The sequence below is a fragment of the Apium graveolens genome, chromosome 8 (genome assembly GCF_009905375.1).
Source record: "Apium graveolens cultivar Ventura chromosome 8, ASM990537v1, whole genome shotgun sequence".
Lineage (NCBI taxonomy): Eukaryota > Viridiplantae > Streptophyta > Magnoliopsida > Apiales > Apiaceae > Apium > Apium graveolens.
In genome coordinates, this window is record NC_133654.1 from 140696105 (window position 1) to 140768193 (window position 72089).

The 72089-nt window shown below is 37.5% G+C and overlaps 1 protein-coding gene across 1 annotated transcript; it reads right to left on the reverse strand.

The window, feature by feature from the left end:
• Nucleotides 1-13413: 13413 nt before the first annotated feature.
• On the reverse strand, nt 13414-43960 carry LOC141680033 (uncharacterized). The gene is made up of 4 exons (XM_074486366.1): nt 43228-43960; nt 42641-43107; nt 14629-14814; nt 13414-14508 (listed from the first exon to the last, which is right to left on the reverse strand). Exons 1-4 carry the CDS (start codon nt 43958-43960, stop codon nt 13414-13416), a joined length of 2481 nt encoding a protein of 826 aa, XP_074342467.1.
• Between the last annotated feature and the right edge of the window lie 28129 nt (nt 43961-72089).

Below are 72089 nucleotides of genomic sequence, written 5' to 3' on the forward strand. Positions count from 1 at the left end.
AACCTTGATTTCTGCAGTAAATCGAAGCTCAGAATCTGGTAGAACACTTCAAATCCTTCATTTTGGTTACTCAATCTTTGAAAACAGAGATCGGTAACGCCTTCGTTTTGTTGTTTGATTCTTAGAACAGTTTATGAAATTAGGGTTTTTCTCCAAAAATTATACAATTATCTGTCTGCAAATGATTTTGATACGAAATAAAATGCGGTAAAAGGCTATTTATATTTACGGAAAATTAGTATCCCGTTGGATCATTCCGGATAATTATCCAAATCAGTATAATTTGAACTGCGGTCTTGGTCTCAACGCCTGGTTACACGTATTACGAAGTGATAATTGTGATAGTTTAATAAAAAGCTCCTGTTTATCGAAAATACGAGTTTTATTGATTTACCGAAACGAATATTGTATCGAAAATGTTGCGCCGGGACCCGCGCAGGATAAACCGTACGCTGGATCGAAAAAGTCAAAACATGGAAAATGCTCGGAATACTACAATTAGATTATGAAGGAGTTCTCAGAAGAGTTTCGGTTTCCAAAAACGTAACAACGGATGATGTTGGTTGGTTCCCGTTTTTATAAAATAGATTTTAAATACCCGGAAAAAGATTTTATAAATTTCATATGATTCTTATACATTCATAAATCATCATAAAAATAATTAGGAAGATATGACAATTATCTATATTTTATTTTGGACATATAAAAATAAAATACTCAACTAATAATATTTTTAAATATCCAAACACCGATAACACTTAACAATTAATTCACAGAATAGATTTTGAACACACATAATAATTATTTAATAGCAAAAATAATTACACGATATATCCTGGATATTACATCCTTCCCCCTTAAAAGGATTCTCTCCTCAGAATCTCCTAAGAAAACAAATGAGGGTACTTTTCTCTCGTATCACTTTCTAACTCCCAGGTTGACTCTTCAACCTTTGGGTTTCTCCATAATACTCTTACTAACTTTACCACTTTATTTCTCAATATTTTCTCTCTTTCCTCCAGAATCTCTATCGGACTCTCTACATATGACAAATCTGCCTGAAGCTCTATTGGCTCATATTCTATTACATGCCTGGAGTCTAGATTGTACTTCTTAAGCATTGATACGTGAAAAACATTATGAATGTGCTCCATGTGCGGTGGTAACGCCAACTCGTAAGCTACTCTGCCAACGTGCTTTAGGATCTCAAAAGGTCCAACATATCTTGGACTTAGCTTTCCTTTCTTCCCAAACCTCGTTAGTCCTTTCCAGGGTGATACTTTCAGTAATACCAAGCTTCCTTCTTCAAATTCCATGTCTTTCCTTAACTGGTCTGCATATTTCCTTTGATGATCTTATGCGACTATTAATCTCTTCTGGATAATTTCAACAACTTCCTTTATTTGCTGCACCAATTCAGGTCCAAGTATCTTGCGTTCTCCTACTTCATCCCAATATACTGGAGATCTACATTTGCGTCCATAAAGGGCTTCATAGGGTGGCATCCCAATCCTGGCGTGATAACTGTTGTTATAAGCAAACTCTACCAGAGGTAAATGCTCGTCCCAACTTCCTTTGAAATCAATTGCACAAACACGTAACATGTCCTCGATTGTCTGAATCGTCCTTTCACTTTGGCCATCCGTCTGGGGGTGATAGGCCATACTCATATTCAGTCTTGTTCCCAAACATTCTTGAAAACTTTTCCAAAATCTTGAATTAAATCTTGGATCTCGATCAGATACGATAGACACAGGAACTCCATGACGAACTATGATTTCCTTCAGGTACATATGGACCAACTTGTCGAGCGAAAATCTTTCATTTATAGGCAGAAAATGAGCTGATTTGGTAAGTCTATCCACTATAACCCAAATGGCATCATGATTAGCCCTTGCGTTTGGTAATCCAACTATAAAATCCATGGCAATATGTTCCCACTTCCACTCTGGAATCTCCAATGGCTGTAGCAATCCGCTCGGTCTCTAATGCTCTGCTTTAACTCTCTGACAGGTATAACATTTGCTAACCCATTTTGTTATTTCCCTCTTCATATCTGGCCACCAATAATTCTCCTTTAAATCCCTGTACATTTTGGTACTCCCTGGATGGATGGAATATCTTGAACTATGCGCTCCCTGTAAAATTTCATTCTTCAGCTCCGTTACTGGTGGAATCCAAATTCTGGAAGAAAACCTCAGAATACCTTGATCATCCTTTTGCGTGCATAATTCTTCACCTACCAAACGATTTATATCCTGATCCATTACATCTTTCTGACCTTTCTTTATTTTCTCCAATAACTCCGGTTGGAAAGTCATACTGTACACTTTCGCTTCCTCAGGCTTGCAAATTCTAATCTCCAATTCCAATTTCTGAAATTCCTTATATATTTCTTCAGGTACTGATAACTCATTTAACCTTTCCTTCCGACTCAATGCGTCTGCTACCACGTTCACTTTACCGGGATGATAATTAATCGAGCAATCATAATCTTTGATCGACTCTAACCATCTCCTTTGCCTCATATTAAGTTCCTTCTTGGTGAATATATACTTCAAACTTTTGTGATCCGTATAAATCTCACACTTCTCTCCATAAAGGTAATGTCTTCAAATCTTCAAAGCAAACACTATGGCTGCTAGCTCCAAATCATGAGTATGATACTTCTGTTCGTGTGGTTTCAATTGCCTTGACACATACGCAATCACCTTGTCATGCTGCATTAGAACACATCCTAATCCTTTATGAGAAGCATCGCTATAAATTACGAAATTCCCTTGATCGTCTGGAAGTGACAAAACAGGTGCCGTGATTAATCTTCGCTTTAACTCCTGAAAACTTTCCTCGCACTTGTCGTTCCATATAAACTTTTCATTCTTTCGTGTAAGCTTTGTCAATGGTGTCGTAATCCTTAAGAAATTCTGGACGAATCGACGATAATATCCCGCCAATCCCAAGAAATTTCTTACCTCGGTGGGTGTTCTCGGTTTCTCCCAATTCGTAATTGCTTCGATCTTTGCCGGGTCCACTTTGATCCCTTCGTTACTGACTCCTGTAGCCAAAATTCACACTTCGAGAATTTAGCATATGACTTCTTTTTCCTTAAAATCTCCAAAGCTGCCCTCAAATGTTTCGCATGATCCTCTTCCGTCTTCGAATAAATTAAAATATCGTCTATAAACACAATAACGAACTTATCCAAATACTCCTTGAAAATTCTGTTCATCAGGTCCATAAACGCTCCCGGGGCATTGGTCAATCCAAAAGACATTACTAAACGTTCATAATGTCCATACCTCGTTCTGAAAGCTATCTTTGTTATATCTTCTGGCTTGATCTTTAGTTGATGATATCCCGATCTTAAATCAATTTTGGAGAAGTACTTGGCTCCTTTCAATTGGTCAAACAAATCGTCAATTCTAGGTAACGGATACTTGTTCTTGATCGTAAGTTTGTTGAGCTCCCTGTAGTTGATACACAGTCTCATGTTTCCATTTTTCTTCTTGACAAATAATACCGGTGCTCCCCACGGGGACACACTGGGTCTGATTACTCCTTTTTCTAACAGCTCTTGCAATTACTTTGCTAACTTTTTCATCTCAACGAGCGTCATTCTATACGGGGCCTTGGATACTGGTTCTGTTCCAGGTGCTAAGTCGATCGCAAATTCAATTTCCCTATCTAGAGGAAGTCCTGGTAATTCGTCGGGAAACACGTCTGGAAATTCATTCACTACTGGAATATCTTCAAGTTTTGCTGGCTCCTGACTTCTGTCGATCACATATGTTACAAAATGCTCACATCCTTGCCAATAACTTCTTAGCTTGAATCATTGTTAAGAACTTCCTTACTTGCTTCTGTCCCTTGAACGTTACTATTCTTTCGTCTGGCGTCTTTATCATTACCTTCTTATTTCGATAATCTATCTGGGCATCATGCTTAGATAACCAATCCATCCATAATATAACGTCAAATTCTCCTAACTTAAATGGTATCAAGTCTACACAAAACTTACTACCTGAAATCTCAATCTCACAATTCCCACAAACTCGGTTAAAAGATACACGCTCTTGATTTGCTAATTCCACAGTCATTATTTCATTTAAATACTCAACTGGACAATTTAACTTACTAACAAAATCTTGTGAAACAAAGATCGAGTTGCTCCCGAATCTATTAACACTTTGGCACATAAAGAATTCACATTAAGCGTACCATCCACGACATCCGTATCCTGGATAACATCCTTTACAGTCATGTCAAAAACTCTAGCCCTTGTAGTCTCATTCACTGTTGGGGTAGATCCCATAATCCTCAATGCGTTACTAACTGGGGTTGGTGTCTTGCAATCCTTGGCCATATGTCCTGGCTTACCACATTTGAAGCACGTAAATCCAATGGCTGGAACCTTCACTGCTGGATTCCGGATAGGCTGATCCTTATTTGCTGGCTCCCTTGTTGGTTGATTTTGGCACTCCCTCGAATAGTGCCCTTTCTGGTTGCATTTGAAACATACCACATTTAACTTATTACAGACTCCTCCATGCTTCTTTCCACATACTTGACAATCTGGAAAAGTTAGTTTCAACTGATTCGGCTGATTCGTATTAACTGGACGGTTGCTCTGGCCCCCGTCTCCTGCATTTCGTCTCCTGAAATTAAAATTTCTCCCTGGCTGAAACTTGCCCTTCTTAAAATTTGGAAACTTCCCTGGTTGTGACTAACCCTCACTTCCCTCAACTTTCCTTTTCTTGCTTTCTTTCTCCGTCTGTGACATCTCACTCTCTGTCTCCGCAATCATAGCCTTCTGTACAACTCCTGCATAGGTCTCCAATTCAAAAATAACTACCTTCCCTCTGATCCATGGCTTCAAGCCTTGCGGGAATCTCTTAGCTTTCTTTCTGTCAGTATCCACGTACGACGGCACATACCTTGACAATTCCCCAAACTTACTTTCATAATCTGCCACCGACATTTTCCCTTGCTTTAATTCTAAAAACTTCAGCTCCATCTGATCCTGGACAAACTGAGGAAAATACTTTTCTAAAAATAATTCTTTAAACCTCTCCCAAGTAATAACATCTATACCTTCCAATGTCCTCACCATCTCCCACCAATAGGTGGCCTCATTCTTCAGATAGTAACTTGCAAACTCAACCTTCTGTTCCTCCTTCACTTTCACTAAGGCAAACGCCTACTCTATTTCCTTTAACCAAATATTTGCTTCAATCGGCTCTAAGGAACCCTTGAATTCTGGTGGGTTTACTGCCTGAAACGTTTTGAAGGTTACTTGGGGATTGGTCTGCCTTTGTTGTTGTTGTGCCAGGTGAACTGTTTGTTGGGCCAAGATTTGAAGAATCTGGGCTATTGCTGGGTCTATGGGTCCTGGGTTTGCATTTTAGTTTGTATCATTTTGGTTGTTATTGTTGTTGTTTTTCGTTTCTTCATTCTGGGTGTTGGTTCGGGTATTTCTTCTAGGAGACATTTTCTGTAAAGAATCAAACAACTTATTTAGCTTTTGAATCAAATCTTTTGCATAAAAGAAAAGTTTTGTAAAACAGAAATATATCTTTTTGAAAACAGTTTAACTAAGTAAATTGCATGCTTCTTTACAGAATATAAACAGTTATAGAAAACAGGGTACATGGTATCACAGGGTATAACTGGTGCAATAAATAAGGTAAAGTAAAACAGGTGCAATAAAGTAAATGATAGTGCTGGAAAGGAAAAGGTATTGATATATATATATATAGATCAAAAGTTTAGGGTAGTACAAGCGTAAAGACGCTTCGAAAGTAAAAGCAAAAGGGTACAACAACCTACTCACTAGTCAGCATAGCTAGTCTATAAATATAACTCAAAAGTCTACTGATACACACTACACACTACTGTACATACTATACAACCATCACAATACTGCTCAGCATCTCCATCTCTGGATCTCTGACTCAACTCCAAGGAAACTCTGGTCCTACCAGCCTCTCAAAGTCCTCCATCACCTTAGTAGCCCAGCCTATCAATGCATCAGGGCCTCTGTCAGGTAGTGTATCTCCATGTAGCCTTGCCTCAAGAACCCTCCGTGTCACATGAATCTCCTCTCGAAGCTCCCTCACACCACGATCAATATCTGTAGTCCTGATGATATGCTGTAACTCTCTGATCTAGGCCAACAAGGAATCACGCTCCAATAGAAGAGCCTCATACCGGTAATAAGGAACTGGGGGTAATGTAGACTGGAATGGGGCACTCGCAACTGAATGCCCAGTGGAATCTGAATCAGCTGGTGGGGGTCCTCTGATAGGTGGCCTCATGCCTGGGGTGGAATAGCCTGCAGTGGTACGGGCTGCAACACAGGTGGAGGTAGAATAGCCAATGCTGGTGGAATAACAGGACGTGGATCCGATGCGGGTACTCCAACTGAAGGCTCTGAGTGATCAGCTGATACAGGAATAAAAGAGTCGGCCATCGCTGCTATCTAAAATCATATCGCAATATAAGAATCTCGAACCACGACGCGAATTATACTAATACCGGTTATACCGTAACACTCAACCTCTCGACGTTCTATCATTCTATTCCTTACTTCTAATCCTAACCCTCTACCCATTCCCGTTAACCTAGGCTTGTGTAAGTGACTTATAACCTGTAGCTCTGATACCAAACCTGTGGCGCCCTCTAAACCCAGGTCAGAAGTTTGGGATCCACACACACACCTTATTTATAACATGCTTATAACAATAATAAAGATGGTAATAATATGCAGTAACCCTACTTACCAACTACCATGGATCGTAACAGGTCAAAGTATGCACACAAGCCAAACACATCTACTTATATTACAAACCGTTCAAATCCCAACCATTCAAACTCAAACTGAGTATTAAACATTATTACAAACTTTTACAAACTTAAATTATTCCAAAAGAAGCCTGCTAGCTTAACTCGATCAACCTGAACCCCTAGCTCTCGCGCTGAACTGGGGATCCTCGCTACCAACTTGTTCCTTTTAAACTGGAAAGAATATAAACAACATCGCACAAATGAGCTAACTAGCTCAGCAAGTCACAATAACAAAACTGAGAATAATGATCATCAGGTAAATATGGTTATGATATCAAGTGAACAATGGATTATGATTTAGAATTGGATATTATATTTTCATTTTAATAACCAAGGTTAGGCTGCTGATCAGTCACACACTAACCCCGAGCAAAGCACACAGCATTGCTCTAACTACTGGATCCAAGGCACACATTGGCCTAACTTGACCATTATATGGTCTGACCACGAATCTGGTCCACAATTTTATAAAAACAATCCAATTCTAGCATAATAACAGAATAAACAATAATAAACAAAAATCAGAATCATTAACAACATTGGATGTTTCATAATGCAATGGTTTCAGAGTTCATGAGCATCAATATGGCATTTTCAAAGCTTGGCTGTTGGGTAATAAAAGAATTGGATAACAAAGGAATCAGTGTTTCAAGGTTTCAAGGATTTTGCCTTTCAAACCATAGGATACAATGGTTTGAGTGTGTGGGTAATTCGACTCAGTGCTCGGTATTTGGTTTGTATGTATTTGTGGAGTAGTATCGTATACTTGAGGTTCGTATTTGGGAATGCAATAATCAATGGCTTAGAAAGAATAAGGTTTACGGCTCAAGAGCAATAACTGGAATCAGGGTTTGGGTTTCAGTGCTTCAAAGCACTTGCACTATCAACAGGACTACCAAGAACTACAATACCTCGAGAAAGTTCAGAACACTTGCATGGTATTAGCTTACTACACTGCACTCGCTTCCAGTCTCAACCGTCTTACTCCTCTACTACCTGTTTCCCTTTCCTACGTCTTGCCACTTCTGCTCACATATAATAAGCATCTATCATTATTCAACCCATATGATTCTATTCAACACATACTTCTATCTACCCTTCGTTCACCCAAATCCGATTAACAAATTGAAAGTTATGTAATAAACATGTAAACATCGAATACACAGACCGACAGTCAACCAACAAGTCACATATAACACATAATACGTCACATAATCAATGATATATCATTTATAAAGAAGTTTCAGGTCATAAATAGGCTTTCTGGTATTTAAAATGATTTTTAAAACATTTTTTCAGAATTAAAACGGGTCGTTGGATCAATTTCGGGGTAATAAACAGGGTTCGATTGGAAAATTCTGGCTTCAAAACAATTTTATAATAATTATCGAGCCTTGAAAATAATTTAGAATACTATTTTAAAGCTCGAAACTATTTTTCGAAATTTATAAATCATTTTTAAATAATTAAATCTAATTAAATAATTAATTAAAATCAATTAATAATTAATTAAATCAATTAATCAATTAATTTTTGAATTAATTGACCAATTAATCAATTAAAAATTAACTGAAATTAATTAACTAATTAATTCAGATTTATTTTTGAATTAAAAATAATTTTCGGGATTAAAATAATAATTTTTGGAATTTTCATAAATTAAAAATGAATTTTTATAATAAAAATAAATAGGAAATATGATTTTTGAATAAATTGTAAACAGGAATCCTAAATTTGCAAGTTTTGGAAACCTGGGGGACCAAACTGTATCGTTTTCAAAACTACAGGTACTAAACTGTAATTTTCCAGGGGGTCGCCGGAAAATAATCGGGTGTGGCCGGAGAACACGTACCCGGCATCCTCACCCCACCAACACCTCCAGATATGAACTACACATCACCAGGAACACAATCCTGCAATCAAATCACACTGATAATCCCAGACTTGGCCGGAAATTGGCCAAGAACATCGCCGGTTTCCGGCGAACATCGGAAAACTTCAAAACACAACTCCCTTCGATTCACTAATCCTCTGTTAACGAGCTATATACCAATCGATTACAAATTTTATAAGGAACACAACCCACTATAAATCAACAGCTAATAACCCCTGAATCAAAAACCCCCAAATTTCAATTAAGAACATTCATACGGGTTATAAACCCTAATTTTAAAATTTGAAAATCAAACTCAAATTTGAACATGTTATTGAACTCCAAATCAGACGTATAATATATCAAAATCATCAGGAAAACAAGCTCTACAACACGCAATCATCAAATCACACAAACAATCATTCGAACAAAAATTCATATTTTTAATAAAATTAAAATCGAAAATAAATAAAAATATAGAAAATAAACCTTGATTTCTGCAGTAAAACGAAGCTCAGAATCTGGTAGAACACTTCAAATCCTTCGTTTTGGTTACTCAAGTTTTGAAAACAGAGATCGGTAACGCCTTCGTTTTGCTGTTTGATTCTTAGAACAGTTTATGAAATTAGGGTTTTTCTCCGAAAATTATATAATTATCTATCTGCAAATGATTTTGATACGAAATAAAATGCGGTAAAAGGCTATTTATATTTACGGAAAATTTGTATCCCGTTGGATCATTCCGGATATAAAACGGTACGTTTATTTATAAAAACTGATCCAAACGGTACCGGTTTTCGGGATAATTATCCAAATCAGTACAATTTGTACTGCGGTCTTGGTCTCAGCGCCTGGTTACACGTATTACGAAGTGATAATTATGATAGTTTAATAAAAAGCTCCCGTTTATCGAAAATACGAGTTTTATTGATTTACCGAAACGAATATTGTATCGAAAATGTTGCGCCGGGACCCGCACATGACAAACCGTACGCCGGATCGAAAAAGTCAAAACATGGAAAATGCTCAGAATATTACAATTAGGTTAGGAAGGAGTTCTCGGAAGAGTTTCGGGTTCCAAAAATGTAACAACGGATGACGTCGGTTGGTTCCCGTTTTTATAAAATAGATTTTAAATACCCGGAAAAAGATTTTATAAATTTCTTATGATTCTTATACATTCATAAATCATCATAAAAATAATTAGGAAGATATGACAATTATCTATATTTTATTTTGGACATATAAAAATTAAAATACTCAATTAATAATATTTTTAAATATCCAAACACCGATAATACTTAACAATTAATTCACAGAATAGATACTGAACACACATTATAATTATTTAGCAAAAATAATTACACGATATATCCCGGATATTACATCCTTCCCCCTTAAAAGGATTCTGTCCTCGATATCTCCTAAGAAAACAAATGAGGGTACTTTTCTCTCATATCACTTTCTAACTACCAGGTTGACTCTTCAACCTTTGGGTTTCTCCATAATACTATTACTAACTTTATCACTTTATTTCTCAATACTTTCTCTCTTTCCTCCAGAATCTCTATCGGACTCTCTACATATGACAAATCTGCCTGAAGCTCTATTGGCTCATATTCTGTTACATGCCTGGAGTCTAGATTGTACTTCTTAAGCATTGATACGTGAAAAATATTATGAATGTGCTCCATGTGCGATGGTAACGCCAACTCCTAAGCTACTCTGCCAACGCGCTTTAGGATCTCAAAAGGTCCGACATATCTTGGACTTAGCTTTCCTTTCTTCCCAAACCTCGTTAGTCCTTTCCAGGGTGATACTTTCAGTAATACCAAGCTTCCTTCTTCAAATTCCATGTCTTTCCTTGACTGGTCTGCATATTTCCTTTGACGATCTTGTGCGGCTATTAATCTCTTCTGGATAATTTCAACAACTTCCTTTGTTTGCTGCACCAATTCAGGTCCAAGTATCTTGCGTTCTCCTACTTCGTCCCAATATACTTCTGGAAATCTACATTTGCGTCCATAAAGGGCTTCATAGGGTGGCATCCTAATGCTGGCGTGATAACTATTGTTATAAGCAAACTCTACCAGAGGTAAATGTTCGTCCCAACTTCCTTTGAAATCAATTGCACAAACACGTAACATGTCCTCGATTGTCTGGATCGTCCTTTCACTTTGGCCATCCGTCTGGGGGTGATAGGTCGTACTCATATTCAGTCTTGTTCCCAAACATTCTTGAAAACTTTTCCAAAATCTTGAATTAAATCTTGGATCTCGATCAGATATGATAGACACAGGAACTCCATGACAAACTACGATTTCCTTCAGGTACATATGGACCAACTTGTCGAGCGAAAATCTTTCATTTATAGGCAGAAAATGAGCTGACTTGGTAATTCTATCCACTATAACCCAAATGGCATCATGATTAGCCCTTGTCTTTGGTAATCCAACTATAAAATCCATGGCAATATGTTCCCACTTCCCCTCTGGAATCTCCAATGGCTGTAGAAATCCGCTTGGTCTCTGATGCTCTGCTTTAACTCTCTGACAGGTATAACATTTGCTAACCCATTTCGCAATTTCCCTCTTCATATCTGGCCACCAATAATTCTCCTTTAAATCCCTGTACATTTTGGTACTCCCTGGATGGATGGAATATCTTGAACTATGCGCTCCCTGTAAAATTTCATTCTTCAGCTCCGTTACTGGTGGAATCCAAATTCTGGAATAAAACCTCAGAATACCTTGATCATCCTTTTGCGTGCATAATTCTTCACCTACCAAATGATTTATATCCTGATCCATTACATCTTCCTGACCTTTCTTTATTTTCTCCAATAACTCCGGTTGGAAAGTCATACTGTACACTTTCGCTTCCTCAGGCTTGCAAATTCTAATCTCCAATTCCAATTTCTGAAATTCCTTATATATTTCTTCAGGTACTGATAACTCATTAAACCTTTCCTTCCGACTCAATGCGTCTGCTACCACGTTCACTTTACCGGGATGATAATTAATCGAGCAATCATAATCTTTGATCAACTCTAACCATCTCCTTTGCCTCATATTAAGTTCCTTCTGGGTGAATATATACTTCAAACTTTTGTGATCCGTATAAATCTCACACTTTTTTTTTGGCTAAATTGAATATATAAAAAAAGACTAACGAAAATACAGGGATGACCCTGGCTCCAGGAAAAGCCATAGAGGGGGCTATCTATAAGCAATCTACAAGCAAGATTGCAGATAGACAGAACAAAACAGGGAGATCAATGAGCATGCCTTCCAAGAGCTTCGCAGGCCCAAGGTTTCCTTTGTTGTGAAGTCTTTCATTTCTTTCTTGCCATAAATGGTAAGAAAAAATCTGAAGGGATAAGAGAGCTAGTTGACGAAGAGGAGCAGGGACAAGGGATGTCCATTGATGCATAATATCGGCCCAGGAGAAGCAATGGCTAATAGAAATACCGAGCATGGACGCCAAGTGACCTAGGATATAATGACTGTAAGGGCATTGCACAAATAAGTGATTAGCAGTTTCTAGGCCTCCCGGGCATATAAGACATTCTCGAGACATATCAATATCGAAAGAAGCTAATCTATCAAAAGTATATAGTTTTCCCAAAGTCAGAATCCATTCCAAGTGAGCATACCTGTTGATGGCTAATCTGTGCCAAACAGACGAGTGCCAGGGGATAATAGGGAAATGAGTTCTGAAAGAGTCCCAAATGTGCCAGGTTTTGAGTTTATGGAGGGGTCTATCAAGCCATAAAATACAACTTCTTTGTGAGGCTCAACTTGGGGGTAGGAAAAGTTCTGCAACCAGAAATTGAAAAGCGATCGCCTGTGGTGAAGGCGAGAACTGGGACTCGGTAAAATCCAGGAGCCCAAGGTGAGAATAGATTAAACCATAGCTGTAGATGTAGAACTTGCTTGGGATATGATAGGATCAATAGATGTTTCAGCAAGGCATATGTTGTTCCACCAAGGATCAAACCAAAGAGAAGTGCATCTTCCATTACCAATCGTATAGTGGATATAATGTCTAGCGAGAGGACGGAGCTATAAAACTTTTCTCCAAATCCAGGAGTAGTCTGTAGGCTTTTTCATTATCCAGAAATGTTGATGTTTGAGAGCTGTCGAGTGAATCCATGAGGCCCACAGAGAGGGGGCCTTAATGATAATATGACAAAGATGACGGAGGATTTGAGCTTTGTTCCACTCCTCTGTGTTGCGAATGCCAAGACCCCCTTCCTCTTTAGGCATCGTGATTTGAACCCACGAGACTTTAGCCCCTCCCTTAGTAGAAGCGTCTCCTCTCCAAAGAAATCTGGTCATTATTGTTTGCAATCGACTATGAACAACTCCAGGGAGAAGAAAGTGATTTGTCCAGAATCCAATAATCGCAATAAGAAATACTTTAATTAATTGGGCTCTTCCAGCTAGAGACAGAACTAGAGTGGTCCAAGAGTTCATCCTCGCGGTGACTCTCTCAATAAGAGGCATGCAATCATTGTATGAGAGTTTAGAGGAGATAAGAGGAACCCCTAAAAAACGCACCGGAAGCTCACCATGCGAGAAAGCAAAGTTGGAGTCAAACCAGGTGATGAAATTACTCGTGCATCCACCAAAAAAGACCGCACTTTTGCTTATACTTGCATGAAGACCACTCCAAGAAGAAAACAATTCAGGGCATCATATATTATGCATCACAGAGGCCTCATCACCACGGGAAAAAAGAAGAACATCATCCGCATAGAAGAGGTAAGTAAGATTCAACTCTCTACATTTCCAATGAAATTTAAAATCATCAGGGATCTTCATGAGTAAACTCGACAAAACATTCATAGCCACAGTGAAGAGGTATGGGGACATAGGATCACCTTGTCTAAGCCCCTTCTTTCCTTTGAAGTATCCTGATAAGATGCCATTAATCTTGATCGAGTACATTGAAGTAGAGATGCAAGCATAAATCCAACCCAGAAATTTAGAGGGGAAGCCCAATTTATGTAAGGCTGTCATTAGAAAATTCCAGTCCAGAGAGTCAAAAGCCTTATGTAAGTCAATTTTCAGGGCACACTTTGGCACCCCAGTTTCTCGGGAGTAACCTCGAAACAGCTCCTGAGCCATGAGAATGTTATCCGATATATGACGGCCTTTAACAAAAGCAGACTGAGAGATATTGATGATAGAAGGAAGAACATGCTTTAAACGAGAAGCAAGGATATTTGCTATACACTTATAGGCAATGTTGCAGAGAGAGATAGGCCTGAAGTCCTTCATGTTGGTTGGATTGGCCACTTTAGGAATCAAGGAAATCCCAGTGTTATTGATACCCGTGTGTATGACAGAGGTGTGGAAAAAGTGCTGAACAGCCTCACAAAAAACAGGACCTACAATATCCCAGGTTGGGAGGTAAAATTCTACAGGAAACCCATCAGGACCCGGGGCCTTATTTTGTTTCATACCTTTCAAGGTCTTAAGAATAAGATCAGAGGAAACTGGTGCTTCTACAAATGTAGAATGCTCAGCAGAGATGGTGGGAAAATCCAAGTCTTCAAGCATACACGGCTGAGTAGGAGATGCAAGTCCAATAGTGTCAGAAAAGTAGTTCACAGCAACTCCTGCTACCAGGTTGTGTCCAAAAACCATGGCCCCTTCTTTATTCTCAATAGCAAGAATTTTGTCACGATTCCAATTAGACTTGACTTGATTGTGAAAGAACCGGTTATTACCATCACCTAGGTGAAGCCAATTGACACGGGATTTTTGCCGTAAGAGAGCCTCCTCCTGAATAAGACAAGTCTCGAGGTGTTTAAAAGCAGCTATCTCAAGTTTAAACAACTCAGGAGTGGAAGATGTGGAAAGAGATTATTGGATATCATGCAAGTCATTTCTGGCCAGATGCACCCTGGAGTGAAGATTTCCATGTCTTTTATTAAGGGTCACCAAGGCACCTTTAACGCATTTAAGCTTCCTACATAAGATAGCCATAGGATCCCCAAACCAAGGTTCATTCCAAGCAGATGCCACCGTTTCCCGGAAGTTGTCAAGATCACTCATAAAGTTGAAGTACTGAAAAGATTTAGCAAAATGCTGCATATGCATTGGAACAGAGTGCATAAGAGGGAAATGATCCATGAGGCCCATAGGGTGCACCTGAACAAAACCTTCAGGGAAGGTGGTAATCCAGTCTTGATTGCCCAAGATACGGTCTATGTAATAACCCCAATTTTTGGAAATTTTTGAAACCCTTATGAATAGTGTTTTTGCTGAATGAGAAAATTGTTCATGCCACGCTATGTAGGGGTTCTGTTATTGATCTTATGGGATATTATTAGTACTCTATGTGGTATATAAGTGTATGTAAAGATCGTCAGAATCCAATTCTGAACACTTTGATTTTTTCCCGGAAATCCACTAGATACAGAGAGAATTGAGTATAAGGTAACAGGATAAAAAGGATTTAAATTAAAGGATTATAAGAGAGGATCATAAAAGGAATACAATATATTGAGAAAGGTTAAGGGAACCTAAGTAATAAGATCCCGGGTATGATCCCTCAAACGATAAACGAGAACGAAAGATAAGCGAACCGTAAAACAAATAAGTGACCAAGAGACAAGCTTGTACAAGAAGCCAGGGATTGTGACATCATCAAACCACAAGGTGTGGACAAGTGGGAGCATTATGACATGTGCAAGGTGACATAGGCATGACAAGAAAGGAAGGAGATGTGGTGACTTTTTAACCACACAAAATCAAGGGCAACTAGGTAATTTACTAAATCAAACACAAAAACCAAGCCAACCAAGCCAAGCAAAATCATTTTCATCAAAAATCAAAAAGAAACCAAGGCATGGTTCATCATGCTCTCGGCTTTTACTATTGCAAATGGGCAAAAATTTCAAAAATTCAAGATCCAAGCTTCCTAAATTGGTGAGTAAATTCCCTAATCATCTTCATGCTTAGTTAGGGCTATATCATGAGTTTAAGCCATTAATTCCTTCTCAATCTTCTTCATTTAATCAAAGAAGAAGACTATGAATAGTGTTTTCAAGTTTTTAACTTGAAGTTTTTCTTGTTTTTCTTGAAGATCCAAGCTTTCCTAAGACTTCTCAAAGCTTCTTAAGGCTTCCTAGCTCCTCCCACCACTTCAAGGAAGGTATACCATCTCCAAACCCTAGATCCCTATGTATTATAAGATGATTTTAATTAGTAGGATGATATTGTAGCTTGTTGTTGTGATTTAGAGTTTGGGATTTGGAACGGTAGTGAAATGGAATGGTAAATGTTGTGGTTTTGATTAAAAGAACTTAAGTATGATTAAATTTAAGCTTAGGCATAAGTATGAATGATTAAATTGAATTGGTTGGGGTTGTTATGATGTGATAAGGATGGATGTTGGTTGTATGTTGGATTTGAGGTTGGTTTGTGGTTGGTTTTGAATGGCTTAAAATTGGGAAATCGCGTAAACATAGCCGTCGTAACGTCCGATTTTCTTTGGACTGTTTTTGTGCATAGCATTAGGACCCAAGAACCCCCTGCTAGATTATGACCACTGCCATTTTTAGATAGCTCATGTTACGAGCTTCGTTTTGATATGTAGTTCGTTCGATTCCGATGCACGGTTTAGGAGAAACGACCGTTTCAAGTAACGGCGTTTCGCGAACGAAACTTTTTCCCTCGCTTTACTTCGAAACATAGGTTAAAGACCAAAAAGGGTTAATTAATGTATGAAACATTTATAGTAAGTGTGTTAGGCAGTTGGTAAGACACTCGCGAAGGAATCGCTTTAAAACTCGTAAAGGTTAAATTATTAAAAATGGTGGAGCCGAGGATACCCGAGTGACTTAAGCAAATCAGTGAGCGCAAAACAAGCGTTAGAGTCTAAGTTAGTTAAAGTATAGATTTACAAGTGATTTTGGGTTAATTCCAACTTACTTGTTGTTTATAGGTTACCAGACTCGTCCCGAGCCTTTTATCACCCCAAGTCGCTCAGGCAAGTATTCTATCCGTTATACTGTTGTTGTGATGTATATATTTGTATATGCATGATCTTGCGATAAATTGTTACGACCGGCATTTTATGTAATATTATTTGTGAATTTGGTATAATATTAAGTCAAATGAAAATATATTTAATGATTGTACGTTTGTGTGAGTGAAAATTTCTGCATTATAAATTTGCTTTGGGTAGTATATGATTTTTCAAAGCAAGAGTTTATTTAATTTCTTTATTTTTGATTTATAAGGAATATTCTAAGCTTTGGAAAAATCTTCTTTTAAAAGGCATTTTGATCACAAATTTTGAAAATGATTTTATAAAGTCTCTAAAAATACAAGTTATTTTATGGTATAAATTTTATAATTTTTGAACTTGTATTTTATTTTATAAAAATAAATCTTTACAAATTTTATTTGTTATAATTATCAAATTACATGAATAACCTTGCATGCAAACTCTCTTTCTATTCTCTCAAAGGGCAAATAAGACTTTTCCAACCCCACTAACTCATTTGATTATTACCAAATTACTACCTTAGCCTTGCATGCAAAATGGCCTAACTTTAGCCAAGGGACATTTTTGTAAGTTCTCACTTCCACTCATTACTTGTCAACCAAATAGCATAAAACAAACAAATCAAAGTGGAGAGAAGTCATTCATCATTTCACACTCCAACACACCACAAAAATTTCTCTCTTCCCCTCCCTCCCTTTTGCTCTCGGCCGAACCCCATTTGCCCCACTCCCTTCCATTTTTCATTTCATTTCTCATCTTCCCTAGTATAATTCTTTCACCTACATTTATTTTATATACTTCCCAAGAGTTTTGTGATTTGGAAGATGAAGTTTCATGGTTGCATGTGTAGTTTTGTGTGATCTCCAAAGAGAAACTCTTGATTCTTGTGAATTCAAGAGCTCTCTATGAGATATATTATGTATATGTGCTAACTAAGTGTTTTATGGAGATATCATGCTTTAAAATCCTTTGCATGCTACTGAAATCTCATTATAAATTTATGTTTAGCCATGCATGCTAGTTTTAAGATATTAAAATGATGATCAAACATGTTTTGCATGCTATTCTTTTCGAAATCATGTTGTTATCTATAAAATCCGAAATAGATGTGCTTAAATAGATTGTTTCCATGATGAATTTCTTATTAATACTTAAAAGGAGTTATATTTCATAATTATTAAGGATAAGTATTAGGTGCAAGTCGATTTTGCAAGCATTTACAACTTTATGCCTAGCCGAAATCTTGTTATGTGCTTTCCATGAGTTGCATGTTATATATTTAGTTGCATGTTGTTGTTTTTAGGCATGGATGATCTCACCCAATGTTATTTTGAGAATAAAGGAGTTAGTTCAGTAGATTACCATGTATAAGTCTTGGTTTAAGTATTGAGTTTTTGAGTTGTCAAGTCAAAACCTTGGAAAAATGAGAGTTATAGTTTCTGCAGAAAAATCAGTTTAATACCCTGAGGTTTAGAGTGAGTTTTGACCATGTCATTGATGTGCACTTTGAGGCCCAAGATACCAGAAGTTAGTATGGGGAGTATATAATAGGTTTTAGGAGTTGGTTGGAGGTTTGCATGTCATTTGGTTAGGTGCACAAGTAGAATAACAAAATCTGTCCAGCAGGGGACAGTTTTGTTGCAACTTAGAAATAGGGAGATTTGGCTATGTCATGGGTAGGCCCTCATTAGGCTCAATTGTGCCTTAGTTAGAGGGTATATCAGAGAAGTTTTACCAACCATAGTTCATAGGATATGAGCTAGAACCATGTGTCACAAGTTAATTCAAGTCAGGGCATTTTCTGCCCAGAAAAACAGGGGAACCTTGGACTTTTAGCTTAGGCCCAAGAAGGCCCAAGCCAGGCCTTTGAGCCACATCAAGCTTGTGAGATGCCCTTAGGTCAGGAGAGTCTTGTGTAAAAATTTTGAAGAAAAACTTGTAGTTTAAGAGTGTCTAATGCACTCAAGAAACCTTAGTTACCATTCTGAAATTTGCACCAGTGAGCACTTTCACTTATCACATAGTTTTAGAACACTTAGAAGTGAGTATTAGGTCAACCACCATAGTTGTAAGATAGTATAAGGTCAGTAGAGAAAAAGGCACAAGTGAGGGTCAATAGGTTTTGGATAATTTAGGAAAGGCACATTGAGTTAGGAAGTCCAAATTTGAAGACTTTGTTTAGTTAGCGACCAAGTGACTTAAGTGGTGAGTCGAGATCATCCAAGCCTAGTGTGGCATTATGGTGTATATGATGTTATTTGGTATTAATATACGATATGTGATTATGTGGCTACGTGTGTGCATTTGAAAATATAATGGTGGATATGAATTAAGTGCGTATAGGCCTAAGTGCCATCCATGTTTAATTTCGGGTTGTAAATAGGTTAAGATGGTAAGAATATATTATAATGAGGATTATTATTATTTATGTAGGATCTCGAGACGAGGGAAAACTTGCCATAAAAGTCGAGTGAAGCTCCAGTTGTTGCTCCTACCAGTCAGACCAGACCAGTCTATCTCAAGGCAAGTGATTCAACTTGACCTTCGTATTCACTGTAAACAGTTCATATATATATCGATGCAATTATCCTGAGTCATTTTGATATATTTAAATCAAGCGTATCTTTTGTTTATCTTTGAGTTACATAGAGATGCCATGAACCCTCGAGTACGTATTGCAAGTAGTTCAAAAATCTTTCATGATAGTTTAATGCCATGATAAAATAGAGATTTGTTATAATACCTTATTGATCCTTTTGATTATCATGCTATTGATCCCTGAGAAATCTTGATATTGCACCCTGATGCTTTGATTCAACTCTTGAAATAACCTCGATAGAAACTTTATCTTGATACCTAAAAGCCAATCATTTCTTAAATTCATTCATGATTGTTTGATAACCCTATCCTTACCCTAAAAGCTTGATACCCTATTATATCTTGAGCTGATGATCACTTTCTTTATATTTTAACACCTCTATCCTATTGGAACCAGTGATGCTTATCTTCTTGATGTTCTAATACCTATACCTTGTCTACAACCATTGCTTTAAGCCTAGTTTGGCATTACTCTTTCATATTATCCAATAGCCTTGCTCAATTTCCTTGTCAAAGTTCTTGTTTATGGAAACCTCTCAATTACCCTAATATAGTAAAGTCTAGTGGATCATGGCCCTGAGATTTAGTGTCATATTTCCAGTGTTTCAAGTTGATCTATAATCCCTTGATAAAAATGATTACAGTCGAAAGAGATTTTGTCATAAATCGGCATCAGTTTTTAAAATGATTAAAATGTGGATTTTTCAGTCCCAAAGGGGGATAAATGTTTTCTTTGAATGGTGGATCTGGACTGAGACGGGAGTCCTTTCCACACTTATATTAGGCTTAAAAGTTGCCTAGGGATTCCCAATAATGTTTTAGAACCCAGCGAGGTTCGGGATTACTTCGCGGCTGATCACCGGCTGTAATCCGTAGCGTCATAAAATGATTTTGATTAAGAATGATTTTTAAAATTTGTTTTGATGCAAGCAAAATGATGCCAACTCACATAAGTTTTATCTCTCGTTATCATTGATAATGTCTTTCCATTGTCATTCCTAAAGGTATATCTCGATTTATGTTTTGTGTTGTACTATTAGCACTTGTTGAGCTTTTGGCTCACTTCTTGCTTTACCCTTATATTACAGCTAGCAGCTATGGTTAGATTCAAGCAGACTGCCCGTAAGACCTGTGATGCTGATGCTTATGTTCGAGCTCAGGTAGAATAAGTAATAATAGTTGTGTGAGGACTCGGTATTTGTAATCAGATGTAATAGTTGGTAGTGTTGGGCTGTTCCAAACCCTAAACTGTAAGATCTTGGATTTTGGTTGTGTATTCTTCATTAAAAAGATGTAATAGCTATATTTATTTCGCTATTTAAGTTGGGGGTGTGACAGGTTTTGGTATCAGAGCTACGGTTTAGAGTCCCTGGACAGCCCAAATAGGTTATGGGATTTGTGTGTAGGTTATAGATAGTATGCGAGAGAGTAGGTTAAGTAAATTATTATTAATACTCCTCTTATTGGTTGTCAGCAAAGGGCGCATTCCTCGTCATCCTCAGGGTCGGACGACACTATTGCTTTCTCCGTGTATGCTGAGTTGAGGCGCGAGTTCGACATGCTTCAGGGCAAGTACGACCGACTGATAGACCGACTGAAGAACGTGTATCCGGACAGCCGAAACTACGAAGGGAAGCCCAAGGATCAGATGATTGCGAGACTTGAGACCTTGGTTCAGTACGTCAACACTAAGCTTGAGGAGATGCCAGCACACCGGGACCGTACCAGCCAGTATGTCATTCAAATGGTGGCGGATGAGCTCCAGAGCATTATGAAGACGCTTCGAGAGGAAAAGACTACCAAGCCCCGTTCAGATGGAGTGGAGCCTTAGTTCTTTCCATTTACCTTTCATGTTGTTGTACTATCAGACTCTATAGAATCCCCAGTTGTTTCCGTCTTTCCTTTAAATAAGCCTGTTATTCCTAGAATCAGACTATGTCCCAATCCTATGTACTGTGACCTTTAAAAATTTCAATAATTATGTGCTATTGTTCCATTTGCTCTCAACTGTTATTTTATGTTTTTATCATCATATCTGCTTAATTTGGAAACTTGACCCCATATGTAAATGAGAATGCCATGCGATACCCTCGAATCATTTTATCATTCATATTTGTTATGACACAACTCTTATTTCAGGATCATGCCTCCCAAAAAGAAGAACCCAACAACCACCTTCACCACAGACCCAAATATTCTTCGACTACTGGAAACCTTGCAACAGCAAACCAATGCTATAGCTCAACAACAACTAACCCTTCAACAACGAATTGAAAACCAAGATAACCGTGAGCCACACCAACCACCTGAACCACCAGTACCACCTAGACAAATTGTCACTTTCAAAGCTTTTCAGAATGTGAATCCACCTGTATTTCATGATACCACTAATCCAGTGATAGCAAACACCTGGATCAAGGAGATGGAAAGGGCTTTTGAGTTGGTACAGTTAGGAGACGATCAGAAGACGCCGTATGCCACTTACTTCTTGAAGGGAGAAGTCATCTATTGGTGGGAATCAGTAAAAGCTATGGAAGTCACTCAGCAGGTTTCTTGGGAGAGATTTAAAAAGTTATTTCTGGACAAGTATTACCCTAAGTACATGCAGAATCAGATGGAGCTAAAATTTCTTGAGTTGAAGCAAGGGAACATGACTGTATTGGAGTATGAGAAGAAGTTCACTGAGTTGTCAAGGTTTGTGACAAAGTATACCAGCACTGAGGAGGAAAAAGCAAAGAAATTTCAGCAAGGATTGGAGCCTTGGATCAGAGATAGGGTGGCTATGTTTGAGCTTGAAACTTATGCGGGAGTAGTACAGAAAGCTGCTCTGATTGAGAATAATGGGATGCAGTCAAGGAAAGAGAGGGATAACAAGAAGAGGAAGGTTCCATTTTATGGAGAAAAGTCTGAAGCTGGAAGTTCGCAAGATCGGAATGTAAAGAGGATTGGTTTCCAGAAGGGCGGAAATTTTCAAAGGAAGGGAAATTTGGGCAAAAGGCAAGAATCAAAAGGGAACAATCAGGCAAGCCAAGGGCAAGTTGGAGAAAACAGGTTCCAGAGGCCAGAATGCAAGCACTGTGGAAGAAGGCACCCCGGAGTATGCAATAAGCTGAGTATGACCTGTTATAGGTGCAATCAGAAGGGACATTTGGCAAACGAGTGCAAGATGCCGAAGCCAGGAGTTACGTGTTACAAGTGTGGGAAGACTGGACACATGGCTAGGGAGTGTAAGGCAACAGGACCAGTCAGAGCTCTGATGAACGTGGCAAGTACCAGTGCAAGCGTGCCAACTGAGGTATTGGCGTTACCTCCACCACCCGCACCAACCCCGCAAGCAACAACAAGGACATTTGATCTAAAGATGAAAGATGCTGTTCAGAATTCTGAGGTGATAGCAGGTACACTTTTATTCAATAATGTCAAAGCTAAAGTATTGATTGATTCGGGAGCAACAAGATCTTTCATATCAGAATCTTTTGTTGATAAGCTCCAATGTGATAAAATGGTTATGAGTGAGGTAGTAAAAGTGGTAATTGCGAACCAAGAGAAGATTCCTGTGAATCAATTTTGTCCAAAATGTGAGATTGATATTTCGGGATATAAGTTCTCAGCCGACTTGATACTCTTCAAGCTGGGAGAGTTTGATATAATTTTAGGAATGGATTGGTTAGGAGAGAATAGCGCTCAGATAAATTGTAAGACCAAGAGAGTGTATTTAAAGACGAAGAGTGGAGAGAAGGTAGTATTTAAGGGGCAGAGGCAAGGGCAACTATTTCTTACAATTATTCAGGCTAAGAAGCTACTTAGAAAAGGTTGTGAGTCGTTCCTAGCATATGTAGTGGATTCAGAGAGAGGCAGCCCCAGCATGGAAGATATTCCTGTAGTTAATGAGTTCCCCGATGTGTTTCCCGACGAACTACCAGGCTTACCACCAGATCGACAAATTGAGTTCGAGATCAACCTTGCTCCAGGCACGGAACCAGTTTCAAAGGCTCCGTATAGGATGGCACCAGCAGAAATGAAAGAGTTGGCGAGCCAGCTACAAGAATTATTGGATAAGGGAGTGATACGACCAAGTACGTCGCCATGAGGAGCACCTGTTCTCTTTGTGAAGAAGAAAGATGGGAGTATGCGTCTATGCATAGATTACCGGGAGTTGAATAAAGTAACGATCAAGAACCGCTACCCGCTACCAAGGATAGATGACCTTTTTGATCAGTTAAAGGGAGCAAAATGCTTTTCGAAGATTGATTTGAGATCGGGATACCATCAATTAAAGATCAAGGAAGAAGATATTCCCAAGACCGCATTTAGGACCAGATATGGGCATTATGAATTCCTAGTAATGCCGTTTGGATTGACCAACGCTCCGGCCGCATTTATGGATCTGATGAATCGAGTATTTAAGAAGTATTTGGATAAATTTGTCGTGGTATTTATTGATGACATCCTTATTTATTCTAAGTCGGAAGAAGAACATAAGCAGCACCTCTGGATAGCATTGGAGATACTCCGACAAGAGAAGTTGTATGCCAAGTTTACCAAATGTGATTTTTGGTTAAAGGAAGTTCAATTTTTGGGGCATGTTATTGGAAATGAGGGAGTTAAACTGGATCCGGCGAAGATTGAGGCAGTTATGAGTTGGGAGAGGCCAAAGACTCCTACGGAAGTGCGAAGTTTTCTAGGATTGGCCGGATACTATAGAAGATTCGTCAAGGATTTCTCGAAGATCGCCACGCCATTGACCAAGTTAACCAGAAAGAATCAAAAGTTTGAATGGAGTGCAGAATGTGAAAATAGCTTTCAAGAGTTAAAACAGAAGTTGGTAACAGCTCCGGTGTTGGTACTTCCAGATGATCAAGGGAATTTTGTAATATTCAGCGACGCTTCACATAAGGGTTTGGGTTGTGTGTTGATGCAACACAGTAAGGTAATAGCATATGCGTCAAGACAGTTGAAGCCGCACGAGTTAAAGTATCCGACGCATGACTTGGAACTAGCCGCCATAGTGTTCGCACTCAAGATTTGGAGACACTATCTCTATGGAGAGAAGTGTGAAATCTACACGGATCACAAGAGTTTAAAGTACATTTTTACTCAGAAAGAGCTCAATATGAGGCAGAGGAGATGGCTGGAATTGATCAAGGACTATGACTGTTCGATAAATTACCATCCTGGAAAGGCGAACGTAGTGGCCGATGCGCTGAGTCGGAAGGAGAGATTGAATATGATGATAACATCAAAAGAGTTATCTGAAGAAATCGGAAAATTTGAATTGGAACTTTGTGCTTATGGGAAAGTCAAAGAAGTTTGTCGTGCAATGACCTTTCAGCCAACACTAATGGAAAAGATAAAGAAGTGTCAAGAGGAAGTAATGGAAAAAGAGAAAAATCAGTTATCTGGAGAAGAGATTAATACTAAAAGGGATGAGCAAGGAATACTAAGGTTTTCATCCAGAATATGGATTCCTCATGTACCTGAATTAAAGAATAAGATCCTCCATGAAGCCCACCATTCAAAATTTTCAATCCACCCGGGAAGCACCAAGATGTATCAAGACTTAAAGAAGAACTTTTGGTGGCCAAATATGAAGCGAGACGTGGCAGAATGGGTTGCGAAGTGCTATACTTGTCAGAAAGTAAAGGCAGAACATCAACGACCAAGCGGATTAATTCAGCCCCTGAAGATTCCAGAATGGAAATGGGAAAATATCGCTATGGACTTTATAGTAGGACTACCGTGAACAAAATCCGGACATGACGCAATATGGGTTATAATTGACCGTCTTACGAAGTCGGCGCATTTCCTTCCAATAAATGAGAAGTCGTCACTGGACAAGTTGGTTCATCTGTATGTGCACGATATCGTATTAAGGCATGGAGTACCCGTATCAATAGTTTCAGACAGAGATCCCCGATTTAACTCGAGATTCTGGAAGCAATTCCAGGAATGTCTTGGCACGAAGTTGAATATGAGCACGGCGTATCACCCGCAGACTGATGGTCAGAGCGAAAGGATGATTCAAACAATCGAAGACATGTTGCGCAGTTGTGCAATTGATTTTGCAGGAAGTTGGGACGACCACCTTCCATTGATTGAATTCTCATATAATAGCAGCTATCATTCCAGTATCGGCATGCCACCATATGAAGCTTTGTACGGGCGAAAATGTAGATCACCAACAAGTTGGGATGAAGTAGGAGAAGGAAGAATTCTCGGCTCAGAATTGGTACAACAGTTGCATGACTCAGTCAAGTTAATTCAGAAAAGGTTGCTTGCTGCTCAAGATAGACAGAGGAAGTATGCGGATCCAGCGCGTAAGGATGTTCAATTCCAAATTGGCGAAGCTGTGTTGCTAAAGGTGTCACCTAGGAAGGGGTTGATGAGATATGGCAAGAAAGGAAAGTTAGCACCTAGATACATAGGTCCTTTTGAGATTTTGAGTCAAGTAGGAAAGGTGGCCTACGAGTTGGCCTTACCACCTCAGTATCGGCATGTGCATAATGTGTTCCATGTGTCGTTACTTAAGAAATATAATCCTGACACTAGCCATGTGATAGAATATGAACCCGTAGAAATTCAGGCAGACCTGTCATTTGTGGAGCAACCGGTTAAAATACTCGACTGGCAAGTAAAGAGTCTTAGAAATAAGTCAGTAAAGTTAGTAAAAGTACTTTGGAGGAACCCTAAGGTCGAAGAGTCGACTTGGGAGTTAGAGTCTGATATGCGTTCCCGGTATCCTCATTTGTTCTCTTAGATTCTGGGGACAGAATCCCTTAAGGGGGAGAGGATGTTACGACCGGCATTTTATGTAATATTATTTGTGAATTTGGTATAATATTAAGTCAAATGAAAATATATTCAATGATTGTACGTTTGTGTGAGTGAAAATTTCTGCATTATAAATTTGCTTTGGGTAGTATATGATTTTTCAAAGCAAGAGTTTATTTAATTTCTTTATTTTTGATTTATAAGGAATATTCTAAGCTTTGGAAAAATCTTCTTTTAAAAGGCATTTTGATCACAAATTTTGAAAATGATTTTATAAAGTCTCTAAAAATACAAGTTATTTTATGGTATAAATTTTATAATTTTTGAACTTGTATTTTATTTTATAAAAATAAATCTTTACAAATTTTATTTGTTATAATTATCAAATTACATGAATAACCTTGCATGCAAACTCTCTTTCTATTCTCTCAAAGGGCAAATAAGACTTTTCCAACCCCACTAACTCATTTGATTATTACCAAATTACTACCTTAGCCTTGCATGCAAAATGGCCTAACTTTAGCCAAGGGACATTTTTGTAAGTTCTCACTTCCACTCATTACTTGTCAACCAAATAGCATAAAATAAACAAATCAAAGTGGAGAGAAGTCATTCATCATTTCACACTCCAACACACCACAAAAAATTCTCTCTTCCCCTCCCTCCCTTTTGCTCTCGGCCGAACCCCATTTCCCCCACTCCCTTCCATTTTTCATTCCATTTCTCATCTTCCCTAGTGTAATTCTTTCACCTACATTTATTTTATATACTTCCCAAGAGTTTTGTGATTTGGAAGATGAAGTTTCATGATTGCATGTGTAGTTTTGTGTGATCTCCAAAGAGAAACTCTTGATTCTTGTGAATTCAAGAGCTCTCTATGAGATATATTATGTATATGTGCTAACTAAGTATTTTATGGAGATATCATGCTTTAAAATCCTTTGCATGCTACTGAAATCTCATTATAAATTTATGTTTAGCCATGCATGGTAGTTTTAAGACATTAAAATGATGATCAACCATGTTTTGCATGCTATTCTTTTCGAAATCATGTTGTTATCTATAAAATCCGAAATATATGTGCTTAAATAGATTGTTTCCATGATGAATTTCTTATTAATACTTAAAAGGAGTTATATTTTATAATTATTAAGGATAAGTATTAGGTGCAAGTCGATTTTGCAAGCATTTACAACTTTATGCCTAGCCGAAATCTTGTTATGTGCTTTCCATGAGTTGCATGTTATATATTTAGTTGCATGTTGTTGTTTTTAGGCATGGATGATCTCACCCAATGTTATTTTGAGAATAAAGGAGTTAGTTCAGTAGATTACCATGTATAAGTCTTGGTTTAAGTATTGAGTTTTTGAGTTGTCAAGTCAAAACCTTGGAAAAATGAGAGTTATAGTTTCTGCAGAAAAATCAGTTTAATACCCTGAGGTTTAGAGTGAGTTTTGACCATGTCATTGATGTGCACTTTGAGGACCAAGCTACCAGAAGTTAGTATGGGGAGTATATAGGTTTTAGGAGTTGGTTGGAGGTTTGCATGTCATTTGGTTAGGTGCACAAGTAGAATAACAAAATCTGTCCAGCAGGGGACAGTTTTGTTGCAACTTAGAAATAGGGAGATTTGGCTATGTCATGGGTAGGCCCTCATTAGGCCCAATTGGGCCTTAGTTAGAGGGTATGTCAGAGAAGTTTTTCCAACCATAGTTCATAGGATATGAGCTAGAACCATGTGTCACAAGTTAATTCAAGTCAGGGCATTTTCTGCCAAAAAAAAAAAAGGGGAACCTTGGACTTTTAGCTTAGGCCCAAGAAGGCCCAAGCCAGGCCTTTGAGCCACATCAAGCTTGTGAGATTACCTTAGGTCAGGAGAGTCTTGTGTAAAAATTTTGAAGAAAAACTTGTAGTTTAAGAGTGTCTAATGCACTCAAGAAACCTTAGTTACCATTCTGAAATTTGCACCAGTGAGCACTTTCACTTATCACATAGTTTTAGAACACTTAGAAGTGAGTATTAGGTCAACCACCATAGTTGTAAGATAGTATAAGGTCAGTAGAGAAAAAGGCACAAGTGAGGGTCAATAGGTTTTGGATAATTTAGGAAAGGCACATTGAGTTAGGAAGCCCAAATTTGAAGACTTTGTTTAGTTAGCGACCAAGTGACTTAAGTGGTGAGTCGAGATCATCCAAGCCTAGTGTGGCATTATGGTGTATATGATGTTATTTGGTATTAATATACGATATGTGATTATGTGGCTACGTGTGTGCATTTGAAAATATAATGGTGGATATGAATTAAGTGCGTATAGGCCTAAGTGCCATCCATGTTTAATTTCGGGTTGTAAATAGGTTAAGATGGTAAGAATATATTATAATGAGGATTATTATTATTTATGTAGGATCTCGAGACGAGGGAAAACTTGCCATAAAAGTCGAGTGAAGCTCCAGTTGTTGCTCCTACCAGTCAGACCAGACCAGTCTATCTCAAGGCAAGTGATTCAACTTGACCTTCGTATTCACTGTAAACAGTTCATATATATATCGATGCAATTATCCTGAGTCATTTTGATATATTTAAATCAAGCGTATCTTTTGTTTATCTTTGAGTTACATAGAGATGCCATGAACCCTCGAGTACGTATTGCAAGTAGTTCAAAAGTCTTTCATGATAGTTTAATGCCATGATAAAATAGAGATTTGTTATAATACCTTATTGATCCTTTTGATTATCATGCTATTGATCCCTGAGAAATCTTGATATTGCACCCTGATGCTTTGATTCAACTCTTGAAATAACCTCGATAGAAACTTTATCTTGATACCTAAAAGCCAATCATTTCTTAAATTCATTCATGATTGTTTGATAACCCTATCCTTACCCTAAAAGCTTGATACCCTATTATATCTTGAGCTGATGATCACTTTCTTTATATTTTAACACCTCTATCCTATTGGAACCAGTGATGCTTATCTTCTTGATGTTCTAATACCTATACCTTGTCTACAACCATTGCTTTAAGCCTAGTTTGGCATTACTCTTTCATATTATCCAATAGCCTTGCTCAATTTCCTTGTCAAAGTTCTTGTTTATGGAAACCTCTCAATTACCCTAATATAGTAAAGTCTAGTGGATCATGGCCCTGAGATTTAGTGTCATATTTCCAGTGTTTCAAGTTGATCTATAATCCCTTGATAAAAATGATTACAGTCGAAAGAGATTTTGTCATAAATCGGCATCAGTTTTTAAAATAATTAAAATGTGGATTTTTCAGTCCCAAAGGGGGATAAATGTTTTCTTTGAATGGTGGATCTGGACTGAGACGCGAGTCCTTTTCACACTTATATTAGGCTTAAAAGTTGCCTAGGGATTCCCAATAATGTTTTAGAACCCAGCGAGGTTCGGGATTACTTCGCGGCTGATCACCGGCTGTAATCCGTAGCGTCATAAAATGATTTTGATTAAGAATGATTTTTAAAATTTGTTTTGATGCAAGCAAAATGATGCCAACTCACATAAGTTTTATCTCTCGTTATCATTGATAATGTCTTTCCATTATCATTCCTAAAGGTATATCTCGATTTATGTTTTGTGTTGTACTATTAGCACTTGTTGAGCTTTTGGCTCACTTCTTGCTTTACCCTTATATTACAGCTAGCAGCTATGGTTAGATTCAAGCAGACTGCCCGTAAGACCTGTGATGCTGATGCTTATGTTCGAGCTCAGGTAGAATAAGTAATAATAGTTGTGTGAGGACTCGGTATTTGTAATCAGATGTAATAGTTGGTAGTGTTGGGCTGTTCCAAACCCTAAACTGTAAGATCTTGGATTTTGGTTGTGTATTCTTCATTAAAAAGATGTAATAGCTATATTTATTTCGCTATTTAAGTTGGGGGTGTGACATAAATGCATATTGGTTAATTAGAAAATGTTGCGATATATTGAAGCATGCTGATATGGTATATATATATGCATGCCTGTCTCATATTCTTGAGTTATATATCTGTTGGTTCAGTTGATAATACCTATGCTAGAGGATAGCGGTAACTTGCATATACCCTTAGTATAGGGACCCAAAGGTGAAAATATTTTCTAAAACCGGGAGTCGAGGATCCCGAGTAGATTTTGTATATATGGATATGGATATATATATATATATATATGGTTATAGTTTTCCAAACTATTAATCGAATAAGGTTTATTCGATAACTTTAACTTTATTTTATTATTGAATATTATTTCGAATATAATTCGAAGGCGTATGACTCCTTTTATTTATTTATTTGAATATTATTTGAATATTCATTCGAGGACTTATGACTCCTTTTATTTTATTAATGAATATTATTTTGAATATTCATTCGAGGGCTTATGACCCTTTTATTTATTTATCTGAATATTATTTGAATATTCATTCGAGGGCTTATGACTCAGTTTATATTATTTATTGAATATTTTTGAATATTCATTTGAGGATCTATGACTCCGATTATTTGCTGAGATATATTCTTTATTTTATTAAAGAATAAGGTGTAAATAATCAAACTTATTTTCGATTATTCAAATAAAGATAGTACTTTTATATAAGTATATCTTTGGTTATTTAATATCCATTTCAAGTATAAGTTTTAATACTTCTACTTCGATTATTTTTATAAGGATTATCTTTATAAGAATATTATTTAAATAATAATATTCAGGCATTTTTCTAAATATACTGGGGACTGATTTACTTCATTAAATCAGCTTTACTCCAAACACCCTTTAAAGTGTTTTCGAGTCTTCAAAATGATTTTTAAAAGTTAGAGCGGATCCCAAAACTCATTTTTATATTTAAGATCTTCCTTTTTAAGGGGATTTAAATACTCGCTCAAAACCTGGGGAATCCGGCTCTGTGGTGTATTTTATATTCGCAACAAGGTTGCTGTTTTGATAAATGAATTGATTACTTACCCAATATTCGGGAAGTAAAATTCTTGGAACAAGTTAATCCATTAACAGGCATCGCCTGGGAAATATCGGTGAGTTTTCCTTTCCAACTAGATACGACTTCTTGGTGAAGCCGTATCAACAAGTTTCTACTTGGGGAAAGGGGGAACGAGCTTTACGTTTCAGAGTCATGGATTTCATCTGAACTAGGAGTGGCATAAGTGGCCGAGTAGCGCCGGCCCAGCCTTATTATATTGGCCCAAATGGCCTGGAAGTTCCGCTAAGGCGGTCCATTCCTTAGGAGTTCAGTGTTCGGTTGACAAGTAAATCCGACAGGTTCTCCTCTACATGTAGAAAATGGTGGGGTTGCACTACTACGACTGATCATCGTAAGTGGTCTTCCTGGCGCGGCAAACTCCCGTAATGAGTTCATCATCCAATTAGATATTTCTGCAACACTACCCAGAGTATTTCGATAGAAAGGCTACGGTTGGGCGATTGTTGAGTGTTGGCAGGGTCAAGTTTTCAAAATGATGTTTGCATCAAATGAAGTATCTCGTAACTTCATTTTATTTTGATGATATTTTAAAGATTTAATCTATTCAAATCTTGTCTTGTAGTCTCATCTATGTGATGAACTGTTGAAAGCTCATTATACTAGCTTCATAAATGATATAAGTATAGTGAAGTATTTGGTAACTTCATCCCTTGTTTCTACTTATATCTAGTAAGTAATCATCTTACTCGTGATAAAAGATTCTAGTAAGTATCCATTTAGATACTTATATTATTGTTATCACTACATATTATCTTGCGAGCTGTAAGGCTCACTCTTGCTTTATTTCTTCATTACACAACAACAGTTAGGAAAGATGGCCAGACTCCAGCAGACCCAGCGCAAGCGCGTGGGAAGCATCCCGCGTCTTCCCGATGATGTTGTGGCTGCTATAGCTGCAGAGGTAGATCTATTGGTAGATCAGGCATTCTATTTTTGAGAATCAAATTATGTATAATTATAACTTGTGGCAGATAATGGCAATTAACTGTAAATTTATCAAGTAATCATTTTGGGTTGTAATAACTTTTAAATTGTGGATTCAAAGACTTGTACTTATTTAAATTTCATCTCTGAGACTATAACGGGTTGTGGTGTGTGTTAGTGTGGGGTCACATCATAAGGTTATTATTATTAATTAAGTGAAGTGATATTGTGGAAAGAAAGACCGTGACGACCCGGATCCCCGACCCCGGATCTGGGGGTGTTACAGAAATGGTATCAGAGCTAAGCGTTATAAACCTCAGAGATGATGGGATGTTAAGATAATAAGTTCACTAAGATAATAAGAACTCTTGCCAAGTTCATAGTCGGACTACCTAACGTAGTACTGACAGTTAAAACCCTTATGGGAACCCTTATAAATGTAGCGATAGAAGCGTAGTTCGTTATCGTATAGAGTAGCGGGACTCCGAACCCTGAGGTTGAGGAGCAACAGCGCGATGATGTTTTATTACTAATTGGAGATCGGATTGTGGATCCGATAGAGTGTCCTAATGCAGGACCGGATGATGTTGATATTGAGGATGTAGCGGTTGAGGATGTTGTCCTAGAAGGGATAGTTGCTGAGAAGGATCCCATGGAGGATCCTGACAAGAATGAATAAAGGATCACTGATGAATTGATGACCATGGTTAGGTCGACTACCAGAGGTAGGATTGGTCGGTCACTACCAGAGGTTCGTTCAAGTTTGTAAAGACAGTAGCCCCTTTAACGCGGCTTACTCATAAGACTGAGAAGTTTGAATATGCAGAGAAATGCGAGAACAGCTTTTAAGAACTAAAGCAAAGGTTAGTGACGGCCCCTATGTTGGCGTTGCCGGAGGGAAAAAGGAGATTTTGTGATTTGTAAGTGACGCTTCACATAAGGAATTAGGGTGCTTCTTATATAGCACAGCAAGATAATCGCGTCTGCGTCAAGACAATTAAGGGAATTTAAAATTCGATATCCCCACCCATGAGCTTGGGCTCGTGGCAATAGTTTTGCCCTAAAGATTTGAGGCACTACTTGTATGGAGAGAAGTGTGAGATTCACAAACCATAGGAGCTCTAGTACATTCTTACGTAGAAAGAGCTCAACATACGCCAGAGGAGGCGGTTAGAGCTAATCAAGAATTATGATTGGGAGATTCTTTATCCTTCGGGGAAAGCCAATATGGTGGCTGATGCCCTTAGTAAAAAGGAGAGACTCAAGATGATAATGTCTTTTGGAGAGTTTATAAGAGATTTTGAGAAAATGGAAATAGTAGTGAAGGTAACCGGAGCCGGTACCGAAAAGCTGTTTGAGATAGAAATACAACCCAAATTATTGGAAAAGAACATATTGTGCCAGTAAAAGTGATGAATGAAGGCAGAAAGCCAACAAATAGATATGAGATTAATACCGAGAGAGATGATAAGGGAATAATGAGGTATTCCTATAGAATTTGGGTTCCAAATGTTTAAGAGCTTAAAGATGAAATCTTAGATGAAAGCTAGTTTGAGGAATAAGAGTTAGAGCAAACCCTGAACGTGATAGTCAGGGAGGTTGCCACCAAGACAAAAGGAACCCATAACATGATGAAGTGGAAAATGAGGATTTAAATTATGTAAGATGACCCCAATTATGGGGAGTAGGAAGAAATATTTAGACTGAGGAATCAAAAGTCGAGTAAGGAAAGGAGACCCGAGATGGTACCCCTATACGACAATTCATGGACCTGTCTAAAGAGAACTTAGACTATTATCCCCAACCACCACCCTGAGGAGACAGTGCGGTGGGAAATTCTTTCATGACCTTTAAGTCGCTAAGATCTCAGAGTTCCAAGGAACAAGCTGACCTAGTCGAGGCAAGAGCCTGGCTAAAGGAAATAGATGAATCATTTGAGACTCTAAATGATTGACGAACCACAAAAGACTGTTTTGTCACTTACCCTCCTAAGAGAGAGACCACCCGCTGGTGAAAGGCCAAGGAAGACACGGAGCAAGAGATTATAATAAACTGATTTAAGTTCAGTCAATTGTTTTCAGGAAAGTACTTCCCAAGGTTATGGAGATAGTGTAAAAGCTTAAGAGCCAGAACAAAGGCAGACGAGTATGATGAATTATGAATCTAAGTTGTAAAAGTTATCAAGATTCGTTCTGAAGACACGAATCCAGAATGACGGGATGTTTGAAATCAATGCTTATGTTGTGTTGGTTCATGAAATAACGATAAGAGAAAGGAATATAAAGGCAAGAGAGTTTGAGGAATGATAAGGGAGTTGGGTATGAGGAAACCCTAAAGACTCGTAGAAATAGAAATAGAAAAGTATGTAATCGTCCGGATAAGAGTGATTCACCATGAGTTAAATTGATGGTTGAAGGTATAAGAGATACATATATTTTATCCCCTGTAAGTTGGGAAGATTCGAGGAAACCTTGAGATAATTCGAAGGATAAATAATGAGACGCGGATAGACTGAGGAGACAAGAAAGTAAGAAATTAAGAAAATTGGATGAAGGAAGTGACCTTCAAGAAGGTAAAGTGTAAGACCGGTGGCATGATACCCAGAAAGGGAGACGCCAGATATGAAAGATATCCCAACATTGAGATGACTGTTGAGATAAACAACAAAAGTAAATAAGGAATTATTAAGAAGAAGTTCACGTTGAACATGACCAATATCTTCCAGAACATCCATGTTATCATTACCAAATCAGGAAAGAAAAGCAGATGACCATTGTTATCTTTTGGAGGCCATATGGATTGACCTAAATTTGAATAAGGATGCTATTATGAAGTTAGGTATAGACTATCGAGGTGGGAATGATGAATAAGATAATCTATCAAGGATATATGACTTGATTTATCCATGGAAGGATGCAGGTACCTTTTAAAGGTGGAATTAAGGATAGAACATTGATAACTTAAAATGAATCCTAGGGGAATGCATACAGGTTGGCATTTCACCCTTAATAGGGATAGTATGAGTTTTGACAGTATGAATTGGAAAATATTAAGGTAATGATGACCTTTAAGTATCAGTGGAGAAAATTTTTCAGAAACATATAGATAATGGTTCTAGTATTAGTAAAGGGTATTTGATATGCCCTGTATCTAGGGAATACAGGAGGAACGAATCAAGGATAACCTTAGAGGTTTTACAAGGAGAAAGGTAATATTCAAAATTCTCAAGAATAGAAATGTTGATAAAGGAAATATGACGTAATTATAATGTTGCCAAGTGGGGCACGTGTTAAAGCACGAGAAAGTATGGATCGAACCAGTAAAGGTCGAAATTGTTCAGGGCAATTAGGACCTAAGATAAAAGATGTTCTAAGTATGATTGAGAGTCAGTCATGACAAGTGATTAGCCTCTAAAGACTGAGGCAATAACTTATGGAAAAATGGTGATATTTTTTTTTCCCATCTGATTTTAAGGAAAACATCTTCACTCAAGCAGTGATCGGAAATAAGGTAGAAAATTTATTTGGAGGTGATTAAAATGACATTGACTGTAAGGAAATTTTACTATCAGGAAAGGCCAAAGAGGTGGCCGACACTTTAAATATAAGAGGATAATTATAGGCGCTTGTGCCAAAGGAATGCAGTGATGATGGTTACCGCTATGAAGGTTGTATTATGGTTTGGAAGATTGACATTCCTTCTGATGACTGTGCAATACCCAACCGTAATAGTAGTTGGTAAAGGTTTAATTCGTGTGATCGCCATGAGCGGGCTATCTATCTTAGAAGGTCCTATCTTGAGAATAATCCAGGACCATGTTTCAAAAAGGACTAGATGAACCCTTGAGTTAATTCTTCTATTTAGGGCGTATGATTAAGAATGGTATTAACCTGCTATCGTTGCTTTGATTGAAACTCTTCTGCACTTTTATCTGCTTCATGTCATGAAGGTACGTCAGAGTTTGGAGTGTTCTTCATGAATTATGATTGATGGTTATTATGTTACCTCCTTAGAAGAATTCGATACGATATGTATGGACTCCGTATAGTTAGCTATTAAGACTTCAAGGAAAATGAATGACTACAGTAGGTCAGTGGTGGACCATAGTAAGGCAGCAATGATTCTGCGAGTAATGAGCTGATTACAACCGTGAGAGTTGTATTGGAATGGTTGTTGAGATTGAGTATCACTAATCGGGTCGTGGTAGTGTATAAGTTATCATTGATAGACTAATTAAGTAGAGTGTCTACCTATTGAATATTTATTCTTTCTTATCAATAGAGAGTCGTATTATTATACGAGGAAGGTTGCGGTGCAAGCATAGAATTCAAGTAACGATGATGTCTAGAATGAGATCCCAGATTCGATTTTCGATGTCGAGGTAGTTTCAAAGGTAATTGTGTATAAGCTCGAGGAAGGGCATGGGTCCATAGAATGATGGACGGGATAGCGAAAATATTTAGGCACGTGAAATGCGATGCTATAATACTTGATGTTGATATAAATACATATATGTTTTGTTCTTCTATGACAAACCTCTATAGTTCAGAGGTAGATCCCAAGCCAGATATTTTATGGCAATAAATTTTTTTTTATGAATATACAATTCTCTTCAATTCGTTCTTTTCTCTTCTTTTCATTTCATGTAAGCTGAGAAGAACAACCCTTCTAGAAGGGGAGGTATTGCCGAATGACTATTTATCTGTGTGATAGAAGCCGAGTAGGATACCAGCTATTGTTTAATTGCTTGTCAAGTACTAAAGGCTGGCCACCTTCTGTACTAACTATGCGATATAACAAGTGTTCATGATCATAGTGATCTCTCAACAAATTCCTTTACTTCTATTTGATTGATCAAATTTTGGAAAATAGAAACAACTGAAAAAGGAGTAATAAAATTGTGATAGTATTCGGGATGGGAACACATTCGTGATACTAAGGTTGACGTGGTTATTAAAAGGTTAAAGAACGCTAACGAGCAAAAGTATAACCAGTATAATATTAGAAACGGAAGGTGATAGCGATTACGAACTGGAAAAGAATGGGTATTGAGAAGCAAAAGCTATAATGATTAGAAGCTATGATGAGAGTCTGTGTAATAGACTTGAAAGAATTTGGAATGATCACTTAACGCGGATTAAGCTATCTTATGACAATAGATCATATGTCATTATCGAGATGTCGCCTTATGAGATCCTTGAGGGAAGACAATGTCAATCTCCCTTATGTTAGGATGAAGTTGTAGAGCGCAAGATGCTCAGACCAGTAGTGGTCCAAAGGACCAAGGATATAATAGATCTAATCAGAGGATGGCTGGTAGTAGCCCAAGATGGACATGATAAGTATGTTGATTTGACACGAAAGGATAAAGAGTACGAAATAGGGGACCTAGTAATGTTATAGGTATCCCTTGGAAAGGATTGATGAGATTCGGAAAGAAAGGAAAGCTAAGTCTACAATTTGTTGGACCCTTGGATATATTAAGACGTTTGGGAAGTTAGCATATGAGCTAGCCCTAACCCCGAACATGTAGCAGGTCGTAACGTGTTCCACGTATTAATGTTAAGGAAGTGTAATTCAGATGCCAGACAAATAGGGGCATATGAGCGCATAGACATGCAACCAGACGTAACCTATATGGAGCAACCAGGAAGGGTTATAGAGTGAAAAGGAACGAGTGCTTAGGAAAGGGTTATCAAACTAGTAAGAGTTTGATGGTAGAACCACAATGTGGGAAAATTGACTTGAGAGTTAGAAAGTGCAATACTAAGAAAGTATCCCTATTTATTTCTATCTGATTCCGGGACGGAATCCTTTTAAGGAGGGGAGACTGTAATAACCCCAATTTTTGGAAATTTTTGAAACCCTTATGAATAGTGTTTTTGCTGAATGAGAAAACTGTTCATGCCACGCTATGTAGGGGTTCTGTTATTGATCTTATGGGATATTATTAGTACTCTATGTGGTATATAAGTGTATGTAAAGATCGTCAGAATCCAATTCTGAACACTTTGATTTTTTCCCGGAAATCCACTAGATACGGAGAGAATTGAGTATAAGGTAACAGGATAAAAAGGATTTAAATTAAAGGATTATAAGAGAGGATCATAAAAGGAATACAATATATTGAGAAAGGTTAAGGGAACCTAAGTAATAAGATCCCGGGTATGATCCCTCAAACGATAAACGAGAACGAAAGATAAGCGAACCGTAAAACAAATAAGTGACCAAGAGACAAGCTTGTACAAGAAGCCAGGGATTGTGACATCATCAAACCACAAGGTGTGGACAAGTGGGAGCATTATGACATGTGCAAGGTGACATAGGCATGACAAGAAAGGAAGGAGATGTGGTGACTTTTTAACCACACAAAATCAAGGGCAACTAGGTAATTTACTAAATCAAACACAAAAACCAAGCCAAGCAAAATCATTTTCATCAAAAATCAAAAAGAAACCAAGGCATGGTTCATCATGCTCTCGGCTTTTACTATTGCAAATGGGCAAAAATTTCAAAAATTCAAGATCCAAGCTTCCTAAATTGGTGAGTAAATTCCCTAATCATCTTCATGCTTAGTTAGGGCTATATCATGAGTTTAAGCCATTAATTCCTTCTCAATCTTCTTCATTTAATCAAAGAAGAAGACTATGAATAGTGTTTTCAAGTTTTTAACTTGAAGTTTTTCTTGTTTTTCTTGAAGATCCAAGCTTTCCTAAGACTTCTCAAAGCTTCTTAAGGCTTCCTAGCTCCTCCCACCACTTCAAGGAAGGTATACCATCTCCAAACCCTAGATCCCTATGTATTATAAGATGATTTTAATTAGTAGGATGATATTGTAGCTTGTTGTTGTGATTTAGAGTTTGGGATTTGGAACGGTAGTGAAATGGAATGGTAAATGTTGTGGTTTTGATTAAAAGAACTTAAGTATGATTAAAGTTAAGCTTAGGCATAAGTATGAATGATTAAATTGAATTGGTTGGGGTTGTTATGATGTGATAAGGATGAATGTTGGTTGTATGTTGGATTTGAGGTTGGTTTGTGGTTGGTTTTGAATGGCTTAAAATTGGGAAATCGCGTAAACATAGCCGTCGTAACGTCCGATTTTCTTTGGACTGTTTTTGTGCATAGCATTAGGACCCGAGAACCCCCTGCTAGATTATGACCACTGCCATGTTTAGATAGCTCATGTTACGAGCTTCGTTTTGATATGTAGTTCGTTCGATTCCGATGCACGGTTTAGGAGAAACGACCGTTTCAAGTAACGGCGTTTCGCGAACGAAACTTTTTCCCTCGCCTTACTTCGAAACATAGGTTAAAGACCAAAAAGGGTTAATTAATGTATGAAACATTTATGGTAAGTGTGTTAGGCAGTTGGTAAGACACTCGCGAAGGAATCGCTTTAAAACTCGTAAAGGTTAAATTATTAAAAATGGTGGAGCCGAGGATACCCGAGTGACTTAAGCAAATCAGTGAGCGCAAAACAAGCGTTAGAGTCTAAGTTAGTTAAAGTATAGATTTACAAGTGATTTTGGTTTAATGCCAACTTACTTGTTCTTTGTAGGTTACCAGACTCGTCCCGAGCCTTTTATCACCCCAAGTCGCTCAGGCAAGTATTCTATCCGTTATACTGTTGTTGTGATGTATACATTTGTATATGCATGATCTTGCGATAAATGCATATTGGTTAATTAGCAAATATTGCGATATATTGAAGCACGCTGATATGGTATATATATATGCATGCCTGTCTCATATTCTTGAGTTATATATCTGTTGGTTCAGTTGATAATACCTATGCTAGAGGATAGCGGTAACTTGCATATACCCTTAGTATAGGGACCCAAAGGTGAAAATATTTTCTAAAACCGGGAGTCGAGGATCCCGAGTAGATTTTGTATATATGGATATGGATATATATATATATATATATATATATTTATATATATATATATATATATATGGTTATAGTTTTCCAAACTATTAATCGAATAAGGTTTATTCGATAACTTTAACTTTATTTTATTATTGAATATTATTTCGAATATAATTCGAAGGCGTATGACTCCTTTTATTTATTTATTTGAATATTATTTGAATATTCATTCGAGGACTTATGACTCCTTTTATTTTATTAATGAATATTATTTTGAATATTCATTCGAGGGCTTATGACCCTTTTATTTATTTATCTGAATATTATTTGAATATTCATTCGAGGGCTTATGACTCAGTGTATATTATTTATTGAATATTTTTGAATATTCATTTGAGGATCTATGACTTCGATTATTTGCTGAGATATATTCTTTATTTTATTAAAGAATAAGGTGTAAATAATCAAACTTATTTTCGATTATTCAAATAAAGATAGTACTTTTATATAAGTATATCTTTGGTTATTTAATATCCATTTCAAGTATAAGTTTTAATACTTCTACTTCGATTATTTTTATAAGGATTATCTTTATGAGAATATTATTTAAATAATAATATTCAGGCATTTTTCTAAATATACTGGGGACTGATTTACTTCATTAAATCAGCTTTACTCCAAACACTCTTTAAAGTGTTTTCGAGTCTTCAAAATGATTTTTAAAAGTTAGAGCGGATCCCAAAACTCATTTTTATATTTAAGATCTTCCTTTTTAAGGGGATTTAAATACTCGCTCAAAACCTGGGGAATCCGGCTCTGTAGTGTATTTTATATTCGCAACAAGGTTGCTGTTTTGATAAATGAATTGATTACTTACCCAATATTCGGGAAGTAAAATTCTTGGAACAAGTTAATCCATTAACAGGCATCGCCTGGGAAATATCGGTGAGTTTTCCTTTCCAACTAGATACGACTTCTTGGTGAAGCCGTATCAACAAGTTTCTACTTGGGGAAAGGGGGAACGAGCTTTACGTTTCAGAGTCATGGATTTCATCTGAACTAGGAGTGGCATAAGTGGCCGAGTAGCGCCGGCCCAGCCTTATTATATTGGCCCAAATGGCCTGGAAGTTCCTCTAAGGCGGTCCATTCCTTAGGAGTTCAGTGTTCGGTTGACAAGTAAATCCGACAGGTTCTCCTCTACATGTAGAAAATGGTGGGGTTGCACTACTACGACTGATCATCGTAAGTGGTCTTCCTGGCGCGGCAAACTCCCGTAATGAGTTCATCATCCAATTAGATATTTCTGCAACACTACCCAGAGTATTTCGATAGAAAGGCTACGGTTGGGCGATTGTTGAGTGTTGGCAGGGTCAAGTTTTCAAAATGATGTTTGCATCAAATGAAGTATCTCGTAACTTCATTTTATTTTGATGATATTTTAAAGATTTAATCTATTCAAATCTTGTCTTGTAGTCTCATCTATGTGATGAACTGTTGAAAGCTCATTATACTAGCTTCATAAATGATATAAGTATAGTGAAGTATTTGGTAACTTCATCCCTTGTTTCTACTTATATCTAGTAAGTAATTATCTTACTCGTGATAAAAGATTCTAGTAAGTATCCATTTAGATACTTATATTATTGTTATCACTACATATTATCTTGCGAGCTGTAAGGCTCACTCTTGCTTTATTTCTTCATTACACAACAACAGTTAGGAAAGATGGCCAGACTCCAGCAGACCCAGCGCAAGCGCGTGGGAAGCATCTCGCGTCTTCCCGATGATGTTGTGGCTGCTATAGCTGCAGAGGTAGATCTATTGGTAGATCAGGCATTCTATTTTTGAGAATCAAATTATGTATAATTATAACTTGTGGCAGATAATGGCAATTAACTGTAAATTTATCAAGTAATCATTTTGGGTTGTAATAACTTTTAAATTGTGGATTCAAAGACTTGTACTTATTTAAATTTCATCTCTGAGACTATAACGGGTTGTGGTGTGTGTTAGTGTGGGGTCACAGCATAAGGTTATTATTATTAATTAAGTGAAGTGATATTGTGGAAAGAAAGACCGTGACGACCCGGATCCCCGACCCCGGATCTGGGGGTGTTACAGTCTAGACGTCTGAAAATAGGAGCGCTTGGTCTTTTATTCGTCCAGGTAAATAGAGGCCCCCAAGTGCGCAGAGAGATCAGCCCAACATCTGTGACACAATCCAAAAAGTCTTGCATATCAGGGGTCCAGTGTTATCGACTTCCTTGAGTCTCAGAAATGCTAAGCAAACAATTGAAATCTCCACCAACACACCAAGGCCCCTGAATCAATTTACTTAACCGCAACAAATCACGCCATAAAGGAAGTCTATGCTGAGGTTGATTGTGAGCATAAACGAAGGTAACAGTGAAATGGATTTGTTTCTCAATAAAAGTAACGTGACAAGTGACATGTTGATCAGTTTTGGAGATGAGATTAACCATCCAGCAATCAGGGTCCCAACCAACCCAAATACGGCCCAAAACGTGGTGCTCATAGTTGAAAATCCAGGAACAATTTCTATTAATGAGCTTAGAAATGTCCAAACACTTTGCTTCTTTAACTTTAGTCTCAATACAGCACATAAAAGAAAGATTATGTCTTGCAATATAGCTAGTAACTTCTTTTTGGTGTGAGGCTTTATTAAGCCCCCTAGTGTTCCAAACAGAGAAATTCATTTAAAAAGAGGGTTTGGAAGACTTACCGCCCTCCGAAGGCTATTCTTGGAAATAACAGGGGTGGAACCCTCTTTATCATCTTTTTTCTTAGGTGCAGAAGGATGCATTAATGAGGAATCACGAGCAGCTCTTCCCAAGTCAACAACCAGAGCATGGTCCATTTTAGGGGACCTAGTGTGTTTGGGTTTCCTTTGTGGTGATTTCTCAACAGACCTAATTAAGGCCTCTTCCTCTAAAGCTTCAATCTCTCCTTCCTTAAGGTGAGCAAGAGCTGCGAAGCAGTTTTTGGTGTTGGGCTCATCTGTAGAATCTTTAAGCTCGGGATCAGTTTGGGGGGCCAAAACACGGTCATTTATGTCAACATCATTTTGCATAGATGCCTTGGCTTGTTCATGAGCCATATCATCATCTAGAACAACATCACATCCGAAGAGTTTTCCAACAATATATGGTGACCTAGAGTCGAGCAGATTTTCAACAAAGTTTTCAGAAACTGTAGTGTCATCAATGAGAAGCTGAGCGTCGTTAATGTCATGCGTCCTCCCCGCACCCTACGGGTCAGTCGTGTGCTCTTTCATGATTCGAGTTGACTCGGTGGTAGTGCGTAACCCACCCCTGGTGCGAGAAGGCGGGCACACAGCCTCAGGGTTTTTGTTACATCTTGACAGTGAATGGCCAAAACCTTCGCATAAGCTGCAGGAGTAAGGTAACTGGGGATATAACACAACCACTTGAGCCTTTTCAAACTCACCATCCCCATTCAAGATGCTAGCCCAAACGTAATCAGGTCGAGGTGCAGCGTAAATAAGCTCTACCTGGATCCCAGCATATTTTAGGGGCTCAAATCTAGCAGTGGCTTCGTCAAACTTCAATGGCTTGCCAATAGCAGAGGCAATAGAGCACAATCCTTCCCGATACCAATAGTGTTGTGGCACATCAACTAGTTTTATCCAAACAAGAACCCTATCAACAAGATTTTTCTTGAATTTGGACCCTTCCATCCAAGGTGACAAATACAAAGTTTTCCCTCCTATTTGTACCAAGTTCAGTTTTAAAATAGCATCTTTTTCGGCAACAGTGTTGTATTTAAATGTGAAATAGTGCTTGGAACTGTAAAAGACTCGAGATAGTCCCTTATTTTGCCAAATTTTAAAAGCTTGTTCCTTGACAAATTTGAAGGAAAAGCTTGTGCCAATGAAGTGGCCAATAAGGCTACTTTCCCATTGCACTTGAGCTTGCAATAAGAATTCTCTCGGGGGTTCAACGTTAGCAGACCCATCTTCATTGTAGGTGACCTTGTGTTGACTAGAGCAGGGAGTTGATGGTGGAGTGTTTCTTGTGACCATATCTTTCCAGGTGATAGATTTTTAGGGAGTAGCAACAACAATGGGTTTAACAATAAGAGATAAGGTAACAGTTGCAGTGTCAACCACATTCTCAATATTATCATTAGTAAGACTGAAGATTCCATTCTGAACTTGAAAGCTGGATTGAAGGTTTTCAAGAGAGTTGGTGTGAGATCTAGTTGAAGTGACCTCTTGAGAATGAGTGGAGTCTTTCGAGCTCGAGGGGCCAGATGTATTTCTGGCTGAGCCACCCTCCAAAATGAATCGAAGACCATCATTGAGTCTTTGAGCAACTTCGGGGGATAAAGGTCTATCACTTAAAACATCCTCAGCTAGAAGAGGTGCCAAAGCGGGAGCGGCATAGTGATGGCCAATGAAGTGAGAGAACTCATCGGAGTCCATAGAACCAGAATGCTCAGAGTTTCTTGATCCCATGGAGAACAAACGAAAATACAAAGAAGGCGGGAAGGGTGCGAGAAAAGGAAACACCCCGAACAGCGAGAGAAGAGAGGAGGTGAGTGGATTAGAAGATAAGAGCTCTGGAAGAAAAGAAGTTGCAGATTGAAAACACGGCCGGAAGAGAGGTTGAAGATGAAGGTTGGAGGAAAATAGAACGGACTGCTGGAAAAAGAAAGGAGCTGGATATTAGATCTGGGTAAAGCCAAACAGGGCACGAAAAAACAATAAGAGAAAAACTCTCATTACATTAATTTTTTAATTTTAACTTTAAATATAGATCAACTTATAAATCTCACACTTCTCTCCATAAAGGTAATGTCTCCAAATCTTCAAAGCAAACACTATAGCTGCTAGCTCCAAATCATGAGTAGGATACTTCTGTTCGTGTGGTTTCAATTGCCTTGACGCATACGCAATTACCTTGTCGTGCTGCATTAGTACACATCTTAATCCTTTATGAGAAGCATCGCTATAAATTACGAAATTCCCTTGATCGTCTGGAAGTGACAAAACAGGTGCCGTGATTAATCTTCGCTTCAACTCCTGAAAACTTTCCTCGCACTTGTCGTTCCATATAAACTTTTCATTCTTTCATGTAAGCTTTGTCAATGGTGTCACAATCCTTGAGAAATTCTGGACGAATCGACGATAATATCCCGCCAATCCCAAGAAACTTCTTACCTCGGTGGGTGTTCTCGGTCTCTCCCAATTCGTAATTGCTTCGATCTTTGCCGGGTCCACTTTGATCCCTTCGTTATTGACTATATGTCCTAAGAACTGAACTTCCTGTAGCCAAAATTCACACTTCGAGAATTTAGCATATAACTTCTTTTTCCTTAAAATCTCCAAAGCTGTCCTCAAATGTTCCGCATGATCCTCTTCCGTCTTCGAATAAATTAAAATATCGTCTATTAACACAATAACGAACTTATCCAAATACTCCTTGAAAATTCTGTTCATCAGGTCCATAAACGGTGTCGGGGCATTGGTCAATCCAAAAGACATTACTAAAAATTCATAATGTCCATACCTCATTCTGAAAGCTGTCTTTGGTATATCTTCTGGCTTAATCTTTAGTTGATGATATCCCGATCTTAAATCAATTTTGGAGAAGTACTTGGCTCCTTTCAATTGGTCGAACAAATCATCAATTCTAGGTAACGGATACTTGTTCTTGATCGTAAGCTTGTTGAGCTCCCTGTAGTCGATACACAGTCTCATGCTTCCGTCTTTCTTCTTGACAAATAATATCGGTGCTCCCCACGGGGACACACTGGGTCTGATTACTCCTTTTTCTAACAGTTCTTGCAATTGCTTTGCTAACTCTTTCATCTCAACGAGCGCCATTCTATACGGGGCCTTGGATACTGGTTCTGTTCCAGGTGCTAAGTCGATCGCAAATTCAATTTCCCTATCTGGAGGAAGTCCTGGTAATTCGTTGGGAAACACGTCTGGAAATTCATTCACTACTGGAATATCTTCAAGTTTTGCTGGCTCCTGACTTCTGTCGATCACATATGCTACAAAATGCTCGCATCCTTGCCGTAATAACTTCTTAGCTTGAATCATTGTTAAGAACTTCCTTACTTGCTTCCGTCCCTTGAACGTTACTATTCTTTCATCTGGCGTCTTTACCATTACCTTCTTATTTCGACAATTTATCTGGGCATCATGCTTAGATAACCAATCCATCCCTAATATAACGTCAAATTCTCCTAACTTAAATGGTATCAAGTCTACACAAAACTTACTACCTGAAATCTCAATCTCATAATTCCCACAAACTCGGTTAACAGATACACGCTCTTGATTTGCTAATTCTACAGTCATTATTTCATTTAAATACTCAACTGGACAATTTAACTTACTAACAAAATCTTGTGAAACAAACGATCGAGTTGCTCCTGAATCTATTAACACTTTGGCACATAAAGAATTCACATTAAGCGTACCTGCCACGACATCCGTATTTTGGATAGCATCCTTCACAGTCATGTCAAGAACTCTATCCCTTGGAGTCTCATTCACTGTTGGGGTAGATCCCATAATCCTCAATGCGTTACTAACTGGGGCTGGTGTCTTGCAATCCCTGGCTATATGTCCTGGCTTTCCATATTTGAAGCACATAAATCCAATGGCTGGAACCTTCACTGCTGGATTCCGGATAGGCTGATCCTTATTTGCTGGCTCTCTTGTTGGTTGATTTCGGCACTCCCTCGAATAGTGCCCTTTCTGGTTGCATTTGAAACATACCACATTTAACTTATTACAGACTCCTCCATGCTTCTTTCCACATACTTGACAATCTGGAAAAGTTAGTCTCAACTGATTCGTATTAACTGGACGGTTGCTCTGGCCTCCGTCTCCTGCATTTTGTCTCCTGAAATTAAAATTTCTCCCTGGCTGAAACTTGCCCTTCTTAAAATTTGGAAACTTCCCTGGTTGTGACTGACCCTCACTTCCCTCAACTTTCCTTTTCTTGCTTTCTTTCTCCTTCTGTGACATCTCACTCTCTGTCTCCGCAATCATAGCCTTCTGTACAACTCCTACATAGGTCTCCAATTCAAAAATAGCTACCTTCCCTCTGATCCATGGCTTCAAGCCTTGCTGGAATCTCTTAGCTTTCTTTCTGTCACTATCCACGTACGACGGCACATACCTTGACAATTCCTCAAACTTACTTTCATTATCTGCCACCGTCATGTTCCCTTGTTTTAATTCTAAAAACTTCAGCTCTATCTGATCCTGGACAAACTGAGAAAAATACTTTTATAAAAACAATTCCTTAAACCTCTCCCAAGTAATAACATCTGTACCTTCCAATGTCCTCACCATCTCCCACCAATAGGTGGCCTCATTCTTCAGATAGTAACTTGCAAACTCAACCTTCTGTTCCTCATTCACTTTCACTAAGGCAAACGCCTACTCTATTTCCTTTAACCAAACATTTGCTTCAATCAGCTCAAAGGAACCCTTGAATTCTGGTGGGTTTACTGCCTGAAAAGTTTTGAAGGTTACCTGGGGATTGGTCTGCCTTTGTTACTGTTGTGCCAGGTGAACTGTTTGTTGGGCCAAGATTTGAAGAATCTGCGCTATTGTTGGGTCTATGGGTCTTGGGTTTGCATTTTGGTTTGTATCATTTTGGTTGTTATTGTTGTTGTTGGTTTCTTTATTCTGGGTGTTGGTGCGGGTATTTCTTCTGGGAGACATTTTCTGTAAAGAATCAAACAACTTATTTAGCTTTTGAATCAAATCTTTTGCATAAAAGAAAAGTTTTGTAAAACAGAAATATCTCTTTTTGAAAACAGTTGTAACTAAGTAAATTGCATGCTTCTTTACAGAATATAAACAGTTATAGAAAATAGGGTACATGGTATCACAGGGTATAACTGGTGCAATAAATAAGGTAAAGTAAAACAGGTGCAATAAAGTAAATGACAGTGCTGGAAAGGAAAAAGTACTGATATATATAGATCAAAAGTTTAGGGTAGTACAAGCGTAAAGACTCTTCGAAAGTAAAAGCAAAAGGGTACAACAACCTACTCACTAGTCAGCATAGCTAGTCTATAAATATAACTTAAAAGTCTACTGATACAACTACACACTCTTGTACATACTATACAACCATCACAATACTGCTCAGCATCTCCATCTCTGGATCTCTGACTCAACTCCAAGGAAACTCTGGTCCTGCCAGCCTCTCAAAGTCCTCCATCACCTCAGTAGCCCAGCCCATCAGTGCATCAGGGCCTCTGCCAGGTAGTGTAGCTCCATGTAGCCTAGCCTCAAAAACCCTCCGTGTCACATGAATCTCCTCTCGAAGCTCCCTCACACCACGATCAACATCTGTAGTCCTGATGATATGCTGTAACTCTCTGATCTGGGCCAACAAGGAATCACGCTCCAATAGAAGAGCCTCATACCGGTAATAAGAAACTGGGGGTAATGTAGACTGGAATGGGGCACTCGCACCTGAATGCCCAGTGGAATCTGAATGAGCTGGTAGGGGTCCTCTGATAGGTGGCCTCATGCCTGGGGGTGGAATAGCCTGCAGTGGTACGGGCTGCAACACAGGTGGAGGTAGAATAGCCAATGCTGATGGAATAACTGGACATGGATCCGATGCTGGTACTCCAACTGAAGGCTCTGAGTGATCAGCTGATACGGGAATAAAAGAGTCGGCCATCGCTGCTATCTGAAATCATATCGCAATATAAGAATCTCGAACCACGACGTGAATTATACTAATACCGGTTATACCGTAACACTCAACCTCTCGACGTTCTATCATTCTATTCCTTACTTCTAATCCTAACCCTCTACCCATTCTCGTCAACCTAGGCTTGTGTCAGTGACTTATAACCTGTAGCTCTGATACCAAACCTGTGGCGCCCTCCAAACCCGGGTCAGAAGTTTGGGGTCCACACACACACCTTATTTATAACCTGCTTATAACAATAATAAAGATGGTAATAATATGTAGTGACCCTACTTACCAACTACCATGGATCGTAATAGGTCAAAGTATGCACACAAGCCAAACACATCTACTTATATTAAAAACCGTTCAAATCCCAACCATTCAAACTCAAACTGAGTATTAAACATTAGTAGAAACTTTTACAAACTTAAATTATTCCAAAAGAAGCCTGCTAGCTTAACTCGATCAACCTGAACCCCTAGCTCTCGCGCTGGACTGGGGATCCTCGCTACCAACTTGTTCCTTTTTAACTGAAAAGAATATAAACAACATCGCACAAATGAGCTAACTAGCTCAGCAAGTCACAATGACAAAACTGAGAATAATGATCATCAGGTAAATATGGTTATGATATCAAGTGAACAATGGATTATGATTTAGAATTGAATATTATATTTTCATTTTAAAAACCAAGGTTAGGCTGCTGATCAGTCACACACTAATCCTGAGCAAAGCACACAGCATTGCTCTAACTACTGGATCCAAGGCACACATTGGCCTAACTTGACCATTATATGGTCTGACCACGAATCTGGTCCACAATTTTATAAAAACAATCCAATTCTAGCATAATAACAGAATAAGCAACAATAAACAATAATCAGAATCATTAACAATATTGGATGTTTCATAATGAAATGGTTTCAGAGTTCATGAGCATCAATATGGAATTTTCAAAGCTTGGCTGTTGGGTAATGAAAGAATTGGATAACAAAGGAATCGGTGTTTCAAGGTTTCAAGGATTTTGCCTTTCAAAGCATAGGATACAATGGTTTGAGTTTGTGGGTAATTCGATTCAGTGCTCGGTATTTGGTTTGTATGTATTTGTGGAGTAGTATCGTATACTTGAGGTTCGTATTTGGGTATGTAATAATCAATGGCTTAAAAAGAATAAGGTTTACGGCTCAAGAACAATAACTGAAATCAGGGTTTGGGTTTCAGTGCTTCAAAGCACATGTAATATCAACAGGACTACCAAGTACTACAATACCTCAAGAAAGTTCAGAACACTTTCCTGGTATTAGCTTACTACACTGCACTCGCTTCCAGTCTCAACCATCTTACTCCTCAACTACCTGTTTCCCTTTCCTACGTCTTGCCTCTTATGCTCACATATCATAAGCATCTATCATTATTCAACTCATATGATTCTATTCAACACATACTTCTATCTACCCTTCGTTCACCCAAATCCGATTTACAGATTGAAAGTTATGCAATAAACATGTAAACATCGAATACACAGACTGACAGTCAACCAACAAGTCACATATAACACATAATACGTCACATAATCAATGATATATCATTTATAAAGAAGTTTCGGGTCATAAATAGGCTTTCCGGTATTTAAAATGATTTTTAAAACATTTTTCGGAATTAAAACGGGTCGTTGGATCAATTTCGGGGTAATAAACAGGGTTCGGTTGGCCAATTCTGGCTTCAAAACAATTTTATAATAATTATCGAGCCTTGAAAATAATTTAGAATAATATTTTAAAACTCGAAACTATTTTTCGGAATTTATAAATCATTTTTAAATAATTAAATCTAATTGAATAATTAATTAAAATCAATTAATAATTAATTAAATCAATTAATCAATTAATTTTCGAATTAATTGACCAATTAATCAATTAAAAATTAACTAAAATTAATTAACTAATTAATTCAGATTTATTTTTGAATTAAAAATAATTTTCGGGATTAAAATAATAATTGTTGGAATTTTCAGAAATTAAAAACGAATTTTTATAATAAAAATAAATAGAAAATATGATTTTTGAATAAATTGTAAACAGGAATCCTAAATTTGCAAGTTTTGGAAACCTGGGGGACCAAACTGTATCATTTTCAAAACTACAGGTACTAAACTGTAATTTTCCAGGGGGTCGCCGGAAAATAATCGGGGGTGGCCGGAGAACACGTTCCCGGTATCCTCACCCCACCAACACCTCCAGATATGAACTACACATCACCAGGAACACAATCCTGCAACCAAATCACACTGATAATCCCAGACTTGGCCGGAAATTGGCCAAGAACATCGTCGGTTTCCGGCGAACATCGGAAAACTTCAAAACACAACTCCCACTAATCCTTTGTTAACAAGCTATATACCAATCGATTACAAATTTCATAAGGAACACAACCCACTATAAATCAACAGCTAATAACCCCTGAATCAAAAACCCCCAAATTTCAATTAAGAACATTCATACGGGTTATAAACCCTATTTTTAAAATTCGAAAATCAAACTCAAATTTGAACATGTTATTGAACTCCAAATCAGACGTATAATATATCAAAATCATCAGGAAAACAAGCTCTACAACCTGCAACCATCAAATCACACAAACAATCATCCGAACAAAAAAAATCATATTTTTAATAAAATTAATTCGAAAATAAATAAAAATATAGAAAATAAACCTTGATTTCTGCAGTAAAACAAAGCTCAGAATCTGGTAGAACACTTCAAATCCTTCGTTTTGGTTACTCAAGCTTTGAAAATAGAGATCAGTAGCGCCTTCGTTTTGCTGTTTGATTCTTAGAACAGTTTATGAAATTAGGGTTTTTCTCTGAAAATTATATAATTATCTGTCTGCAAATGATTTTGATACGAAATAAAATGCGGTAAAAGGCTATTTATATTTACGGAAAATTAGTATCCTGTTGTATCATTCCGGATATAAAACGGTACGTTTATTTATAAAAACTGATCCAAACGGTATCGGTTTTTGGGGATAATTATCCAAATCAGTACAATTTGTACTACGGTCTTGGTCTCAGCGCCTGGTTACACATATTACGAAGTGATAATTGTGATAGTTTAATAAAAAGCTCCCGTTTATCGAAAATACGAGTTTTATTGATTTACCGAAATGAATATTGTATAGAAAATGTTGCGTCGGGACCCGCGCAGGACAAACCGTACGCCGGATCGAAAAAGTCAAAATATGGAAAATGCTCGGAATATTACAATTAGGTTAGAAAGGAGTTCTCGGAAGAGTTTCGGGTTCCAAAAACGTAAGAACGGATGACGTCGGTTGGTTCCCGTTTTTATAAAATAGATTTTAAATACCCGGAAAAAGATTTTATAAATTTCATATGATTCTTATAAATTCATAAATCATCATAAAAATAATTAGGAAGATATGACAATTATCTATATTTTATTTTGGACATATAAAAAATTAAAATACTCAATTAATAATATTTTTAAATATCCAAACACCGATAACACTTAACAATTAATTCATAGAATAGATATTGAACACATATTAATAATTATTTAATAGCAAAAATAATTACACGATATATCCCGGATATTAAAATAATGGTTGAACAAAGTAAATTAAATCTTGTATAAAAAAATGTTCATGCAGAATTTAAACTTGCATAAAATAAAGAACACATATCTTAAAAACTCATATAATTTTTGTATTAAAAATTAAGATACTTTGCTACAAATTTTCTAAGCTCTTCGAAGTTAAAGAGCTCAGCTTCTTCTCGAGAGTGTTAACTCTATAACTCAGTTAACTGCTGGTTTACACAGTGGATAATAAACATGCTATTAGCATTTCTAAACTGTCACTTGTCATTTCTATTTATAGAAAAGCAAATCTTCCATTTCTAGCTTAGCATATCTTTAGTATCCCGTGTTTACTTTAATCTTTCTCTGTCAGTTAATCTTTGCCATTGATCTTGCACACACTTCAAGCTGCTTTTTATAGACTTGTCAATCCATCTGTTGGATTATTTGTTGATTGTTTATCTTGAATATTAAACTGATCTGCAATTCTGTACTTTGTACTGTACTTCGAGATCTCCAGTTTGATTCATTTAAACACTTGATATCTCGATAAGTACAAAGGCATATCAAGTTCTCTAGTACTCCATAATGAGTTTGGCTTGTAGAGGTCTTTAGCTCATCGAGATCTCTAGTCTTCATTACTTCACTTGACTTGTAGATATCTCCAAGTTCTCAAATGGATATAGACTTGTCGATAACTCTGAGTTCTCTAGTGAAAGAATGATTTGTCGATATCTTTTTGAGTTCTCGAGTAGCTTTCCTGACTTCTCTACTCCCGGTGGATATTGCTTATCCGCTGAGTAGATATTGATCATCCATTGAGTAGATGTATAGCTTATCCGTCGAGTAGATATTGGTCATCCATCGAGTAGATGTTATTCATCCATCGAGTGGATATATAGCTCATCCGAATATTGCTTATCCATCGGTACTCTCTGGAGTTTGAATGACTTCTCGATAAGTCATTCTGGAGTTCTCGAATGACTTCTCTATAACATTAAATCTGTGACTTGTAGAGATCTTGACTTAGAACATTTTTCTCCAAACAGATTTATTCAACTCCAAGCTTCTTCAAAATTCTTTTGAGGCATGATCTTCTCGATCTTCTTCCAGATAGAATCCTTATGTTTGATACTATTTTCAGAAAAAGACTTTAGTCTGCTCCTTTGTATTTTTACAGACTTTAAATGTTACAAGTACAGAATACAAATTTAGATAACAATACAACAAACTTAGGGTTAACTATTCTTATGAACAACATCATTTTCTTCTTCCATAGAGTGTAGTTAGCTTTGTCAAAAGTAGGAATTTTGATGCTTCTGATTTTCTTTGTATTCATTCTTCCAAGATCTTGAATCTGTTTACTTTCATATTTGCTCTGATACCACTTGTTAGGAAATGAATAACACACAGAGAGGGGGGGGGGTGAATGTGTTTTAATATTTTTAGGATTTTCTTGAATGTTTTTGGTTGAACAAAGTAAATTTAATCTTGTAGAGAAGATCTGTTAATGTAGTAAATAAACATGCAATAAACAAGAACACAATCTTTTCAAAACTCACTTAATTTTTATATTAAAAATCAAGAATGTTTTGCTACAAAATTTTTAGGCTCTTTGTTTAAAAAGCTTAGCTTCTTCTTAAGAGAATTACAAGATTTTCTATCTAGATTGTTACAATTGACAAATGACCAGTGTTAACTTTATAACTAAGTTAACTACTAGTTTACACAGTATACAATAAGATATGCTATTAACATTACTAAACTGTCACTTGTCATTTCCATTTTAGGAAAAGTGAACCTTCTATTTCTGGCTTAATATATCTTTGGCATCCTGTGAATAATTGATCTTCTTTTGTCAGTTAATCTTCACCATTGATCTTGCACATCCTTCAAGCTGCTTTTTGTAGACTTGTCAATCCAGCTGGTTGGATTGTTTATTGATTGTTTATCTTGGATATTGAACTGGTCTGTGATTTTGTACTTTGAGAATTTCACTCGAGATGTCCAATTAGGCATATAGAGATCTTGACATCTCGATAAGTATTGTAACACCCCCAAATCCGGGGTCGGGGATCCAGGTTGTCATGAGTTCCCTTTCCCTTATCCATACTTAATCTTAACAGTCAACCAACTACTGCGTACTGTGACCCCACAATATACACACACACCACAAGTTATAGTCTCAGAGATGAATACCAAAAATAACACAAGTCATTTTATTCCACAATTATAAACCATTTCACCTTAAAAAGGGTTTCTGAATAATTTACATATTCTATACCATTATTACAATTCATAAATATACATAAGTCTGGTACATCGAAAGTTGAAAACCTAGCCTATTGGTAGATCCTACCTCAGCTACACGGCATCAACGCCTACAGGAAACCGCGGAACGCTTCCTATCTGCTCGCGAATTGGGAGCTTGATCCTGTTCATCTTGTCTATCTGTTGTTGTGTGATGAAAGAAGAAAGCAAGGGTGAGCAACAAGCCCACCGAAATAATATGTATAATAATTAACAATATATGATCATTCTCATAGTACTCATGAAAGTCTTGGTCAAGAAGAAATGAACCAAGTTTGATATCTTAACGCGACCAAGTCACAAAATATTCAGTATATATGTATATATATACTTTTCAAAATCTTGGAAGTCCTCTTCCATGCATAATATACACAGAGTTCCAGTTTATAACTGTATAAAAATATCGTTGCAAGGTGATCTCATATATCTAACCTTGTCTCAACGTTTTTGTGAAAATCTTTGTCATACATAAGATAATCATTAACCAGATATAAGTTGAAAAGATGAAGTTACAAGATACTCCAATATACTTATATCTTTTCCGAATGCTACTTGAACTACCACCGTTCAAGTTATAATTAGTTTCAAAAGTTCATCACATAGATGAGACTACAAGACAAGATTTGAATAGATTCAATCTTTGAATATCATTATAAATAATGAAGTTACGAGATACTTCATTAAGTCCCGATATATATATACACCTATATATATACATTTCATACACTCCTTGAAAACCTCTGTTATGAAAATTATAAACAGAGTTGCAATATCCAATGAATTTGGAAAGGAGAAAACCTTGGCATAAACCTGATATCTTTCTGATCAGGCAAGGATACCAATAAGTAACCTTTTCTACTAGTAGATGGATGAATCCCCCACCGGTCATCACCCTGGCCTCATTAGGACCTTGTGCTGGACCGCCACCCGGCCTCTTACGCGTTGATGGACTGCCACCCAGCCACTTACACTTTTATGGACGCCCACTGAGCCCATATTGCTTATGCCGACTCAATAGATGGACTTACTTCTCGAACGTTGGGCAAGTAATCAAGATGTTTTCTCAAAACAACAACCTCGTTGTGAATGTAAAATACACCACTGAGCCGGATCCCTCAGGTTTTGAGCGGGTATTTAAATCCCCTTCGAAAGGAAAATCTTAAATATAAAAATGAGTTTTGGGATCCGCTCTAACTTTTAGAAAATCATTTTGAAGACTCGAAAACATTTTTAAGAATGTTTGGAGTAGTGCTGATTTAATAAAATAAATCAGTCTCGATATATTAGAAAATATCTGAATATTATTATTTAAATAATATTCCCCTAAGGATAATCTTTATAAAAATAATTGAAGTAGAAGTTTTAAAAACTTATACTTGAAATGAATAATAAAATGACCAAAGATATACTTATACGAAGTACGATCTTTATTTGAATAATCGAAAATAAGTTTGATTATCGAAACATTATTCTTTAATAAAATAAAGAATATTATTTAATAAAATAAGCGGAGTCATAAGTCCTCGAATGAATATTCAAAATAATATTCATTAAATAAAATAACCGGAGTCATAAGTCCTCGAATGAATATTCAACTAATATTATTCATTAAATAAAATAAGTTATCGAATAAACCTTATTCGATTAATAGTTTTGAAAACTATATCTATATATATTTATAAATATATATAATATACTCGGGAACATCGACTCTCGGTTTTAGAAAATGTTCACCTTTGGGTCCCCTATTGATAGGGATAAATAAATTATGACAGTATAATTAAATATTGCAAGGTATGGGCTGCTAGGCCCAATAAAAAGATAGATGATACTCAGACCAGAAAGGTTAAGCCTGATGGACCAGATCAGGCCTGATGGAATAAAGAAGGCCCAAAAGCCCTGATTATTAATTAATTTCGTAATTAATTAATAAGGGAAAAATCAGCTATTGAGAAGAGTCCCGATAAGGATATAAATCCTTATAGATTAGCCTCAAGGGGACCTAAAAGGATAAGAAATCAGTTTCCTACTATCTAGGACTCCAAAGTTCATTCTAATTATGAGACTTGCCCACCAAGTCTCCTATACCAAGTCCAATTCAAGGACTCCCAACATCTATATAAGGGGCCTCACCCCACAAATCAGAACTACGTTTTTTGGCTTGATTCTCTAATTCACAGAGATACGTAGGCATCTCGTAAAGGCAGAATTAAGCTACGATACACGAGAGCAACCATTAAAGGCCTTGAGCTCCCGAATCTTAGTAATAAATACAGCAAATAATAACCTAAGTTTTTTATCCATAACATTTGGCGCCGTCTGTGGGAAAGCACAATAACAACCATGGCGAGAACACGGAGAACAATTAGAGCTCTAGAGGAAGGAACACCATCAGAGACAACCTAGGTGATTTCGTCAACCGTGGAGGTTCCTCCCCATTCGACTTATGCATCTACTCAGGGGGAAGCCCAGATAGGGGCAACTCAACCTCAGCCACAAGGGACAACTCCCCCGACTATTCAAGGTACGAATCCTCAAGTTCAACAAGTACATATACCTGTGAATTCTCGACCCGTCGGGTATGAATATTCAACTGTTGTTACTACTAACCCCCCTTATGGGATGCCCCTTCACCCTGAGGTTGGAGGAAGTGGATATGCTGGGCGAAGCGAAGCACGAGGGCAGTCGCCCCCCTATATACGAGGTTTGGGTCCTATCCCTGAGGATCAGGAATTTTCTGGTCCTTACATTGAGAGAGACTCCGAATCTTCGGATGATGAAGTGGCCCTGAGAAGGAGGCGTCCTGGAAAAGAGCCAATGGCCGATGGAAGGCAACGCCCCCAAAGCACCCCATGGGAGAATCCCCAAGAAGTGCAGGAAAGGATCAGGGCTCATGAGGCTGAAATCCAAAGGCTGAGGCGTGATTTGGAGGCTCACCAGGCCACCAGACCCCAGATACCTCCTAGGGGGAGAAATCCTCCTCCTGTCATAGACCTGGATGGTCCGGTACGAAGAAGGCCTGTTGTCCCAAGAACTGATCCAAGCAATCTCCTTTCCCTTGGAGATCCTGATGATCCAACTCCACCCTTCACAGAAGAGATAATGAATGCCCATATCTCAAGGAAATTCAAGATGCCCACTATCAAAGCCTATGATGGCACGGGAGACCCCGCTAATCATGTTAGGACATTCTCTAATGCACTGCTGCTGCAACCCGTGAATGATGCTATAAAGTGTCGGGCCTTCCCTCAAACCCTGTCGGGTATGGCTCAAAGATGGTACAGTCGCCTGCCCCCAAATTCTATTGGATCGTTCAGAGAATTAAGTCAGGCTTTTATTAAGCAATTCATCAGTGGAAGAGTCCATGAGAAAAGTTCAGCATCTCTTATGAGTCTTGTGTAGGGAGCTAAGGAATCCTTGAGAGATTAACTGAATCGTTTCACAAAGGAGGCTTTAAAAGTCCCGGACCTTGATGATAAGGTAGCCATGATAGCACTGCAACAAGGAACTAGGGATGAGTTTTTTAAGATGTCCTTGGCCAAACGTCCCCCTGAAAGCATGTTGCAGCTCCAAGAGAGGGCAGGGAAGTATATCAAGGTTGAAGAAAGTATGAGGAAGACCGTAGTAAGTAATGAGCCCACTGGAGGCAAGAAGCGGAAAACTGATTTAGAATATATTGCAAAGGAAAAATATCCTAGAACCGAACAAAACCCTGATTCAACCCCCAAGAGGGGAGGACCTGGGCAAAAGTTCACTGAATACGCTAAGCTGAATGCTTCTAGAAGTCAGATTTTGATGGAGATTGAGAAAGACAGAGATATTCGCTGGCCTAAGCCCTTGAAGGTTGATCCCGCCAAGCTAGATAAGGTCAAGTATTGCAGGTTTCACAAAGATGTTGGCCATGACACCGATGAGTGTAGGCAATTGAAAGATGAAATTGAGTTTTTGATTCGAAAAGGAAGATTGAACAAGTATACTGGAGATGGATGGGACAGAAATAATAATGGAAAGAAGAACTTTGAAGATCGTAGGAGGGACCAAGACGATCAGGGGAGGAATCCCCAACCTAGAGGGCCGGTTATAAATGCAATTTTTGGAGGACCGCGACGCCCTCGAGGACCTGTGATAAACACGATCTTTGGAGGTCCAACTGCTGCTGGATTGTCCAAAAATTCCAGAAAGGCATATACTAGGGAGGTTATGCATATTGTTGGAGAAGCCCCGAAGAGGGCCAGGACAGAAGTAACATTGGCTTTTGATGATTCCGACCTAGAGGGTGTGAAGTTTCCCCATGACGACCCGCTGGTCATAACACCGATAATAGGAAATAGCCCGGTTAAGAGGGTCCTTGTGGATAATGGTGCTTCTGTGGATATCTTGCTCCATGACACGTTTCTAAGAATGGGGTATAACGACTCCCAGTTGACACCAACCGACATGCCGATATATGGATTTGCTGGAGTAGAATGTCCTGTGGAAGGGATAATCAAATTGCCGACCACCATATGTACGAAACCAAGGCAAGCAACGCAGATGCTGGATTTCGTGGTGGTAAAGGCTAGTTCAACTTATAATGCTATCATGGGGAGAACAGGGATACATGCCTTCAAGGCAGTCCCCTCTTCCTACCATTCAGTCATGAAGTTTCCCACCCGAAATGGGATTGGAGAAGAGAAAGGAGATCAAAAATTGGCTAGAAGCTGTTATGTGGCCTCTTTGAGGGCAGATGGAGTCGGGGGGCAGGTTCTTCCTATTGAAGATATGGATGTTCGAGAAAATGATGAGAATAGAGGAAGACCAGCAGAAGAATTGGTTTCGGTTCCTTTAGACCCCGAGAATCCTGAGAGGATGACTTTTATTGGAGCCACATTAGAGGAGCCCCTTAGAGCGAAGTTAGTGAAATTTTTGCAAGAAAATAGTGATGTGTTTGCATGGTCAGCAGCTGATATGCCAGGCATAGACCCGAAGTTAATTACTCACAAGCTAAACGTGGATCCAAGTCCAAAGACAGTGAAACAAAAGAAAAGAAATTTTGCCCCGGAAAGACAAGAGGCTATAAAACAGGAAGTAGAAAAGCTCTTAGAGGCTGGTTTCATTGAGGAGATTCAATTTCCGGAGTGGTTAGAAAAAACCCTGTAATGGTGAAGAAGGCTAATGGAAAGTGGAGGATGTGTATAGACTTTACTGATCTGAATGATGCATGCCCCAAAGACTGTTTTCCGCTGCCTAGAATTGATACTTTGATTGATGCCACTGCTGGACATGAGATGCTGAGTTTCATGGATGGATTTAGCGGATACAACCAGATCAAAATGCATAAGGATGACATTCCAAAGGTATCATTTATCACTGACTTTGGTGTTTATTGTTATCTTGTTATGGCGTTTGGTCTCAAGAATGCAGGAGCCACCTATCAAAGGTTGGTGAATAGAATTTTTAAGGATCTTATTGGTAAGACTATGGAAGTCTATGTTGATGACATGTTAGTCAAGAGTCTAGTAAAGACTGATCATATAGCCCATTTAAGGGAAGCTTTTGAGGTCCTGAGGTACCACAAGATGATGTTGAATCCTACGAAGTGTGCTTTCGGAGTAGGATCTGGAAAATTCTTGGGACTGATGGTCTTAAAGAGGGGAATTGAGACTAACCCGGATAAAATAAAGGCGATCCTGGACATGGAACCACCAAAAACTGTTAAGGATGTTCAGAAGCTTACAGGAAGGATTGCTGCGCTAGGACGATTCATCTCCAAGTCGGGGGACAAGTGTTTGTCATTCTTCAAGTCGCTAAAGAGCATCAAAGACTTTATATGGAGTGAGGAAAACCAGAAGGCATTTGAAGAGTTAAAGAAGTATATGGCCCAGGCCCCGTTGTTGGCCAAGCCAGTTCTGAGTGAAATTTTATTCTTGTACTTGGCTGTTTCAGAGAGCGCCTTGAGCGCGGTGTTGGTTAAGGAGGAACTGAAAGTCCAGAAACCCGTATACTATGTCAGCAAAATTTTGCATGGTGCTGAGTTGAATTATTCAACTATTGAGAAATTCGCTTTAGCCTTGGTAATGGCTTCAAGCAAGCTGCGTCCTTATTTTCAAGCTCACCAGATTGAAGTGCTAACAAATCAGCCACTAAGAAGTATCATTCACAGTCCCAAGGCAAGTGGGAGACTGATTAAGTGGGCAATAGAGTTGGGAGAGTTCGATCTCAAGTATAAGCCACGTACGGCCATAAAAGCCCAGGCACTAGCTGACTTCGTGGTGGAATGTACCATACCCAACCAAGAAGTCGGGGGGCAGGAAGATACCATACCTCAAGACAAGGGAGTCGATAATGGGGACAGGGAGAAGGATGATAAGGAGAAAGAATATTGGGTTCTCTATTTTGATGGAGCATAAAAAACAAATTCCAGTGGAGCAGGGTTGGTTTTGCAAAGCCCTGATGGATTCTTAATTGAGTATGCTATGAAGCTAGACTTCCCAACCACAAACAATGAGGCAGAGTATGAAGCCCTGATTGCTGGCCTTGGTCTAGCTGGGACACTTAGAGTCAAAAACTTAAAGATCCGTGGAGACTCGAAGCTGATCATATCCCAGGTAAAGGGAGAATTTGAGGCAAGGGATGATACGATGGCTAAGTATGTTCGCCTAGTAAGGGCTGTGATGACCCAATTTAATGAATGCCATATTGAACACATTCCAAGGGAAGAAAATGCTAAAGCAGATGCGCTATCAAAGTTTGCTTCATCTGAGATTGAAGAAAGTTCAGGAAGTGTGTACTTCCGTGTTTTGAAGACACGAAGCATAGATGTTAAGCTTGTGGCTCCCATAGGCTTGGGGACGTTATGGATTGATCCCATCAAGGCTCACATTCAGACCGGTTGGTTGCCAAGCGATGCAACTGAGGCACGGAAGTTAACTATTCGAGCACTAAGGTACTCCTTGATAGATGGAATTCTGTATAAGAGATCTTTCGTGGTTCCTTACTTGAGGTGTCTCAGGCCCGACGAGGCACGCTAGGCTCTTGAGGAAGTGCATGAAGGTATTTGTGGGCAACACTTGGGGGGCAGGGCCTTGGCTCATAAGATAACCCGTTTAGGCTTCTATTGGCCAGAAATGATGGCTGATGCCAAAGAATATGTGAAGAAGTGTGATCGCTGTCAGAAGTATGCACCCGTTGTTAGACAACCCCCCGAGATGCTGACCTCTATCAACTCGCCTATTCCCTTTCTATGTGGGGGATGGATATTCTAGGGCCTTTTCCTATGGCCACGGCATAAAGGAAGTTTCTGATTGTAGCCATTGATTATTTCACCAAGTGGATCGAAGCCAAACCCTTGGCCAAAATCACAACTAAGCAGGTTGCACAATTCCTGTGGGAAAACATTATGTGCCGATATGGAATTCCCCGTATCCTCGTCGCTGACAATGGAACACAATTCAACAATGAGGAATTCAAGAAGTATTGTGAAGAAAATGAAATTGAGTTACGATTCACCTCTGTGGCTCACCCGCAAGCCAATGGGCAAGCAGAGGTAGCAAATCGGATAATCCTGGATGGACTAAAGAAGAGGATCGAGAAGTCAAGAAATAATTGAGTGGATGAAATACTTCCAATATTATGGGCCTACAGGACTACCTGTAGAGTCACGACAGGAGCAACTCCCTTCATGTTGGCATATGGGGCAGAAGCAGTAGTTCCAGTAGAGATATCACATTCCTCTCCAAGGATTCAGGCTTTCAATGCAGAAGAAAATGAGGAAGGGCAGAGGTTAGCCCTGGATTTAATCGATGAAGTGCGAGATAAAGTACATGCAAAGATAGTAGAATATCAGAAAAAGGCTTCATTCTATTACAACCTAAGGGTTAAAGAGAGGTTTTTCAAACAAGGTGACCTAGTCTTGAGAAAAATAGAGGCTTCTGGTGTCGGACAGAAAGGAAAGCTTGCCCCAAATTGGGAAGGGCCGTATAGAGTCAAGAGCGTTCAGGGTAGAGGAACCTACAAGCTGGAGACTATGGATGGTTTTGAAGTCCCGAGAACCTGGCACGCACAAAACCTGAAGGTTTACTACGTATAAGATAGGCGAAGTACGATTCTCACTTGTCATTGTGACAAGTAGGTTTAAAAGCACCTTGAAGCTTTGCTTGCGTAGGATTTTATATTCCAGTAGAATTTACATTGTCTAGTTATTCCAGTAGCACCTTGAACCACTTAATTAACACTTAAATTAACAATATTAAAACACTCATGAGATCACAACTTCACTACTACATCCTTCAATAGCTATTGTTATTACCCTTAGCATGCAACATTGATGATATTAATCGAATAACACGAAACTGATAAAAGCCAACTTTCATTGTACTACTATTATTCTACCAAACATCCACAATTAAGATAGAAGTTGAATAGGCATCAATTATATTGAGTCCCTATAAGTCTACAGAAATTGACAACATAACGATTTAAGCACAAGTTATTCCTTTTGATTACACAGGGTGAATAAAACGGTTAGAGTTACCCACTAATCATGCATACTCATACATGAACCTATGCTAGCATGGCAAGTTCTAAATCTCAAGATCCACCATCGTTTCACAAGAGATTAACACCCTATCTTATATGTTCGTGACGCACATAAGACAAATACGCACAACCAATACTAGATATCATACAATCATCACACACTAAGGTATTAAACAACTAACTAAAGAATTCCATAGTAAATTCATTACGACCCCATGATCACGATTAGCCCATGATAACACTCATCGTCATCATGGGTTCATATGAAAACATGATAAATAAACACAAGAGAATAATAACTAAAACTACTTATATTAAACCAGAGTACATCACAAGAGTAAATAGGTTCAAAGTAAGAAAACTAGCATCCAATGTTACAACAAAATAAAGAATCACAAGAAAATATGCTTCCTCTTCATCGCGGTGTGCTAAAACGGTCTTTTTCCTTATCTCCTTCGCTCCTTGATTAATACTACGATCCAACCTTTGTGAAACGTCTCTGAAATCTACTTATATAGGAGTCCCATAAAACTCAGATAACTCAGAAGTTGGAAGCCAAACTGAAATAGGAGTCTAAAGTATTTATTCTGAAATTACGACCCTGCGCGGCCGCTCAGCTTTCCAGCGCGGGCGCTCAGCTTCCTGCGCGGCCGCTCAACAGAGCTGAGCGGGCGCTCAGACCCCTTCTGGAAAAATGATCTGTTTTGCTACGTTTTTTTGTTGCAATCTTCTCCTATCTTCCCACTTGCAATGCTGAACATATGCCAAGACTTATTATTGATGAATTCTCTCATGAAATGCAACTAATACCCTGAAATGCATAAACACTAGAAAAACACATCAAATACACAAAATACTTGATTTCAAGACACCAATTTAAGCTATTATAAGACGTTCTAAGTGGTATAACATGCCACTTATCAACCTTGCTCACTGAGTTCAAGGAAAGAGCTGGCCCAAGTATTACTTTTGAAGATGACAACAAGGGTTATAATGTAGAATATGGCTTGATTTCAAAGGATAATGTCATCATTGAGGAAGTTGCCCTAGTGGATGGTCTCAAGCACAATCTATTGAGTATCATCCAGCTTTCTGATAGGGGCAACTCAGTTACTTTTAATGCAGAATCCTGTGTTGTGAAAAAACAAGAAAAGCAACAAAGTGGTTCTCACTAAAGTGAGAAAAGGCAATGTGTATCTAGTTGACTTCAACTCAACAAATGCGGAATCTGTAACTTGTTTTCTCAGTAAAGCAAGTCAAGATGAAAGTTGGCTATGGAACAAGAAGCTGTCCCATCTAAACTTCAAGACCATGAATGAGCTAGTCAAGAAAGAATTAGTTAGAGGTATTCCTCAAGTAGAGTTTTGAAAGGATGGATTGTGTGATGCCTTCCATAAAGGAAAGCAGATTAAAGCATCATTCAAAAGGAAGCTTGAATCAACAATTAAAGAACCTTTGCAACTATTACACATGGATTTATTTGGACCAGTCAATGTATTGTCCATCTCAAGGAAAAGATATTGCCTAGTAATTGTAGATGATTTCTCAAAGTTCTCTTGGACATATTTTCTAAAATCTAAAGATGAAGCTAGTGAAATCATCATCAATCACATAAGGCAAGTTAACAATCATCTTGATTTAAAAGTTAGAAGAATCAGGAGTGACAATGGAACTGAGTTCAAGAATTCTGTGATGAGATCATTTTCCGAAGAGAATGGGATCATGCATGAGTTTTCTGAAGCTAGAAATCCATAATAAAATGGAGTGGTAGAAAGGAAAAACAGATCTCTTATTAAAGCTGCAAGGACAATGCTAGAAGAGTTAAAGCTACCAACATATTTCTGGGCTGAAGCTGTGAATACTGCATGCTACACTCAGAATATTTCCCTGGTCAATCAAGAAAAATGCATGACACCCTACCAATTGTTCAAGAACAGGAAGCCAACCCTAAATTTTCTTCATGTCTTTGGATGCAAATGTTACATTCTAAGGAATCAAACTGAACAGCAAGGAAAGTTTGATGTTAAAGCAGATGAAGGAATTTTTGTTGGATATGCTGTTGGAAAAGCATTCAGAGTCTACAATCTTAGAACAAACATTGTAATGGAATCTGTACATATTGTGTTTGATGATAGGAAGATTGAAGGTCTGAAAGATGAAGGTTTTCATGATAGCCTCATATTTGACAATGTTGAAATAGGTTGTGATGACAGTGATGATGATAGTGATCAAGAAATAGTGGCTAAGGATAATGCATAAAAGTCTATCTCCCAATTTGCACAAAATTCAGCATCATTCGAGATACAAAATGCATCATCTGTCAGAAGACAATCAGCTTCATCTGTCGGGATACAAAGTGCATCATCCATTGGAATAATTAGAGAAACTGAGAGTCAAAACTGATCACTTACAGAAAGAACTCCTTCAAATCAAAGATCCACAAACTCATGGGGAGTTTTTTCTAATCAAAACTCAGTCACTCATCAAGACAATAATGAGGCCTCTTCATCTAGAGCTATTCTACCTAAACAGAGAAAATGGACAAGAGATTACCCATTTGAACTGATCATTGGTGATGTATCCTCAAGAGTTCAAACAAGAAAAGCAACTCAAGAAGAATGTCTGTATAGCAGCTTTCTATCTAAGGAAGAGCCTAAATAGGTTGAAGAAGCTCTGTTTGATCCTGATTGGAGTTTAGCTATGCAAGATGAGCTAAACCAATTTGAGAGGAACAAGGTATGGAAGCTGGTACCCAAGCCTAAAGGAAAGAATCCAATTGATACCAAGTGGGTATTCAGAAATAAGATGGATGAAAATGGCATAGTCATCAGGAACAAAGCTAGATTGGTTGCTAAGGGCTATTGTCAACAAGAAGGAATATATTTTGATGAAACTTTTGCTTCTGTTGCAAGATTTGAAGCCATCAGAATTTTCCTAGCCTATGCAGCCTGTAACGCCCCCAAATCTGGGGTCAGGGGATTTGGTCGTCACTATGAAACCTCAATCCAAAATAACCTGTTAAATCAATAAACAAATGACAGCGAAAGATATTTATCATCTATGTCCCCAAATTAATCCAAGATCTTTTAAGGTTACAGTTCTATAAACAAGAATTCCAAATTCCACAAATAATTGTTCTTTCACTTTCTTTTAAAACTCTTTTTAACAATTCTCAATCTCAACACTTAACCCGCTAGTATAACTTCGAAAAGAAGTATACTAGGCCCAACTATACACAACTATAATATAATATAATATAAACAACTTTACATAAAAGAACTTACACTAGCCCGCAAACCCTGGACCAATCACCTTCCAAGAGCTTCTTCTTTGCTTCCTCGAATTACGCTGCTAAATAGCGCAAGCTAATCCTCGCTGGAGGTTAAAATTAAAAACAGGCAAGTATGAGCGAAAGAATGCTCAGCAAGTTCATTATAGCATGTATATGGTTGTTTTGATATAAAACCAACATCTGCATCAGAGCAGAACATTTAAAAATCATAATTGCTGAATCAGAAAATTTAGTTAAAGAATCCCATAATTGATTCCTCCTCTGTATTCAGAATCCTTTGATATTTTTGAGCGAAATGCTTCAACAATACTTTGAAACTTGACGAGAATAAAACTCCTAAAACTGTGTTTACAAAAATATCGTAAACAACAATAACAAGAAATAATGATTATGGATTGAATCATAAACTATATTCAAAACCGAACTCTTGATATTAATACTCATTTTATTATCATATCAAATTAGATATCAATACAAACTTTTATGCTCACAACATCCCAAATTGAAGTCAACATCAATCATCTATACTAATACCACCTTTGATATTTAACAACAAAGTAAGTATTAACATAAATCAGAAACTGAATAAAAACTGCATTTCACCATTAATCCAAAATAAAAAGAGTTGATACATCATTTATTCTATGATTATCAAAAATAATATAATAATTTAGATTGGAATCATTCACCGACGGACATACTATCACATGTTGATCAGCCCGTGTGATAGCACAAGGTCATGATTCATAGAAACATGTCCCCAAAACACGAGTACTCAAACAAAAAGGCAATATATCTGCCTGTGGCACAAATTGTGTCAAAATATTTCGTATGACACTTAGAAATAGCCCTCCGCTGGACCGTCCTCCCCCGTCACTTGCGCATTGATCCAATCTTAAAACCTTTTATTGAAAAGGGGTCATAATAATTGACACCCGAAATAATTCTATCCCTCATTCACTTAGGCAGGAATATTCGCAACCAAATCATTTTTCTCAAAATCTAAAAAATTTATAAATCCAGTAATTTGATAAGTAAAATCACTTAGCTATTCTGAACATAGAATAGCAGGAGAGTACTTGCATAAATAGAATCATTTAATTCAGCAATATGTAAAACATTTATATATACCGAACTCGGAATAGGGAAAGCAATACTTGCATAAGAAGATTTAAAATAAATATCACTTTAACAATAAGTGATGATAGGGATACTTGCTGTTGGTTTTTAGCATTTAGTCACACTCGCAATAATACAATTATCTTAGTCTGACATCTCAAGGAATCAACGTCTTTTCCTTCGCTAAATCTCTGATCTGCTGCTCATGTAGTGCTGCAACCCAATATTCCACACTATTCAACTCTAGCCTTCATCCATTCCATCGGGTCCTGATCATCTTGAAAGACTCGTATCTATCATTAGAAAATATTATTTTAATCGTCTAAATGATAATTACTCGACGAACTGCGCGTAAAAATCCTATCGTCTACCCATACGATATCCCACACATAATTACAACAGCCAAAAAATGGAATCTTGACCCAAGAACGCATGTAATTCACGTAGCACGTTAACACATAACTCAAATATCACATATTTCATATCACATACGACTCAGCTCGTTAAAACATTTGACTCGATGTGTTTAAAACAGAATTCAGGTCAAAAATATGATTTATAGATCAAAAATTGACTCAGAATGATTTGTAAAACAAGGGACCTTTTGGAACAAAAGAATTTGGGTCTCGAAAGTAATTTTAATGAAAGCGGAATATTTTTCTGAGTCTAGAGGCGTTCGTTTCGTATTACACGGACGAACGGTTTATTTAATATAAATTAAATATGAATTAAATGGGAATACATCAATTAATAATAACATTAACTGATTTATAAATACTAAAATATAATTTTTAAAAGCTTAAAAACAAATTTTAGGAATTATTTGAATTAATTATAAATAATTACATTTTATTTAAGTATTTATAAATAAAATTAATTGATTAAATGTATTAATCAATTAATTAAATCCATAAATAATTACTTAAATAAAATTATAAATAATTAAGTCAAATTGGATTTTTGAAAATAATAAAAGAAAATAATTTTTGAAATTTAAAAGAATTTATTTAATTATTAAATAATTAACCAAATAAATATTTAGAAATTAAAACGGATTTTTAGAATTAAAAAAAATAGAATTTTGAATAAAAAAAACAGAAATACAGAAACATGTTCTGTACTCCTGTCATCTTCTCCACTGGATCACAGGGCGGGGCATGAGGGTGGTGGGTGACCGGAATTAGAGGAACACGGCCACCGGAATCTGGAAAACTCAGAAACCGGTGCCGGATTTCGGAACCTTCCAGCAACACCAAACAACCAAAAACCACACTGCATCCCTTCGTTTTTGGCCCCAATTCAATCCACTGGCCTTCCCTAAACCCCCAGGCTGCTCAGAATCATACAAACACCCCGGGAAATCAATTCCCGATCGAAGTAAACAATCTGGCCGGTGAAGAATTCCGGTGAATGTCAATTTTCTAGAAAACAACACCAAACTTAACACGTAATAGCTCAAAACAACGGTGCAAATCATACGAATATAGTGATATTATCGAAACAAACAACCATAACATGAATAATCCATAAAATCAATTTTAAAAATAGGAAAACTATGAACTCGACTATAACCTTCCTGTAATCAATCACTGCATATTTATACTCTAATCGATTGTAAACAAGTAAATAAAGCTATTGGTATCATCAAAATAATCCAAAAATCACTCAATAAGAAACACCTAATTCGGGGTATAAACCCCAAAATACAAATTTACAAATTATTATTCGTTTACACGATTTGATGGTTGAAATAGGTAGAGAAGATCAAGGGCTTCACAACGGTTACAAATACTTGTGATTTGGTGTTCAATATCACCTTCAAATTTGATTTTGATTTTCAGAACTCTTCAAGGAAAATTTTCAGAAAATTAAACTTCAATTACTATGTGTTATTGAACTCTATTTTTGAAGTATAATATATGAAATTGACCAGAAAAACATGCTCTACAACATGGAATCATCAAAACAATCAGATAATCAAGTCTGCAAAAATTCATATTTTATTTACTAAATAATTTGAATTAAAATAATTAAATAAGAAAATCATCTTGATTTCTGCATAAAAATGGTTAATTGATTCAGAAAGTACTTTTCGAGAGCTTCGATTTGATATATATCATGCCTGAATCGCAGTTTGATAACGCCATCGTTTGTAAGTTTGATTTTCAAGAATACTGTGTTTTTAGGGTTTTCTCTGTAAATTCTATATTGTTACTCACTGATTCTGATTTAATGAATAAAATGAAATAAGAAAAGGGCTATATAAATTTTTGGAATATTGGCTCGTGCTGGATCAATAAATTAGTTGCTTAGTCGCTAAGTAACTGCAAAACAATCCGAAAATAGATTACTTAGCCTCTAAGTAACTATAAAAATGAAACAATTTAATACCAGATTTGGATAATTATCAAAACCTAGCTTCCTATAAAACACCATATGAGAAAATAATATAAAAATATCCCGTCTCTCGAGAATACTAATTTTATTGATTCACCGAAATGATTATTGTATCGAAAATTTTGCACTGGGACGCGCACAGGTCAAACCGTAATCCGCATCGAAAAAGTTAAAACACGGAAAATGTCCGGAATTATCAGATTAGGTTAGGAAGGAGTTTTGGGTTGTAAAAGCGCAAAAACGGTTGAGGTTGGACGATTCTCGGTTTTATAAAATAGTTTATAATTACTCTGAAAATAATTTATTAAATCTATAAATCCTTTATAAAATTATCTAACAACCTATAAATTACTAGAAAGATACCAAAATGATTTATACTTTATTTTGGACATATAAAAATTAAAATACTCAAATTTTATCACATATAAACATCCAAACATCAATTCTCATTACTAGATAATTCACCAAAATTCACATAAAAATCACATAAACAATTATTTATTGATAAAAATAATTGCACAATATTTCCCGGATATTACAAAACAATTTCAATTTACCGATATCAATAAGATCGGCTTTCAAATAACTTTTGAAAATAATATATTTAAGTAAATATTTTCAGAAATTAACAAGGATCGATACAACACTTAACAATTATCACATAACCATTTAATAACACAAACTCATCAACCAGGAATAAAATATCCACCATTTTATTCCTTCCAAATCAGAAAATCACATAAATATATTCAAATATTAATAATAATAATTTTAAAAACATGGGATATCTCAATCTACCCCCTTATTAGGATTATGTCCTCGGAATCAGTAGAAGAGAGCACTAGGGATCTTCTGGTCAACTTTCCAATCTTGCATATGTAACTTTTCTTAAAATTTCAAATAACACTGAAATTCCTTATACCATACAATTATCATGGGAGCTTCACTCCGCACCGTTGTTCCTTCCACATCCTTTGACCAATTCCTCAATAGAATCACTTGTACTGATCGAGAGAAAGAAGAATAAAGAGAAATATAGAGAAAAAGAAAGAGAAAGAGAGATAGAGATAAATAGAGAAAGAAATATAGACAGAATGACTTCGTTATATGCCACTGATATTCTAATCGAATTATAATCCATTGTTGATGTTGGTAATTTCATCCAAAAATCTTACTTTCCATTGACCTGGATAACTCATCTCAACTTGATTGGCATACCTTCGAGTATTTGAAATAATAAAATCATGAAAGTTCAAAGAGAAAAGAATTTCATATCATAACAGGTTTCCCACCATTGTGGCTACTAAAATCTGAATTGGAGAGAAAGTATTGTTGAAATGAAAGAATAACTGAGAGATCAATATGATCAAACGAACTTGGTGTTACGTGCCAAAATCAAGACACTACTAAAGGTTGTTAACCTTCATGTATTCACAACACACACAAGTGATGGCGTCCCATCCAACTCCTATCACACAGACAGGTATATCTTGCGTCCCCTATAGATAGGGTTGTTCATCTCAGTCAGAATAAAAGAATATCAAAGGAATTTAAAATCAAATAAATAAAACTGAAAAGATTTCAAAGCTGATATTTCTGAAGGAAATGAAATCCAAAGAACAAAAATTATGGTACAAAATGAGCAAGTGGTGTCACATCACCAACAAACTATCCACCATATAAGAAAAGTGGAAGTTAAATTATCAGAATTTGGCAGAGCTATAGAAACCTGAAAATGGGTTTCATGACAACCTCTGCCACAGTACGCGATTGAAAAGGGGTGTTTAAGGAATATATCATCTAATAGATATCTCTTTTTAAGAGATGTCAAAAGAAGTTATAGAAAGAGATGGTATTGCCAAGATCTTAATATTTATATTCTATTTGAACTCTTCTGTTGAATCGTCACCCATTTCTAGACACTTCTTCACGTTCCAATAATATTGATAATCTCCATCGTCGAATCGTAGTCTTGGAAGATTCCACAATAGAAGTTCGCAGCTTCCCGGAGTTCCATCTAGCTGAACACAATCATCTCGAACGGATGCGCCTATCTTAACTTACTCGTTGGTACTATATCCAATAGTCCAACAGGAACTCAATATAAGCTCAAAATTCCTCACATAGCTATACACACTCCTACACACTCTCGTTTCTAGTTTACTATAACCTCAGCTCTGATACCAACCCGTAACACCCCCAAATCCGGGGTCAGGGGATTTGGTCGTCACTATGAAA

What these genes read in the sequence shown, in the direction of transcription:
- LOC141680033 (XM_074486366.1), bottom strand. Translation starts at nt 43,960, where the DNA reads ATGGTCACAAGAAACACTCCACCATCAACTCCCTGCTCTAGTCAACAC. An exon ending in AGAATAGCCTTCGGAGGGCG is followed by an intron (nt 14,815 to 42,640) that starts GTAAGTCTTCCA and finishes ATGCATATGCAG; the next exon opens with CATTTTGCTAAATCTTTTCA. An exon ending in ATGGAAATCTTCACTCCAGG is followed by an intron (nt 14,509 to 14,628) that starts GTGCATCTGGCC and finishes TGTCTTATTCAG; the next exon opens with GAGGAGGCTCTCTTACGGCA.